The following is a 72,089-nucleotide window of genomic DNA, read 5'->3' on the forward strand; positions in this document are numbered from 1 at the left end:
TTTCTCTATTCTCTTTTTTCAAAATCCGGCAGAACTTCTTTGTGTGCCCTTTTTTCCCGCAATGATAGCAGTCAATATCTTTAAGTCTGCTTCTGGATTTGCTTCTATGATGTTCTCTATTTTGAGAACCACGATTCTTGCCTCTCCCCCTAGTGTCAGTCACCAAGACATCTGATGAGGAGGAACCTTGAGATTTTCTTCTCATCTCTTCATTTAAAAGACTGCTCTTGGCAAGATCCATAGAGATCACACTATCCGGAGCAGAATTTGATAATGAAGTTCTAATAATTTCCCAAGAATCTGGTAGGGAACCAAGTAGAAATAAGCCTTGAATTTCTTCATCAAAATTAATACCCATAGCAGATAACTGGTTCATGATCCCCTGAAAAATATTCAGATGATCTGTCATTGCGGAACCATCGTGGTATTTTAAACCCAACATTTGCTTTATCAGAAACATCTTGTTATTACCAGTTTTTCGAGCATACAAACTTTCAAGATGCTCCCATAGGGTCCGAGCATGTGTCTCTCCAGAAATATGGTTCAACACATTATCGTCAACCCATTGTCTAATAAAGCCGCAAACCTGCCGATGCAACAAATTCCACTCTTCATCTGATTTATTATCAGGCTTTTTATTTCCAAAGACAGGTTGATGAAAATTCTTGACATACTGCAAATCTTCCATTTTGCCCTTCCAAATGGCATAATTTACGCCACTCAAAGTAACCATTCTACTAGTGTTGGCTTCCATCGTTTATCACAAATACAAATATTATTTTATTCGAAGACCAAAGTAATTCTTTTCTGATGTGGAAGTTCAGACTGTGCTGCAACCACAGAGCATACTCAGACAGAACCTTGGCTTTGATACCACTTGTTGGGAATAAAATAGACCCGCAAAATAATATTCACGGTATTAGTGATAAACGCGGAACACTAAGTTATGGTTAAATCAGCAAGAATAAAATGCAGCAATAATGACACCAAGATTTTACGTGGAAACCCTTCTGAATAAGGGAAAAACCACGGTCAAGAGGAGCAGCTGATATCACTATAGTAAGGAATTTTACACTGTGTAGTCACGAGTATAAATACTCCAAAGACCACTACACACTCAAAAAGAAAAACACTCTTTTGATTCTTCCGACCTCACTACAATATCACTCACACTCTATTTTTCTTCACAGACTATTTTTTTACAGTCTATGGAATACCTCACTTTGCTCTCACTCAGATGTATTGTCTGAGATTTTGGTGTGTATAGCAAATGATCTTGGTGATCTAACAAATGATAGAAAGCTTTCCTATTTATAGGGATGAAATTGAGCTATTGATGTCATCAGTGACATCACTTGAATGTAGAAAGTCAAGATGTTCACTATGAACACATTCAGTAGCCGATTTTCTCATTTCAACAATAGCTGCCAATTGTATATTTTGTCAAAAGGAAGAAAAAACTTTCTTCCTTAAAATAGGGGACTGGACCCCACAGAGCGAACAGTTGGCCCGCTAGACCTTGATTGGACAAATTGTCTCCGGTCACAAATAATTCGCAGCCTGCGTTGCTCATGTATTATTGGAGTCTTTGGAGGACCAAAATCATGGGTATCAAAACCGTAATTATAACTATAGGAAAAGGGAGGAACTTGTTCTTCAAACTTGTTGTCACGTGCAACAGGCTTTCTTCCTCTGCCTTTTCCAAGCAAAACTTGTGTAACAAATCATGAACACGACATGATTTCTCCCCACCTATGGATCTTCTTTTGGCAACCATTACTAGATTCCTACTTATCAGATTCATCAAGTATTCTTCTGCAATATCCTCTTGTTTCTTTGACTCAGCTTTTTGTACAAACCCCTCAGAAATCCACAACATAATCAATTTTGAGACTGGAATCTCTTGATCCTCCAAAAATGTTCCAAAATACAAGAAGCAAGATTTCAAGTGATGAGGCCAATGCTTGTAACTCAGTTCTATTAAGTCCATCCAGTTGTGCTCTCTATCACTAACCAACTTAGAACTTAAACTGTCCGTCACACGTTTCCAGCTGTTTGCTTTATCCTCTATCCTACAGTTTGGTTTAACCTCCATATTGCCAAGAATTCCTGCTACCAAAATGATAAAGAGAGGCAGTCCTTGACATTTATCTGAAATTTCTTTTCCAACTTGCAGTAGTTTAGTAGGGCAGCCCTCCTCATGAAACAACTTCTTTTGCAGTAAATTCCAACTTTCTTGTTCGTTAAGAAAACAAAGATAATGAGGTTCACTGCATTGTTTAGCATACAGAGCAACTTCGTTAAAGCGGGTTGTCATGATAATTCTGCTTCCATTGTTGTTATCTGGAAAACACATCTTAAAATCATCCCACACATCAGTCTTCCACATGTCGTCTGTAACAATGAGGTACCTCCTCCTCTGTAATCTTTTTTTCGTTGTTGCTCCTCATCCATTCTCCTGATCAAGTAAATGTCCTCAACAAATTGATATAATAATTCTATTAGCAGCTCTTTCTTTTGATATAATTGAGATACACAGCACCAGCTCCTACCTGGAAGTGCTGAGAAACACTTTCATCATTGAACACTTTCTTGGCAAACGTTGTTTTTCCAAGAGCAGGCATACCAACAATTGAAATGATGTCGAGCTCCGCTGGTCCCTTAATTAGCTTTGCAACTATGGTTTGTGCCTCATCCTCGAAACCAACTAACTCTTCATCAAATAATGAAGAGTTCTCTTCTGAAGCAAAAACACTTGGAGACTCATGGTCTCTCAAAGCACTCATCTTCTTATCAAAGATTTGTGTCTTAACAAACATAGTCTCCAGTATGACATCGTCTAACAGACGATGCCATAAACAGGAAGGCCTTACAAGAAAAGAGTCGATAATGTACTCGATCCTGTAGAACAAATGTATAATGTGTGTGCTAAGGACGTTCAACTCATCATCCTCATCTAGATACGCAGCATCCTTGAGAAATGATTTGAAAAATTCAAGCTCCTGCAACACGGTCTCCAATTGATGTTTCACAAGAGCAATTGAATCAATTTTTGAGTCCAAAAGCTGTTGCACATTCTCAAACAAAGTATTTATGAACCCCAACACACCAATCTCTGGGAATATTGATTTTGTTGGCAGGTTGAGATAAATCTCTCCAGACTTTGGCTTTATGGATTCTACCTTTTTTAACAAACCAATGACTGCAAGTTCCAATTCTTTGGCAGAGTTTTCATTCATTTCTCTTTTCTGAAAGCGATGGACGATAGAGTCTGCATCTATTACTGTAGCTTCGATGACTGCTGAGACATCATCTAATTTTCCCACCATTGTTGGCTGCTCTGGTGGAGAAATAAGGAAAGTCAGGATGAATCTGAGCTCTTTGTGAAGTGTTTCAAAGTGATCCTTCACAAAAGTTCTTGCCTGAGATTCAAGCACCTCGTTGAGATCCTGAAGGAGAAAATCAACAAACGAACCAATAAGCTCATGCATTAGATGACTCTATGATCCTGGTGGTACCAAACCTTTCAAAGGTAGAACATAGGCCTTTGTGACCTCTGGCTTATTGGGCTTGATGGTCTGAATTATCAGATCAAATAACACACCACTAGTCATGTCTTTATCAGATGTGTTGCCCAAACAAGGGAAAGACACATAAGTTGTTGCTATAGCAGCCACAACTCCTATATGATCCACCACAGCTTGCAATTTCTCATGCTCAACTATCCACTTACTTACGAAGAATAGGAAATTCTTGAGAAACTCGAGCTTTTCTTGAACAAATTTAATTTCTTCCTTTTGGGAAGAACTCAAAGCCTTCTGAAATTGTAGTACATCACCAAAATTCTTAATGAGAAGCTTAAGGTGCCCCTCCACAAGTTCACTGTTCAAACAAGAATTGAACGGCGATGAGACGAAATTCTGAAGGACTTGATGGATCTGTGGCTTTAGCAGGCTGATCTTGTCAAGCTTATCAAATGCAAGAACATCCCAAATATTATGACCATAACAAACAATATAGTGAAACTCAGTTCTTGCATTTCTGATCAAATCTTGAAGGTAATCGAGGAGATGACTGAGTTCGCCATTATCGTCTTTGCACCATTTAGAAGCTGCTATGAAAAATGTCCTGAAAAATCTGAGCTCCATGTAGAAAGGTCGTGTGTCATATTTACAGTTTGGCCAATGCTCGCATACCTTCTCTATGCATTTCAAAGGATCATTGTCATAAGGATATGCCATTTTTCCTTCTCTTTAGCTTCCAATGAAAGCAAATACTATGTATATTTTTTGTTTTGCAGTTGGTTTGGAATGTAGAATTTTGTTTTGCTGCAACTTTAGGCTAGAGGAAACTTAGAATTAGTCGAACTTGAATAACAAATATTTCTTTAGTCTTTTATGCCTAATAAATACTAACAAATAGACGTTGACCCACTAATTGAGGCGTTGACTCTGAGAGGGGATGGTGACAGCAATTGGTTTTATACTCTGCCAATTCACGTTGAACCAATGGAGATTCCAACGTTGTTTTGAGGAAGGGATGAGGATCAAATTCTTTGTTGGAAATACTTACTCCTCCAATCATTTTACATCAAATCAAATAATTTAATCTTAACGGTTACAAATTAAATCGGAAAACCATATTACCTTTTTTTTTTTTTTTTTTTTTTGCTTGTTCGTTACTCATTAATACTTCATTTTTCTTTCCTCTAGTTTGACCATGTGATAAAGGTTTGTAAAGAGTCCCTGCGTTCCACCTTATTTGATACTATTTTCTTATTAGTCCATTAGAAAAAGAATGACATATTTGTATGTTTCTTTAATGAAAAGTTTTTGTAGCTATACAAATGCTATAGCATGTTTAAGATCACAAATTTTTAAACCTTAGGGTCACACAAATGTTATGGCATGTTTAAGACTACAAAGTTCAAAAGTCTTCCTTTTTTGAAGAAAACAAATTCATGCCTAATTAAATTACACCAAACAAATTGAAATAGGTAAGTAAGAAATGGTAAACTATGCACTTAATAGCAACTTCCGAGATCAACTTTGAAACATAAAAAACTGATTGATCCAATTTTTGAAAAAATTATAACTTGTGGACCTGATGGTAGATTCAATATGTCAATTTTCTTGAAACACAAATTAAAATGATTGATTCCTGTTGATATGACTCATACCAGAAGATGGCAATTCCTTACAAAGAAGACCAAATTCTTGAGGAACTCGAGCTTCTATTGAGTATATATTGACAAGCTTTCGAACCGGAAACCTTCAGTGTGTTAGACTGACGTGATAACCAACTACCCCACGACACCTTTGCTTCCCTTGAAAATTGTATATGGTAAAAAAAAAAAGGGGTAAACAAAAACAAACATCCAAAGATAAAGTTTTGGTTTCGGATTTTATCTAAAGTGTTCCATTAATGCTCAGATCTGGTGTTCCTATACCACCATGTAAATGATCTGTTTTCATTTTTCCGTTCATTCATGTTCCTTTGTTTCTTGTTCCAACAATGTTCGATCATAGGAGATATAGTTTGTATATTGACCATAAAGCACGTGAGTTGTGACCAAGATATTTGAAAAATCTAAGGGTAAGTTTTATGGTACATACTGCTAAAAGTTTTCATATGTCAAGTTTTTAGTGTTTGTGAGGGATTTAGTATTAGCATATAATATTTAGTACGAGTTTCAAATTAAACCCAACACAACACAAACTGATATGGTAATAACGAACGATCATGCATATAGAATCCTAAACCCAAAATAACACAAACTGATATAATAATAATGAACGGATCATGCATATAGAATCCTAACATAACTAGATTTGGGTTTTCTTATCTCTATTTGGCACTTCTATATAAAGCTTTGTCATTCTATAAGATTTTTAGTTATACCTACACAGAGAAACCTTATATAGTAAAAGATACCCCTTGAACATCAATATTTCACCATGTCTTTGTTCCATCTTCTCATCTTTTAGATCACAAGATTCGTCCAATTTCTTCATTGTACAATTTCTATGGGGTCGTGCATTAGCAAAAAGTCTTCCAGCAGGAAAAACAAGGACAACATAGATAAAGGCCAGATGAAAATATCTACACAAAGAAACAAAGTTAGAGTAAACAATACCCTTGAACATCAATGCCAAAGCGTGTACCAGACCGGGTGGAAAACCAAAAAAGAAAATCAATATATCATCATCTCTTTGTTCCGTTATCTTCTTACTTTATTCTCGTCTTTTGGATCACAATTCACAACATTCTTCCAGTTTCTTCATTCTACAATTTCAATGGGGTTGTGTATTAGCAAAACGCCTTCCAGCAAAAAAAAAAACGAGGACAACATGGAGAAAGGCCAGACAAAATATGTTTATTCATCATCAACTATACAAGGCACTAGCACACGTAATCGCAAAGCCTATGATGATACTGGAATTAGTCCGTTTTATTTAGGAACTACTCTGGCTAGTTCTACTTCTTACCCTGATGCCGGTGGTGGCGGTCACCACCATCATCACGGAGGCGGCCACCATCATCACAGTGGTGCTGGTGGTGGCGGTGGCGGTCACCACCATCATCATGGTGGTGGTTATGGAGGCGGTGGTTTTGACGGTGGTCACCATCATCATTACTAAGGCGGTGGTGGCTGCGGAGGAGGTGTTGGTTTTAGGATATATTGGAATAGGAGTAGTATATACTATATAGTAGTATTAAATAAGATTGCACCAGTATTTTTCATCACAGTGTAAATCAAGATCATGTCATGCCCTTTTCTTCTTTTTTTTTTTTTTTTTTTTTTTTAAACAAAGCATGCATGGGTTTAATTTGTGTTCTTTTTCATCTGTCGAATTCTAATTAATCTCAGTTGACGATATGCAATGTTGTTAGTTGTAGTCAAAATTTCTTCCTCCAATCTATTTTGCTGTTTTAACTCCTCCCTCACTACAATTTTCATTATGTATTGGTCGCACCAAAAAAAGTACTTAAACAGATATGGCTGCCTTACATTAAAATGTAAACCGGTATTTAAATATGTGAAAGAAAAGAAATCATGAATTCTAAATAAATAAATCAATAAGGAGAGCAATATTTTTTAAAGTTTTTCCTGTCACATAATTTAGCTCATTGACTTTCTATAAGCAGCTTTTTGATTTAACAATGCAACTGATATTCCATGAGATATTACATTACTTCAGTATAATTTCCCAAATTATTCTGCTTTTTCCCGTCAAAACATACTAACATTATTCCTAATAAGGTTTAGTCCATGTATATATAACTTGAATCAAACGAAAAATAATTCCAAAAAGTGGCTTCGCCCGGACTCGAACCGGAGACCTTCAGTGTGTTAGACTGACGTGATAACCAACTACACCACGAAACCCCTACACAGATTGATTCCTCTCCCCTTTTTTATTTGAGATTATTTTTGTTTCCAACAATGTCATATCATAACATATGTGGTTTCGGCTGCAAAAATTAGTGTTATCTCAAAAAGAACGTTCATCATTGGTTTGTAAAAATCTTTTCTAACATTATTTTTACAATCTATTTACTTAATGCAGTTAAACTAGTTGTTAATTACTAGCTGTTGGAGAAACACCTACGTACACTACTTTGTTGAACACAAATGATTATAACTTCTCTTACCTACACTCTTTTTTCCCCTATATAAAAAAGTTGGGTTTTTTTTCTTGAAATCTATTGTTTCTGCTCCCACTTAATCACTGGAAGAGCTTGTTGAATCTTGAGATACTTCGTAGGCCTAATAATATTGTTTTCGGTGTGGCTAAATATCTTTAAGAACAGCATCATTGATAAGCCTCAAGCTAAATTCTATTCTCCATAAAGTACCAACATTTTGTACATAAGATAGAGAATCTGACCAATTTAGATTTTTATTCAACAAGTCTAAGGTAAAGCTTTATTGGGACTTCAAGAGACACAAGTTCATTTTTTATTTTTTTATTTTTGCCTTTTATGGTACAAAAGAACTTCATGTCATATCTATAGAAGAGGAAAGAAGGCATTGTTAGCTGTTCTGTTGATAGTTTCCATGATACTTCAAAAAGTCCTGGTAATAACACATCTTAATTCCCCGCACTATCAGTCTTCATATTGAGTGATAGATAAATTCATACACAAATCACAATAAGATACCATCCTGAAAAAGAAAATTTTCGAATACGGAGCTCAGACCTTCTAAAAGTAGTCATCAATTCGCGCGGCCGGAGATAGGAAAAGTTCATGTCCATCTGATCCCAACAAACCTATTACAAAACGGAATTTTCAATCCTAAAACATCTACAATCTAGGGACTTGTACATGACCATCGATAACCTATTACAAAACGGAAGTTTCAATCTAAACATCTACAAACTAGGGACTTGTACATGACCATCGGTAACTACTACACAAAACAACTTTGATCACTTCTCAAGTTCACACATCTTGCCAAAAAAGACATCACAAAGTCTCCGCGATTTTCAACTAATGCGACACAAATGCTGGTATTTCATCGGTTATAGTGGTGGCATCACTAGTACTGTTACTATTAGAATCATCATCTGTAATGTTTTGAGGACCTGGGAGTGTGTAGATGGAGAGACTGGTGTTCAAGTTTCTTCCAGTAGCATCATTTTCGGGTTGGCAAAATCTGTACGAGGAAGGCTTAGAAGGCGGGACAACAACCAAGTCAGAGGCTGCTACCCTTTTTCTTTTGGCACCCCTGTGCATGTGAATCTCACAGTACTTTTGACGAGGAACAACATTCCTGCTGCATCTCCATTTCTTACCATCTGATCTTCTGCACCTCTGCCCTTCAGTTTCTGAACATTTGTAGTTACAATCAAAACTCAAGTTAGTGCTGCATGTTAAGAAGCTAATGTACCTCATTTAATTTACTCTTAACATTCTGAGAATATTAACACCAAGATAAGGCTAACGATATTATCCACAATCATCAAAGTTTGCCGAGCTACTAAAAGGAAAGTTAAGCATAAAAGAAACTAACTTCTCCTTCCACCGTCACAGCTTTAATGCAAAAGGATAAACAAAAACTAGAAATAGTTGTAATAAGTCAGCCATCATCTCCCACATGTCCTATATGACACGCTTCACCTATAACCTGAATCTTTTTTTCAGATATATGCAACAGAAAAAGTAATGAAAAGGTGAGAAGTGAGGTTACTCTGAAACATATCGGATTGGCTGAGAATTGGAAAGAAACAAACTTATTTGTTAAAAAAATACAGAGCCTCTACTATCATTACCAGCCATCTTTTCTCCGATAGGAATACCGTGGAGAGAGTGAGGATCAACTAGGCTTTGGCATTATCAACCAGAGAACTAATGGCTCTACTTTTAATGCTAACTTTCTAGGATTTAGCTCCACCGCGCTCCTTCGCTCCCCTACAGGCCATAACAGTTATAAGAAATCCAGCTCATCCTCCACCCACTTCACAAGATCCTCAAGGACCTTGAAGTTCTAACAGAACATGTTAATGCTTGCTTTCATAAATATCATGAATAGCGAACTTAACTCGTCTAAGTAGCACAAAAGACCAAGAAGCTAGAATTACAATGATCCTTCTTCCGCGCCAACTTAACACCTGGTTTGCCTGATTTAACCCATTTGCCTACCTAACGGAAGAGGAAGGGAAGTCTGCTATGGTGGATTCCTCTAATAGTTCCATGAGGCACCCAAAAAATTAGGTACTGCTTGGAAGAACAAAATCTACTAAATAATCAACAGCAAGACCTTCTTCCAGGAAAAGCATGCAATTTTTTCAGTTCTTAAACCGATGATAAAAAATGAAGAGGGAAAGAAATTGCTCATTGATAAAATATTGGATTTTATGATTTACCTGTAGTATGTTGCTGATCACTCTTCGCAGATATTCCATTAAATGGAACCAAACCGCCATAATTCCTAGCATCTTCATAATTCTTGCTTTGGTTGGTTTTGCATGGACTAATACGATTGGAATCAATCTTCATGCTATCAGCATTGTTACCAGCGAAGAAAGATGGGATTCTTAGGCAAGTTGTTGTGTCCTTTCTATTGCAAGTCATGTGTTTGTCTTGTTTCTCACCAACGTTGCTGGAACTGATGAATCTTGGTATAGCAGATGAGTCCTGGATGCTGTTGTTTTGGTTATTTCTGGTACTAGAAGACAAACAGGAAATTTTACTAGTGGTAGGAGCACATTTGCTGCCAGGGTCATCAGAACTAGCATACGGTTTGATTCTCTTGGAAGTGTTACTTTTATCATCTGATTTCATAACATATTCGGAAGCTTCCACAGGCTTTCTTGAACGTCGACCCCTATGCATATGCTGTTCACAGTACTTCTGACCTGGAATCACATCCCTTTTGCACCTCCATTTCTTCCCATCAGTTCTTCTACACCTCCCTGGTTCAGGATCTGTCATGCTCGTATAATCAAATCGTCCCACTGCAACCAGCATCCATATTAGAAAACATTACGACAGGCTTCAAATATCCTAAATATTCACAAAACCAAGCTCTTCATTGAGTAATGAATCTACCACGGAGAAACATTTACTCTAGCCCTTACCTATCAAAGAATATTCAGCACCAGATATTCATTCCCCAAATCAAGCTAAGTATGATATACAGACTTCTAGAAATTAAAATCACGAGTAAGCTATAAGCTTTTTAAAATTTAGAGCTCACATAGTAGGAATGACGTAACAGACAACGCTTTCCCCTAACACTCTGTTGGGAGGAAAAGATGGCGGAACAAATGGACACGATTCACCAAGGATCAATCTTAATTAAATACAGGGCAAATGTTTATCATAAAATAAAACTTACATCAATGACGACCACCACAAGGATGCATCTCACCATATAGTCAATTAAACAGTAGAGCCAATATCATAGGAGAATCATAAAGCATTGCAGACTTCAGAAAATCAAGGCAAAGGAAAAAATAAAACTACTGTAATACAAAAGGAAAAGAGCCAAAACTCAAAAGGAACAGAATCCAAAAGCATTGCAGTGTTAGAATCAGGGGCGGACCCATGTGTAAAGTTTGGGTGCTCCGGCACCCATTAACTTAATCACGGAGTGTATAATTGTATAGAAAATATAAAGGAAACAGATATAAATAGTTAATAGAGCACCCCCGAACTCAAAATTCCTGAGTCCAGCACCCCCGAACTCAAAATCCTGGGTCCGCCTCTGGTTAGAATATCGCGTAATCTTTTCCAGCATGAACTTCATCCAATGTACTAAAAAGATTTAGAAACCTAAAAATTCATTTCCAATAGCGTAAAGTCGGTTTAATGTTCTTGGGATCTCAACATTCTTTCTTATCAATAGGGTTTTCAACCTTGTTATTCAAAAAAGTGAAGTTCAAGTATATAGAAACAAACACCACAGTTCCTGTACTAGACTACTGAAAACAAAAGGAGAATCATCCAACAGTTATTCAACAGTTTAACCAAAAAAACACACTCTTGAATAGATAGCACCAATTTGGTAGATAAAAATAACAGAAGATGGACAAAAACATGCTTAAGGGAGTAAGTATGCAATTGTTCAGTTCTTGATGGAATAACCAATCACAAAATTAAAAGGACAGATTAGAGCAAAAGAAGAGAAACCTTACAGGTAGGATACAGTTTGTAGATTCCACCGTCAGCAAAGCCCAAGGAACTGGAAACACTACTCCAAATGGTGAAAAAGAGATGAAAAGGAACTGGAAGACCAGAAACTATGTACTTAAAAATCACAGCTTGGACCTGGAGTTGATAAAACTGAGCTGATGTAAACACAGACTTGTCATTAGCACTTTTTTCTTCTTCCTTAATCACATGGCCTGAATCTCCATAGCCTAAAGACAGTTCTATGCTGGGTGGTGACTCTTCTTTTCCTTCACCAAAATCAACATAATTTCATCAGTAACACAAACCCCACAAAGAAAAATTTAATCTTTAACACATACATATAAAGGAAAGAGAGAGAGAAAGAGAGAAAGGGAAAGACCAGAGAGAGAAAGAGGGGTGGCAGATGACAGATGAAGCTGCATTTCTTGACTTTATTTCATGGGAGTAGTAATTTCTTGGAAGGGAAAAGCAAAACCTGCAACTAAACCAACCCAAGACTTACAAGCCAGAAAATGGAGAGGGGATCAGTTTCTGAGAGTACAGCTGATAGTGCTGACACTTGCCACAGAGGCGTCAAGGCAAAAATTGATGAGCACAGTAGGAGAGAAAAAAACAATAAAGAAATGTCCTCTCTCCCCATTTTATGCCACATGCATTAAGTTTTATATATATTATAATAAATAATAATTTACTATATAGGAGTAATTCAAAATTCAAAATTAGATTAACAAGAGAATTAGAATTTGTATGTATAGAAGAATTGAAAATTGTGTATATAAAACAGAAGGAGGTATCATCAGGTATGAACTTAGGAAACTCCCCAAAATGCAAATAATATATCAAATCTCAGCCCGTCACAATCTATAGGAAGGTGTTTGATTATGCACGAAATTTAAATAAAAAGAAATATTTTAAAAATTTGTGGTAAAATAAGTCATAAAAATTTATATGGTTATAACTCATTTCATTAAGGACGAAACGAAATGTTTGAAATTATTATTATTAGATATTGAAAGATAACATTCTTTTTGAACTGACTAAAAATGAAAGAATATCACATAAATTGATAAGAAAATGTTAAGAATATAATTAAATAATAAAAATGTGTTATCTCTAACAATTTAAGCTTTTAAATGAGATGATCACACACGGAAAGAGTATTGATTCAATAACTACTCTCTCGTTTTTTTTTTTTTTGTTTTTTTATTTATGGTGTTTAATAGAATATGTAATATAAGACATATTGACTTACACATTATATTAGTAGCAGTTGAAAAATGTTGAGAGTAATAGTAATCGCAATGTCTTAAATGTATTTTTTAACTTTGAAGTAGTTGAAGAAGTTATTAGTGTATCTAAATTAATAGAACACGAGAAAACGAGTAGTAGTAGTAGCTAATTTTAAAGATGAGTAATAAAAAGACAAAAACAGCTAGGATTATAATGGAACAACAACACGGCACTCAACCAATGAAGAAAACAAAAGAACTTAGGTCAGGGGTTACTCATTACTGGCATGCAATGTGGCAGCTGCCATTTTTTCCTATGCTTTTGTCTGTGAACGTGAACATGTAATGTAATTAAAGTGAGTTGTCAGATATTTTCTGACATTATCAGTTCTTACAACTTTAAAGGTGAATAGCAGAGTGGGCAGAGACAGAGTCCATCAGAAGAATTTCGTGATATCTACTAGCACTAAGTACTACTACTACCACCCAGTTTTTATGTCTTTGCTCTATGATCAACCCACTAGCTTCGCCCTTTGTATATCCGACACTGGCACTCAGTAGCTCTTCACTACTCTGGAGGCCATTTGCTTCAAATAATGTAGAGTGTGAAGCCACTTTACTCTTGACATATTGGGTTTGAGAAATAATACCCCTTTTATATCATTAAATAGGATAATAAACTTCCTTGATCTTAAATCAATGACTAGAAATGAGTTGAACTATTTCATATATTATTAAAATGTCAAAACTGACCTTCAATTAATCTGAACTATAACATGTACCCTTTTAAATGACTAAAAATTTAAGCAATACCATTTTATAAAAATTAAATGTCATACCTCTTTTTTTAAATCTTTTTTCTTTTGATGTTTAAAGTCTCACTTTGTTGCATGAATTATTATTATTATTTTTGTAGAGCTCCAAATTATCTTGACCATTTTATTTAATATTACTAGTGGTGAAAACTTTATTTCATGATTTTCATCCGACCAAAAAGAAATGAAACTTTATTTCAACTATTCAATTTGTATAAAAAGTTATTCAATTTCCATATCATTCTTACATAGCATAAGCCTATTAATTTCAAAAAAATAACTTTCAATTTATGATAGACTTTTATACGTTTTTCAGATCAAGAATGAAAAATTATCAAAACAATATTCATCAATATTGTATATAAGTGAGTAAATTTTATTTAACAATCCTAAAAATTTGAGATTAGAAAATAATGCCTCGCCCTTCTCTTGTATTATTGAATAAAAACTTTATTTTAGTTAACCTTTTCAAATAATTTAAAAAAATTAAGTATCGTATCACTTATTAACTATATTTATATTAGAGATCTTTTTTTTATTCAAAGTATTACCAGTAAAATAGTTTACAAAATAATTAGACTTTGAGTATATAAGTATAACATGAAAATAGAAAAATGTGTTACAAAAATTTAGTTGTTCTAGTAAATTTAAATACTAATAACAATAGAAATAACGAGATATATCAAGACATTTTTTAAGTTTGAGCTCTAAAATAAAATAAATATACGATGAAGCCTAATGGCCGGGTTTTAAAAACCAAAAGAAAAAAAATGCATAAATTTAATTATAAAATACCATTACTTAAATATTTTAATTACTGAAAAATATGTCACAATTTATACTACCAACGGTCGTTTTTGACATTTTAAAAATATATGAGATAATTTAACTCATTTTTAGCCATTGATTTAAGATCAAAGGGGTTTATTGTCCTATTCAAAATGTGAAGGGGGAATTGTTTCCCAAAGCCAATATGTTAAGGGGGTAAAGTGGACTTCACTCTAATGTAGACATCATTTTTATGTTAGATAGTACTCCCTCCTTCTAAATTTATTTACAGTTTTATTTTTTTACACGTCCTAGAAAAATTTAAAGTAGGAGGAGTTTTAACTATATTACATTTATTTATGTCTTACGATATAATGTTTCTTCATTGAATATTTATTTTATTAATGCGTCATTTTCTATAATTGAGGTGTTTGTAGCCTTCAAAAAGATTACCACTAAGGGTCAAATGAGGAAAAAATAATTAATTTTGTCTTGGACTTCTAAAATGACAAATATTTTGAGACACCATTTTTAGATATCAAAACATAATTTGAGCCAGAGGGAATATTTGATGTTTTGCGAATATAACATGTTTAATTCGATGTTTGCTTTATCAAAATAAAAGTTTATTCCGGAGGAGAAAGAAGATATAATTTTCTTCTAGTGGGTAGAGAAAGAACACAGTAAATTAGCATTATGTCCTTGCCATTTCAATTGTTTAATTTATGTATCACTATTACTAATATTTTGTATTCTTCATTTTATTCCGCATGAATAATAACATATTTATATAACTTACACATGTTAAAAGGGGCAAAACGTATCAATTGGTATATAACTTATACCAAATTTTATGTAGGTAAGAAAAAGATAAAATCTAGGTTCAGTATTAGCATGTACGAGCTAGCCATCAATAGACGGATATATATTTTTACCGCAGTCTCTGTATTGAGTATAGCTTTTTCTCCATTAGGCTCCTATAAAGGCGGGAGAATTGGACTCCGTTATATTTTGCACCCCTAACGTATGTCCTTTTGTGTGATATACACCATGTCCATTTTTTATTAATTTTTTTACTATTCGTACCCTAAACTCCTTTTTTTTTTTTTTTGTAAAATAATGAAACCGTGTTTTTTTTCTAAATTTTCCATGAGTGCAAAATAGGAATAGGAATACATATAATAAGAAAAGAAATGACACAAAATTTAAAAAGAGTGGTTTCATTATTTTTGTAAGAAAATAAAGAGGATAGGATGCGAATTATAAAAAAAATGGCAGGGTGCATATCACTAAAGAGGACCTACGTTAGGAACGCAACGGACTATGAGAATTGAGAAGCTCCCTCTCCCTTGTCAAAGCTTAGTTATCCGTGAATGAATGAGAACTCATTTTGATTGTTAGTTGGCTAAAATAATATGTAATAAGATGTATTAATTCCTTATCGTTCCTGGCAAACAGGCCTTTAGGTTTTCATACAATATTGAAGTTGAAATTGGAAAGGAATATTTGGAAATTGACCTTGGTTGTTTGGGGAGAGGAAAAAAACAACAAAAATAGCATACCCCGTGTAATTTCACATGTAGGATCTAGGGAGGGTAGAGGGTATGCAAACCTTCCCTCTACCTCGTGGAGATAGAGAGGCTGTTTCCGAAAGACATTCGGCATGAAAGGAATGATAAAATTAATATTTAATAGAGATTGTGCATAAAATTAGACAATGTTTTGTTTGAGTGAAAAAATCAGCACTTTTCAGTAACCAAAACGAAAATGAATTTTTTTTCATTAAGAATCACCATTTTATTAACCTGGTAGGTTTTTGTTGCATCCATCTTACACTTTTTTCAACGACATACTTTACCTTATACCTTTTTTCTACACAAATGTATGATAATTGCTAACATCATTTATATTACTACTAATATATAATAGAGGATCTCAAAGTTTTGTAGTCCTCACATGAAAAAATTTAATTCATTTTACCCCTAATTGAAGCATTAATTACCTTGTAAATTCTCACCCATTTTGTAAATTTGAATAACTATATGGGCTAATTAAATGTTAGAAGGAGTGGTGATGTGGAAAGGTGAAAGTGACACCACAAAAAATCTATTAATTCAACCAAATTTAAAATTGATCCAAAAGTTTATGTCCTTTTTTATGTGGAAATGATTATTAAACTTGCTTCAAATTATTATTTTTTCCTATAAAATTTATTGTAGACAAGTAAAAAAAGTTATTGTAACATTCCCTTGTTATTGTGACATTCCCTTTCTACCTTCGTACATGCTTAATTATTACTTCAAATTTATTTTTTATATATAGCTAAAGTTGTTTGAAAAAAGTAATTAAAGAAATTTTGTTAGCTCTCCAAATAATAATAATATACTAAATAATTGAAAACGAGAGTGATCATTTTTCACATTTTTGGATATTAAAATGTTTTACAAAAGATGAGATAGTCAACGTTTTATATAATTAGGACAAATGGTTAGATAAAAATGAAATACTAAAATTACATACACGTTTAAGAAATTACAATATGTCTTAACATCCATTTTTTTTTTTTTTACAGAAAAGGAAACATTATTAAAGTAAGAAAAAAGAATAACTTCATTAACTTTTCAGTTTTTTTTTGTATGGTTTAATTTGAAAAAACATCTATAGTATTTTGTTGTATCAAGACTTTTAATTATTTAATTAAATTTCTATCTTTATTTATAAGTTAACTTCATTGATGCCATCATACAACAATTTGTAGTATCAAATTTTTTTAAAATTATTTGAATATCGAAATTATTTATTTTTCTTCCAAAAAGTGGGTTAGCCAACATAAGTTTAATTGAGAAAAAATAATTAAGTTAAAATCTAAAGTAAGGTAAAACTCAATTGGCTCATTAAAGACTTTATCTCAAATAATTTAGTAAAATAAAAAGGATAAAGCTTTTGATGTATGCATTAATTTGTTTGAAAATAAAAAGGAAATGTAAATATACTCTAAAAAAATGTTGTTGTTTTAACTTACTAACATTTTTATATGATTAACATTTTAGTAACATTAAAAAATTGTTGAACTACCTTTACAATTGATATGATGTTATAAAAACAACACAAACTCAAGAGTTGCAAAAAAACATAAAAAATGAAAAAAGAGTTGCAAATATAGATTTTAATGTAAAAGCCCGGGCCAAAATGCCACTAGCATAAAGTATATTTGTTTAGAAAAGCTTAGGCCCACTCTATCTCGATATAACTCGTCGGCCGTAATTGTATGGGTGACAAAGCGTATGGGTCTTAGTAGGGTCCAATAAGCCCCATTTGGGCCATTCAAAGAAATTGACATATTTTGGGGCTTTATGAAAAAATGGTGTGGGCTAATTAATAAATTCCTAATACAAGAATAAAATTTGAACAAAAATATATCTAGTTAAAATCATGAAATAAATACAGCACAACGTGTTAGAGTTCGAAACTTTTACAACTGAAATTTCAGCATACTGCATTAGAATTCAAAACTTCCACATACGAAACTCCAACATAGTGTGATGAAACTTCAAAATTTTACATGGGAGACTCCAGCAAAGTGAGTTTGAACTACCACACACTGTGTTGTGGTTTGGAGTAATTTTTGTTCAAAATTTTAGTTGTATTAAAGAGTGGCTAAATAGTGTTCATCATAATGGGTTGCAGTATGAAGAAGCCCAATCCAGAGATAACAAAGGAAAGACAAAGGCCCAAGCTTAAACTAGAGACCCGGCCCGTGCTTAAACTTGGAGATCTGGCCCAAGTTCTATTGATTTTAGGGGAAAGGCTCAAACATGCCATCGAACTATCAGAAAATGTTCATTCATGCCATCGTTAATAGTTGGGCTCAAAAATGTCACTGTCGTTGCCATTTTGGATCATATACGCCATTATTCACTAACAGAACTCTACTACTATCAGATTTTGCCACATGTCATTATCTAAACCTTTCATTTTACGAATGACATATTTGAGTCTTTTCTCAATTCCCATATAAATCTTCATCTTTTCTAGTTTTATGTAATAGGCTTATAAGGAAAAGTTTCCCTTATACTAATAACATTATTATTTTATGTAGAAAAATAATGTTCTCTTATTTAATTGGATTATGAATCTAATCTTATTCTACATCATTCACAATTTTTTATGTACTTTATGGCTCTTTAAAAATATTTTAAAAACACATTGTTTTTTAAAGGACAGATTTGAAAGAGAGTACACTAATGAGGTGTAGATGGGTATGGAGAGTTACATATGAGTGAAATTTATTGTAGACAAGTAAAAAAAATTATTGTAACATTCCCTTTCTACCTTTGTACATGCTTAATTATTACTTCAAATTTATTTTTTATATATAGCTAAAGTTGTTTGAAAAAAGTAATTAAAGAAATTTTTTACTATAAAATTTATTGTAGACAAGTAAAAAAAAATTATTGTAACATTACCTTTCTACCTTTGTACATGCTTAATTATTACTTCAAATTTATTTTTTATATATAGCTAAAGTTGTTTGAAAAAAGTAATTAAAGAAATTTTGTTAGCTCTCCAAATAATAATAATAATAATAATATACTAAATAATTGAAAACGAGAGTGATCATTTTTCACATTTTTGGATATTAAATTTTTTTACAAAAGATGAGATAGTCAACGTTTTATATAATTAGGACAAATAGTCAGATAAAAATGAAATACTAAATTACATGCACGTTTAAGAAATTACAATATGTCTTAGCATCCATTTTTTTTTTACAGAAAAGGAAACATTATTAAAGTAAGAAAAAAGCATAACTTCATTAACTTTTCAGTTTTTTTTTTTTTTTTTTGTATGGTTTAATTTGAAGAAACATCTATAGTATTTTGTTGTATCAAGACTTTTAATTATTTAATTAAATTCTATCTTTATTTATAAGTTAACTTCATTGATGCCGTCATACAACAATTTGTAGTATCAATTTTTTTTTATATTATTTGAATATCGAAATTATTTATTTTTCTTCCAAAGAATGGGTTTGCCAACATAAGTTTAATTGAGAAAAAATAATTAAGTTAAAATCTAAAGTAAGGTAAAACTCAATTGGCTCATTAAAGACTTTATCTCAAATAATTTAGTAAAATAAAAAGGATAAAGCTTTTGATGTATGCATTAATTTGTTTGAAAATAAAAAGAAAATGTAAATATACACTAAAAAAATGTTGTTTTTTTAACTTACCAACATTTTTATATGATTAACATTTTAGTAACATTAAAAAACTGTTGAACTACCTTTACAATCGATATGATGTTATAAAAACAACACAAACTCAAGAGTTGCAAAAAAACATAAAAAATGAAAAAAGAGTTGCAAATATAGATTTTAATGTAGAAGCCCAGGCCAAAATGCCACTAGCATAAAGTATATTTGTTGGTAAAATTTCTCAAATGACTACATTATTGTAACTTCCTACCATTTGTAGCTACCCTTTTTAATATTACCATTCGTAGCTAAAAATAAGCTGATTTGTATATGTTTTCGGATGTATTTGTTGTCAGCAAATACATGAGCATACGGTAAAAAAAGGAACAGGTTCCTTTATTTTAGCCTGTAACCGTGGTGTTATTAAATGAGAAAATAATATATTTTTTACCTTCTTTTCCACAAAACCAGCTGTAATATTCCCTTTCCTTATACGTATCTCTTCTTTCATGCATTCTTCAACATTCAAAATGTAAAAATTCAAATTTCAAATTAAATCTTCAACACATCTGAAAATTCATTAACAAACACAAACACGTCAATCATCAAGTAATTTGTGCAAAAACACCGTTTTTGATTTCACAAATTTCGTCTATTCAATTTGTATTTATGTGATTTCAATTTTTTTCTTGGATCATAATGTCAAAGTTGTTTTATTCTTTTTTTTTTTTTTTTTTGATTTCTATCTTCATAACTAATATTCGAAAATAATGATGTAATCTCATTGTAAGCGTGTCAATGAATGAATAACGCTCTTGAAAATTTCGGTTGAAATTATGTTAATGTACATGAATGGTTAGGAATCAAAAAAAAAAAGATCCAGTTCATATCTTTTTTTTTTCTGAAGCTAAACTATGTATTTCTGAACTAATTTTCATATCTGTTGCAATTTATGCTAAAACTATGTATTTCTGAAGTATAATTCAATATGTGTATGTTATTTTTCAATATGTTTTCTGTTTTACATGTTCCAAAAAAAATTTGAAGTTTTCATCAGTAACTTTGCGAAGATCCAGTTCATATCTTTTTTTTTTCTGAATCTAAACTATGTATTTCTGAAGTGTAATTCAATATCTAAACCATGTATTTCTGAACAATGTAAATTGAACTATCTAAACTATGTATTTCTGAACTATCTAAACTATGTATTTCTGAACTATTTTTCATATCAGTTGCAATTTATGCTAAACTATGTCTTTCTGAAGTGTAATTCAATATGTGTATGTTGTATTTGAATTATTAGTGAGTAATTCTAATTTGTATAAATTGTTCAAATTTGAACGTGAATCTTACGTAGGGCATACATATTACAGGTTTTATGTTGACACAGTGATTCAAGGATTTTTTTTTTATATAAAAAGGCCAATATTTCATCGTTGATTAGACACTCTGGTATTTGGAACGACGAGAATAAGTACGTCAATTACAAAATCGATGTTGTGACTTTCAAGGAGTATTCGACGTATGAGGAATTGTTACAAACAGTTGCAACCCAAATTGAATTTGGACAAGAAAATGAAAAACATAAGCATAAAATACATGGTTGAAGGTGATTATATTCCAATGGAAATTCACAATGACATGGGTGCTAGGGTGTATGTGGAACTGAAGAAAGAGAACAAAGCATTACCAATGTACCCATTATGTATCATTACAACTGATAGAAGCATGGAGATATGTATATCGGATGAGAGTTGTGTTGAAGGTGATTATTTGCAAATCGGATACACGAATCAAACAGTTGGTTCCCGTGATTTTGCATCATCAAGCTGTGGAAAGGCTGATTTGTTATTCGAAAACAACAAGGGTATGGTTATTGATGACAAGAACCAAAAATTAGTTGCCGTCGATCAAGTATACAAGGATAAAGATACATTAAAAGTCGTGATGGTGAATTATGCAATTACGAACAGGTTCAACTATCAGACAGAAAGGAGCAATGCAATAAGGTACTAAATGTGCATTTGTTTATGTATTTGCAACTGTGTGTTGTTATGTATTTGAACCGTGACAGTGTATGTTTGTTAATTTGTACGAGTGAAAGTATTTCTCAGCATGTGTATGTTTATTATAAAGTAGAATCAAAACTGATTTGTGTGTATTTGTACTCATAAATAATGTATTTGGTCTGGGTTACATTTGATTAACTTATTTACATATGGTAAAATTACTCATCTGTCCTTTGTATTTATAATACAAGAATAAATACATTACTGATGTATTTTACATTAATGTGTTTTTTATTTATTTATTTCTTTTATTTTTTTGTTGTAGCTACACTCTTGTGTGCGTATCAGGAGAGTGTGATTGAAAATTCAGGGCGTCAAGTGTCGGTAAGTCAGGAATGTTTAGAGTTAGGGAGTTTCAAGACAAACATACATGTCCATTAAAGGAAAAGGTTTATTCCCAATGCCAAGCTACAAGTCGGTTGCTAAGTGGGATCGTCAAACCAAAAATATCAAATCATAAGAGGAAATATACGCCTAAATACATTGCGGAGGACGTCAAATATGATTTTGGAATGGATGTGTCGTACATGGTTGCTTGGCGGGCCAAAGAAAGGGCGATGAACAATTTAATGGGTGAACCGGCTGAATCTTATAAAAGACTACCTGGATATCTATACATATTGGATAAGACTTACCCGGGTTCACATATCAGAATGCGTAAAACCCGCGAAAATGAATAGTTGTATGTTTTTATAGCACTATATGCATTTACAAGAGACAATAACATTCCCAAAAACATCTCGGAGGATGTGGTTTTGCCACCAAGGTACAAGAGACCGCCTGATAGGCCAAAGAAGAGGCGTGATAAGCCTTTAAGTGAATTGTTGTTTGGAAATAGCAGACATGCTTGATGTACTTGTGGACAACTTGGGCACAACAGACGTTCATGCAGTTTTGAGCCTCTGAGGAAGTGAATTTTTCTTGTGTTCCTATCCATTTAACTTTATTGGCGAAGATAGATTGGTTATTTAAGTATTTGAACACTTGTGTCAAAAACTTCTATTGACACATGTTGTAGTATTATAGAAATATTTGCAATGAAATGAATGTCCCATTCAAAATGATCTTAATAGATTTTTTTTCCGATACGTATGGTGTTTTTTTCAACTTCAAAAAATACTGCGTACTTGGTAAAATAACATACATATTATATCTGTAAAAATGATAAAGTTGTTTTTATTTTGGAATTTTTTGGATTGGAGACTTGTAGTTGTGTTGGTAATGTCAACTAAACATTATGTATTTGTTGGCCTTCTGAAAACTGTATAAACTGTAATAGAACATACATGTTTTTTGTGATCCTGGTGTCTGAAATTACACGATAATGTTCATGTATTTTAACACAAAAAAAAAAAAAGGCAACCCATGTTCCGGTTAGAAAATGGTGTTGTCTATTCAACCTCATAACACTGCATATGTGGTATAAAAACGTGCGTATTGTTTTCGAAACTGATGAAGTTGGTTTATTTTTTGTAATTTTTTTTATTAAAATCATATAGTTGTGCTGGTCATGTCAAATACGCAAGATGTGTTTATTAAATTAAAACAAAAATGAATAAACTTTACTAAAACATATGTATTTTGTGAACCTGGTGAATTAAACATACATATTTTGTGAACCTGGTGAATAAATGTATTTGTAGATTCATGATGTCACATTTTACTGTATTTTTTCCAAACTTCAGATATATTTGACAATATATGGAACTAAGTACATCAAACATATGGAACATAAACCCCCTTAGATTTCTTTGGTTAAATGATAATTATCCAACATCAGTCAAAAAACATCTAAAAACATCAGATTGTTTGCTCTAATGAAAAAAAGGACAAAAAAATCGAATGCACGAATAATATTTATCAAACATCAATTGCATCTACATTGTCGTAATCGATTGCTGGCCTAATCGGTCTTGGTGGAACTTCATTATCACTCTCGGCTTTGTCAACAACCTTGCGTTCAGCGTAGTCCCATAAGAGTGCACCGTATCTCATACGCTACATGTGTGCATCAATGACATCTGGAATCCTTTCACCCGATGTCAAATACTCAGCATACGCTGCCACGAAGACACCACAGTCCCTAAAATAAAATTAAAAAAAAAACTGATAAGAACTTATATTATAAAATATATGTTTCAAGTTCTAAATAAAGTATTTCAAGTTCAAACAACTCATGTATTTTAGAAGAATAATAAATTGATAGGATATATCATGTATTTGATACACTATGCATTTTTAAAAATATATGTTTACTACTTACGTGCTACCAGCAGTTTGATGCGGCAGATTTTCAACATAGACAACTTCAAGGATATCGATCTGTCCCTTATCCGCATATGCTGGGTCTTTCACCAAATCTATGCTTTTTTTTATTTACATACAATCCAGCCAGATGTAGGACATAAACATACAAGTGTGTGCAAATACATATAATTCGTATGTTCAAATACATGATAATTAGTTAATCATTTGTTCAAATACACAGTTAGGTGTAACAAAACATACAAAAAAGTGTTCAAATACATGATAATCAGTTCTTCATTTGTTCAAATACACAGTTAGTTGTAACAGAAACATACAAGTGTGTGCAAATACATATAATTCATATGTTCAAATACATGATAATTAGTTAATCATTTGTTCAAATACACAGTTAGGTGTAACAGAACATACAAAAAAAAAAAATATATATATATATATATAACACGTGTGTTCAAATACATGATTAGCAGTCCTCGCTTGTTCAACAACACATCTATACATGTGTAAAAACACATGATTCGTTAAAAGATCAAAGTCCCAGGAATTGAACATCAGTAATAGTAGAGATTGAAATACATTTTAGCTACACATACATTTATTAACATAAAAACCACATATATTCAAAGAAATACCTGTTTCTTCGCAGGTAATTGCTCTTCTTCCGCTTCAGCCTCTACGACTTGTTTCCCCTTGCTGCCCGGAACAATATCAGTAGTTTTTCTCCTCTTCGTGACTGTAGCCGAATCAATTTTCTTTGAATATTTTGCAATTGGGGGATTTTGAACTCTTCAAGGATCATGAATATTCTTGGAACGCCTTTCAGCAGCCATTTTATCGGCAGAGGCTGCAGCAACATCATGTTGTTGTTGAGAAATCCCCAAATCAAAAGAAGGAAAATCTATATTTTGAACCATAAATAGTATACCTCGAGTAACCCTATTAGGCGTTGTTCCGCCTGCCATTAATGGATGTTCTTCAAAAACCTAACCAATGGAAGTTGAATACGCTTCAAAATCTGGAAAATATGAAGTAATTATGAACAAAATACACTAATAGAATGTAAAAAACTTACCCAACACACAACTTCCCCAATTTCCGCAACAATGATTTGAAGATGAAGAATCATGAAGGAAGGTATTGGAGAAGAAAAAGGAAAGGATTGGAAGTTGAATACGCTTCAAAATCTTTGAAAATAGGAAGTTATTACGAACAAAATTACACTAATAGAATGTAAAAACCTATCCAAATACAACTTCCCCAATTTTCGCAACAATGGTTAGAAGATGATGAAACGTGAAGGAAGGTAGTGGAGAAAAAAAAGGCAAGGATTAATGTTGCTGGAGAGAGAATCTGACGAATTTAATTGACTAACCGTTAAACGTGGGATTTGAGGATATGGGGGAGGGTTTTGCGTGTGTATTTGGCCTCAGTAACTAAAAGTTATTGATATAGCTATGTGTGGTAAATATAAAAAATATTTTAGTTACTATTTATAATTAAATTAAAGGGTAGTTATTATTAATAAATATGTCTTAAGAGAAGCTACAACCAGTAAAAATTCCATATTTGTTTAGAAAAGCTTAGGCCCAGTCTATCTCGATATAACTCGTCGGCCGTAGTTGTATGGGTAACGAAGCGTATGGGTCTTCGTAGGGTCCAATAAGCCCCATTTGGGCCATTCAAAGAAATTGACATATTTTGGGGCTTTATGAAAAAATGGTGTGGGCTAATTAATAAGTTCCTAATACAAGAATAAAATTTGAACAAAAATATATCTAGTTAAAATCATGAAATAAATACAGCACAACGTGTTAGAGTTCGAAACTTCTACAACTGAAATTTCAGTATACTGCATTAGAATCAAAACTTCCACATACGAAACTCCAACATAGTGTGATGAAATTTCAAACTTTTACATGTGAGACTCCAGCAAAGTGAGTTTGAACTACCACACACTGTGTTGTGGTTTGAAGTAATTTTTGTTCAAAATTTTAGTTGTATTAAAGAGTGGCTAAATAGTGTTCATCATAATGGGTTGCAGTATGAAGAAGCCCAATCCAGAGATAACAAAGGAAAGACAAAGGCCCAAGCTTAAACGTGGAGACCCGACCCGCGCTTAAACTTGGAGACCTGGCCCAAGTTCTATTGATTTTAGAGAAAAGGCTCAAACATGTCATCGAACTATCAGAAAAGGTTCATTCATGCCATCGTTAATAGTTGGGCTCAAATATGTCACCGTCGTTGCCATTTTGGGTCATATACGTCATTATTCACTAACAGAACTCTACTACTATCAAATTTTGCCACATGTCATTATCTAAACCCTTCATTTTACGAATGACATATTTGAGCCTTTTCTCAATTCCCATATAAATCTTCATCTTTTCTAGTTTTATGTAATAGGCTTATAAGGAAAAGTTTCCCTTATACTAATAACATTATTATTTTACGTAGAAAAACAATGTTCTCTTATTTAATTGGATTATGAATCTAATCTTATTCTACATCATTCACAATTTTTTATGTACTTTATGGCTCTTTAAAAATATTTTAAAAACACATTGTTTTTTAAAGGACAGATTTGAAAGAGAGTACACTAATGAGGTGTAGATTGGTCTGGAGAGTTACATATGAGTGAAATTTGGGGTGTTAATAAGGGTCGGGAGAAGGCTCAGATTTGTCACACTCACATGTATTTTTCATACCCATCTCAATTCTCACCTCATTAGTATACTCTCTTTTAAACCTATCTTCTTCTTTTTTTCTTAAACGAATTTTATATTTTTTTAGATCTTTTTAAAGAGTCATAAAGTACATGAAAATTGTGAATGATGAAGAATAAGATTGGATTCATAATATAACTAAATAAAAGAGTATTTCTTTTTTTCATGTAAAATAATAATGTTATTAGTATAAGGGACAAACTTGCCCTTGAAAGCTTGTTACATAAAATTAGAAAAGACGGAGATTTATATAGGAATTGGGAAAAGACTCAAATATGCCACTGAACTACGAAATGGCTCATATATGCCACTGGTAAAATGAAGGGTTAATGCCACATGACAAAATCTAGTAGTAGTAGAGTTTTGTTAGTGAGTAATGGCATATATGACCCAAAATGGTAGCGGCGGTGACATTTTTGAGCCCAACTATTAACGAGTGGCAAGAATGAGTTTTTTCTGATAGTTCGATGACATATTTGAGCTTTTTTCCTTGATTTTAATAATACGTATTTTTTAAATTTTATGTTCAGATTTTATGGTATGGTCAGACTTCTCTCTTTCCTTGCTTCTATTGATGATTTTTATATACAATGTAAAAGGAATGTGGATATTCGTGAAGTTCATTTGCTCACTTCACTAAAATCGACTCTCTTGCCTCTTTCTTCTCCCTTCTAAAATTAATGTTTCTCTCTTTCTTTTCTTCTATTTTCCGCTGATTCTCTTACTCAACGCCTAATTAAAGACTTTACCGGCTGTTATAAAACTTAGTAATAATTGACCTGAATTACTATATTTTGATGTCCCTATGAAAAGCCCAAACCAAACAACCCAATGTCAAGGACATTTTTGTAATCTTATACAATTATGGATCGTTTGATAGGGTGTATAAGAATAGTATTGAATAAGGTATGTTAATAATGCAAAAATATAGGGATTAGTTGTGTTGAGATTATTTCCTATCGATTGTTTAGGGTGGTTTATTAAAATAATACGCATTATATAATTTCTAAAAAAATTATTTGTTTATAAATATACCCTCCACAATCTTTAGCTTTGAGGGACTTCAAGGGCAATTTTATCTTTAACCATGCTTATGCATGTATTAATAGTTTTGGATAGGGGTATTTTTGTTCAGTTTTTTTGTGGTATTAAAGAGTGGCTACTTATTGTTAATCATAATGGGCTGCAGTCTGAAGTAGCCCAAAGCAGAGAAAGACAGAGGCCCATGCTTAAACTTGGAGACCCGGTCCAAGTTCTATTGATTTTCATATACTACGATGTTTTTGTTTGGTGTTCAAAGTGTATGACACAGACAAACTCCTCTTTTTCCTTTCTTTATTAATTTTTATATACAACGTAAAAGGAATATGGATATTCGGAATTAATAAGATTTTTCATTTCCTCCCTTCGCTAAACTCGACTGACCTGTCTCTTTCCTCTCCATTATGAAATTAGAAGAAATTAGTGTTTCACTCTTTCTCTTTCTTCTATTCAATTTTCCGCTGATTCTTTTGCTCAACACCTGCTTAAAGACTTTACCAACCAACCGTTATAGAACTTAGTAATTTATGTTATAATTTATGTGACACACATTTTTTTTTAATCTGTCCCAAAAAAATATTACCTTTTTATATTTAGAAATAATATAATTTTATAAGATGATTTATTCGCACAAATATTTGAATCTTGTTTCTTATTATAAATTTGAAGAGTCTTTTTTTTTTAAAAAAAAAAATAGTGCTTAGTCAAATAATAAAATATCACATAAATTAGAAGGAGGAGTATTGCGGTATAATATCTTTATATTATTTGATATTATTTGGTAGCATATTTGTAGAAAGATAATTACCATGTATTAGTTAGTTTCCTTGTTTCACTAATTACCATATATTAGTTAGTTTCCTTGTTTCACTAGGGTTCAAAATTGTATCCTATATATATTCTCTCTTGGTGAATGAATGGAACAAGTCAAGATTGTATAGTTTCTACATGGTATCAGGCCACACGTTTTTTTTCTTCTCTTCATCGTAAATTTCCATGGCCGGTGACGCCGTACCTCCTCCACCACCACCCAAAATTGAGTCTAATTCTCCCTATTTTTTCGGTCCTCAAGACCGACCCGGGGACTATATCACGCCTACTCGTTTCAAGGGCGCATCAGATAACGCTGTCGTCGGTCAGCACTTTACTTCCGATCAATGGAAGGCTATTACGGGATTTTTTGGTAATGCTACAATTCCCGAAAATCGCTTGAATGGTAAGTTTGATGTTTTTTCTTGGATTGTTGACACTGGTGCTACTCATCATGTTACCGGTGAGAAATCTTGGTTGTTTGATGTCCATACTGTTGATTGTCCTATTGGTTTGCCTAATGGTGAAAAGGAGTTTGCTTCTTTGGAAGGTTCTGTTCGACTGTCAGATAAAATCACCTTACATCATGTCCTTTATGTGTCTTATTTACGTTGCAACTTACTCTCCGTCCCCCAACTTACTGATTATTTACATATTACTGTCTCTTTTAATTCTTATATGTGTGCTATTCATGACCCACTGAAGGAGCTGATTGGAACGGGAGTTAGGAGGGATGGACTATACTATTTTAGCAAACCGGACGTGGTGCAACATGTGTCTACTGTCGTGGCAACGTCCGCATTGGAATTGTGGCATCGACGATTGGGGCATCCTTCTGAGAGAGTAGTTAAGTTGCTTCCTCATGTCAGTAGTGATAAGAGTAGTTTAGCAAAGGATTGTGAAGTGTGTTTACGTGCTAAGCATCCTAGAGACAAATTTCCTTTAAGTGATAATAATGCATCTAGAATATTTGAGAAAATACATTGTGATTTGTGGGGCCCATATCGCTATGTTTCGTCGTGTGGAGCTCGTTATTTTTTAACAAGTGTTGATGTTTTTTCCCGAGCTGTTTGGATTTACTTGTTGGTTGATAAAACAGAAGTGTTTCCGATGTTTATGGCTTTTGTTGCTATGGTTGATCGACAATTTAATCAAACAATTAAAGTTGTACAAAGTGATAATGGTACAAAATTTAATTGTTTGATCGATTATTTTTCCGCCACTGGTATTTTGTTTCAAACCTCTTGTGTGGGTACTCCGCAACAGAATGGGAGGGTAGAGAGGAAGAATAAACATGTGTTGAATGTTGCGAGGACTCTCAGATTTCAGGCCAATTTGCCTATTTTTTTCTGGGGTGAATGTGTTCTTGTTGCATCTCATCTCATAAATCGTACCCTCACACCCAAATTGGAAAATAAAACACCTTTTGAAATTTTATTCAATAAACCTCCTTCTTTTGATGTTATTCGTACTTTTGGGTGTTTGTGCTTTGCTCATAATCAAAAAACTCAGGGTGACAAATTTGCTAGTCGGAGCAGAAAGTGTTTGTTTGTGGGATATCCATTTGGTAAGAAGGGGTGGCGTTTGTTTGATCTTGATACGAAGGAATTTTTTTGTCTCTCGTGATGTAAAGTTTGTGGAGGATGTGTTTCCTTTTGCTTGTCCGGAAGATGTTAATATTTCGTCTAGTTTTTTTTATGAGGGTGCTGAAATTGATCGTGATTTTATAGTGTACGGGGATGAATTAGGGGGCGAAGTTGATAGTTCAGAGGCTGCCGAGCAGCAGCCGCAAACCACTGCCCAACCAGCGCCTGCTAGCAGCCAGGCCGAGCTGCAACCAGCGGCCACTGTCCAGCCCGCTGGGAACCCAGCGCCAGCTGGCAGCGAGGCTGAGCGGCTACCAACAGCCACTGCACAGCCCGCTGGGAACCCAGCGCCCGCTGGCAGCAAGGGGGGCAGCAACACCATACCCCAGTCACGAATGTGGAAGGTGGCTTGAGGCGTGGTTTTTGGGAGAAATTTCCCTCTGTTGTGCTTCGTGATTATGTGACACACTCAGTTTTTGCTAATAGTCCGTCCCCTACAACTTCTGTTAACAATCAATCCTTAGGTGCTCCCTATCCTTTGGCACACTATATTAATTGTGACAATTTTTCTGTTAATGATCGTAAATTTCTTGCAGCTATTATTTCGGGTAACGATCCTAAAACCTTCAAAAAAGCCATGAAACACGAAGGTTGGAGACATTTAATGAAAGAAGAGATACGTGCATTGGAAGATAATGGTACATGGACTTTGGAACATCTTCCTCCGGGTAAGAAAGCACTTGGTAATCAGTGGGTGTACAAGACCAAGTTTTTGTCAAATGGAGATGTGGAACGGCTCAAATCGCGCTTGGTTGTGTTGGGAAATCATCAACAAGCGGGGATTGAGTACAATGAAACTTTTGCTTCGGTCGCCAAGATGACTACTGTTCGAGCCTTCCTAGCCATTGCAGCATCCAAAAATTGGGAACTTCACCAAATGGATGTTCATAATGCCTTTTTACATGGTGACCTTGATGAGGAGGTGTATATGAAGCTCCCTCTCGGGTTTGAAAGTCCAGATCCTACGTTGGTGTGTCGTTTGTGCAAATCGTTGTATGGGTTGAAACAGGCCCCTAGATGTTGGTTTGCAAAATTGGTGAGTGCTTTGAAAGGGTACGGTTTCCTTCAATCTTATTCTGATTATTCCCTTTTTACATTTACTAGAGGGAATATTCAGATTAATATCTTGGTTTATGTTGATGATCTTATTATTTCTGGGAATGATTCCGCTGCACTTGCAACTTTCAAAGCCTATTTGAGTGATTGTTTCAAAATGAAAGACCTTGGGTCTCTCAAATATTTTTTGGGTATTGAAGTAGCTCGTAGTTCATCAGGGTTGTTTTTGTGTCAACGCAAGTATACTCTTGATATTATCTCTGAAGCAGGATTGTTAGGTGCAAAGCCAAGTAGGTTCCCTATTGAGTAAAATCATAAACTTGGCCTTGCAAATGGAGATTTGTTGTCGGATCCGGAGGTCTACAGTAGATTAGTCGGGCGTTTGATTTATTTGGGGGTCACTCGACCGGACTTGGCATATTCTGTTCATATTTCTCTCAATTCATGCAAGAACCCTGGATTGAACATTGGGAAGCGGCCTTACGAGTGGTCCGTTATTTGAAAGGCACACCAGGACAGGGTATTTTATTACGTGCCGACAGTGAGTTGACTTTGCAGGGATGGTGTGACTCTGATTGGGCGGCTTGTCCGCTTACTCGTCATTCGTTGAAGGTTGGCTAGTATTTCTAGGTCAATCTCCCATCTCTTGGAAGACAATGAAGCAGCACACAGTTTCTAGATGTTCTGCAGAGGCTGAATATAGGTCCATGGTTGCGGTCACTTGTGAGTTGAAGTGGCTGAGAGGTCTGTTGTTGAGTTTAGGTATACAACATCCCAAGGCGATCAAATTGTTTTGTGATAGTCAGTCCGCTTTGCACATCGCAAAAAATTCGGTTTTTCATGAACGAACAAAGCACATTGAGGTAGATTGTCACTTTGTTCGTGATGCAATTAATGAAGGTTTGATTTCTCCGTCACACGTTTCAACATCTTCATAATTGGCAGACATTTTTACCAAAGCTCTCAGCAAAACTCAGTTTGATTTCTTGCTTTACAAGTTGGGCATTTTTGATTCCCATGCTCCAACTTGAGGGGGGGGGGGGGGTATTGCGGTATAATATCTTTATATTATTTGATAGCATATTTGCGGGGAGATAATTACCATATATTAGTTAGTTTCCTTGTTTCACTAATTATCTTATATTAGTTAGTGCTTGTTTCACTAATTATCTTATATTAGTTAGTTTCCTTGTTTCACTAGGATCTTAGTTTTCTTGTTTCAGTAGGGTTCAAAATTGTATCATGTATATATTCTTTCTTAGTTAATGAATGGAATAAGTCAAGATTGTATAGTTTCTACAAAGAGTAATAATTAACCTGAATTACTATATTTTGATGTCCCTATAGAAAGATCAAACCAAACCACCAAAAAGGTTAAGGACAATTCTGTAATTTTCACCATTATAGAGTTCAAAGATAATACTAATACCGACAAGATCAGACATCTCCAGCTGTTGTCCAAAAGAAAGTCGAACGGAATTCTCTCACACTCTTCTGTGTCTCACATGCTATCCATATATTCCTCACTCTCACCCAAACTCAACCCTAGTTAACTTAACCATAGTCAACCGTGTCCTTAATCACCTTTAACTAACTCTCTTCTTTATCTTCCTCCACTCCCTTCGAAATTTCCGTGCATTTCTCTTCTCTCTTTGCTAATAACGTCCAACATGGGTGCACTACACATTTTCCTTTTCACTCTCTTTTCCATTTCCATTTCCATTCATGCACACAACATCACTGAAATCTTGAGCCACTTCCCAGAGTACAGTGAGTTCAACAGTTACCTCTCACAAACAAAACTCGCTGACGAGATTAACAGCCGTCAAACTATCACCGTCTTAGCTTTGCCCAATGGAGCCATGTCTTCTGTTGTTGGGAAACACCCACTTTCCGTCATCAAAAACGTTCTTTCCCTTCACATTTTACTCGATTACTTTGACGGAACCAAACTCCACAAGATCTCTGACGGCACTACACTTTCCACTACCCTTTACCAAACCACCGGCAATGCTAACGGCAACTTAGGTTCCGTTAACATCACCGATCTTAAAGGTGGTAAAGTGGGTTTCGGCTCAGCTATTCCTAACTCACCATTAGCATCTACATACACCAAATCTGTGAAGCAAATCCAGTACAATATATCTGTATTAGAGATTAGTGCTCCTATCATTGCTCCAGGTATTTTGGCAGCTCCAGCACCATCTGGTGATTTCAACATAACGGGTGCATTGGAGAAAGCAGGATGTAAAACATTTGCTTCATTACTTATCTCATCTGGTGTTCTCAAGACGTATGAAGCTGCCATTACTAAGGGTTTAACTATCTTTGCACCAAATGATGAAGCGTTTAAGGGCGCTAAAGTTCCAGATCTGAGCAAGCTAAGTAACGCTGAGGTTGTGTCACTTTTACAATACCATGCTGTTCCAAGTTACACTCCTATTGGAAGTTTAAAAACAAAAAAGAATCCCATTCCAACTCTAGCAACTAATGGTGCTAGTAAATACGATTTGAGCGCTTCTACAGCTGGCGACCAGGTCACACTTGACACAGGTGTTGACTCTTCAAGAATCGCTTCAACTGTCATTGACTCAACTCCCTTCTGCATTTTCACCGTTGATAGTGTTCTTCTACCCGAAGAGTTGTTCGGGAAATCACCTTCACCGGCGCCGGGACCAGCACCGGATATTTCTCCAGCACCGGAAGTAGCTTCACCTGGACCTGCTCCTGATGCCAGCTCACCTACTCCGATGATGTCTCCACCGGCACCGCCGATGATGTCTCCGGACGGTTCTCCGGCAGCTGGTCCTGACGCAGATTCCGAGAACAGTACGGCGAAGAAGAACGCCGGTAACGTTAACGCTCCGGCATTGATGAAGGTGCTACTTACAGTGTCAGTTTCGGTAATTGTGTCTGTTTATTTGTCCTAGATCGCCATTTAAAAGGCATGTTTAATTTATTTTGTTTTTTTTCGCTTATTGGGTTTTGGAGTCATATTTTTATTTTGTGACTGGCTTGCAGAGAGGATTTTTATTTAATTTCATTTAATTTTTAAATGTCCTTTAATAGTGAGTGAGCCGTTGTGCTGAGGAAGGACATTGTTTTTGCTTTTTATGTTTTGTTCAGTTGCTGTAAGCTGTACTTCTTATTTTATCTTCTTGTTTTTAGTATTTCTATACTTTAATAATGTTCCACTTGTTGAGATATTCAGCTGTTACGCATGTACTTATAATGGAGTGTTTTAATTGGTGGGTAGTGTCGGTGCGGAGGATTATGAAGGAACGTGAGTGACAGCTAAGCAAATGAACAAAAGAATTGTTTTTGGGCCCACTTTGTGATGGCTCTTGCCTCTTTATGTGGTGAATAGAGCATTTTGGTTGGTTGGCTTAAACTGTACTCTTTAAACAAAAGTGAAATACAAAAGGTTGTGGTTTCTATTTTCTAGAACAAACCATCTAATGTTGAAAGAGAAAACTATTCCCTCTGGATTAAAAAAAAAAAAAAAAGTCTATTTAACCTTTTTTTCTGCAATTGAAAAAAGAGTTCACCTAACAAATCAAGAAAGAATTAATTTTATTTTTTCATATTTGTTTTTGTTAAATGTTATATGATTAAATCTCAATGCCTATTTAATTAGGGGTAGTTTAGTCAAATTACCTATTTTTGTCTAGAAGTTAATATTTTCTTAAGGGTGTGTAAATACCTAAGTGAATTTTTTTTTGATCAGGAGGGAGACTCTGATGAGGTTGACTAATTTGGGAAGTGAAGTTCAACGTTGATAGTCATTAAACGAGTAATTATGACATGCGGGAGTGTCATTGTTTTGCTTTGTGATTATTGTCTTGAATTAGTTGATCTTTGATTCTTTTCCATCAGTGAGGGGATTGCAAAAGCAAAATGAGTATTTCTCCTCAAATTTATGAATTTAGGAGTCTTTTGGTTTCTGCTTTAGCATAAAAAGGACCAACAAAGTTTTTCGAATAAGCTTTGATTAGTCGAATAAGGAAAACTAATCAGGGAATAACTCAATAAGTGCAATGTTTGGTTGGCCTTATTGAATTTTTCATTGTCAATACTCGTGCAAGTTAATGTAGGAAATTATGTATCTTTTTGCTGGTGGATTGGAATGTGAATTATAGAAAATAGATAAAAGTAACTAAATACTGAAAAAAGGATCTTTAAAGTAATCAGTTTCATATGCTAACAATTAATTTTTAGTAATTATTTTCCGTATAAATAATCATTGCATGTGATTCATGTTTAAATAGTCTTTTTTCATCATGTTAACTAGTCTATGGACCCCGTAGTTCAATCTGCGTTTTATTGCCTTGGCAATGTAATTTGCTGTTTTAATGAGTACTATTTGCTGTTGAATTTTGATCATGATCAGGACACGTTTTGAAAGACATTCAATTAGTTGGTACGAACATCAATCCAAAAAGTTTTGTTTTGACCTCACGAGGTGAAACCGAAAATCACGATAGAACATAACGATTTAGAGGTGGGCCATTATTTAAAGAAAAAACTCTTGCAAAGAGTACTAGTGTCAATTGAAGTTCACAAATAAGTGAAGACTGAAGAGTAAACCCCCAAGATTTATTTTTATTTTTTAAGGTTCAACTTCGCATAATGTTGCATTGGGGTAAACTGTCTTTATTACACTCTTTGAGGTGAGGCTCTTCTCCAGATTCTACTAACGCGGGATGTTTTTGTGCACCAAATTGCCCTACCCTTAGTAAAGTGTTCAACTTTCCGCTTGAACTTCCTAGCTAATTTTTTAGACTGATCAAATTATAGGGCAGTGGCAAGGTTCAGTTCAAGGCATATTCTATTAGCTCTTTCTGCAGAATCACAAAATCTGTTGCTACACAAGTGGTTGTGGTAGCTCATATTCATGTGGGAATTTGTCCTCGTTGAATATCTCGTTGGATACATACATCCACATAAAACAAACATCAGTACAGACTGTAGATAAACTGGCAGTTTCCAATACCTACGAAATGGAACGTTATGGATGGTCATGGCATATTGTACGAGCGAAATGTTATGGGCATATTCTGAACGTTGCTATCCCCTGCGAGGGTTCAGGGAAAAGATAGAACTCCAAAAATCTAATTAAGGGTGGAAGAATCTCAATCATATCATCATATTTTTAGTTAGAACTCCCTCCGCATAAAAAAAAAAAGTTCACTTAACAAATTAAGAAAGAATTAACCTTGTTTTTTCATATTTGCCCCTATTAAATGTTATATGATCAAATCTAATGCCTATTTAATTAGGAGTAGTTTAGTCAAATTACCTATTTTTATCTAAAAGTTAGTATTTTTTAAGGGGTGTGTAAATGACTAAGTGAATTCTTTTTTTTTTATCCGGAGGGAGTAATTTTTTATTTTTATTTTATCAGACGGTCTCCGTATGACTACCCTAGCCTAGTGGTTATTGGTAACAGAGTTGAAAGGAGAGGACATGCTTTTGTCGTGGTAGCTGATTCGTATGATCTGCAAATCAATCATTATTAGTTCAAAATTTGCTTCATATATGGCGCATAGCACGCCAGTTCATTTAATGCTTCACAAGCTCTTGTATTTGAAATGACTTGCAGTAACTTTGTATTGAATTCACTTAGGCCCTTCAATGGTCATGAGATGAAATGATATGTCCAAACGCCTTCCAATACTCCTTGATTTGTCCTCTCTAAAATATAAAAGGTTATCCTAGGACTTGAACAAATTCTAGACTAGTTATTGAGTATAAAGCTTCACCACAAATAACATATTTCTTCAACAAAATAATACTCTCTCTTTTATGGTGAATAGGTTGATGGCTTGCATTTTTTCTTTGCTCGCAACTCTCTTTTTTCCACAAAACAAACTCACTTCTCCGAATTGAAGGCTTGCATATTTGGGGATGGGCGTTCGATATTTTAGTTCAATTATTATTCAATTATTAAGAACTTCGGTTTGGTACTTCAGTACATCGGTCTTCGTTTTCTCTGATTGTGTATACCGAATACTGAACCATAATTAGTTCTGTTCAATTCGATTCAATTTTTCTCATTTCGGGTCGGTTCTTCGGTATGCAGCTAGTACACTATGCTATTTTCAGCTTTAAAATGATCTTCATGCTAATAATTTTTGCCCAGCTAATTAACATCGTTCTGAGTATGAAGATAACAAGATGAATAAACACTGGGAAGGAAATTGGTAGAATCTGCTTTGTGTTCATATTTAATTAAATATACTCCTACTTTCTTGAACGTGTGTTGATTTACATGTCAACTGGTGTTCATTGCTCAACACTGTGTTTGCCTGCAAATCTACACACATCAGAGAGGTGCACTATGATCATCATTTTTGTGTAGTAATCCCATCCAAGATTGACCAGTAACTGATATTTTATCATCAGAACCAACATTTTGGGATAGCAATTCTGTCTTAATGAACATCTCCAATAAAACGGTGCCAATACTTCCCGTCTTCCACAAACTGTGCCGGTATACAAAAATTCACCACTCCAATAACAAGTTCGGTTCAACTGAAATATCGATCCTTTAAAATTGAAACCTAACTTTTAAAAAATCAAAATCGGAACTATCAAAAGAACCGATCTTTTGAAAAAATCAAAACCGAAAACCGACCGAAAAATCAAGAATCGAAACCGAAAAAAACCCAATTAATTCAGATCAATCTAGTTTTTTGGTTTTCTCAACTTTATGCCCACCCAACAGAAAAGTACCTAATAACACCACTGCATTATTTGGCACAATATGATACTACTGCGAAATTACTTCCTATGCTCCAACAGAATACTCCTTTCATTTCCTGCATTTGGTTTATTCAAACACACAGACAATGATAGATATTTTAGTTCAGGAAACAAACATTTTATATTACACATTATAACAAATAGAGTACTAAGCGTACAAATGCCTGAGTCATAGTGTCGGTCACAGCTTGGAGATAGTCTTATTTGCCTGGTCGTCCCCATAATCTCCCACAGTCTCATCAGAACCAAGCTTATTTAACAGCTCCACGTACAGTGTTTTCCTACAACCAGCATACACTTTCCCATCCCACTTTCTTCTCACCAATTCTTCACCTAACTTCACAGCTGCCTCCACTGTCTCTTCCACTCCATTATAAACCGAATCCACAATACCCCTTTCAACTGCCATGTCACCAGTCAACTTAGTTGCTTTCATCACCACCTCACGCCAAACCACAGGCGACCCAACTTTACACTTCAACAAAGCCGAAAACCAAATAGGTATAGGAAACCCAATATCAAGCTCACTCATGTAAAGAAACCCTCGATCCTTACGCATAAGGATATAATCATGGCACATCGCAAATACAAATCCAGCAGCTGACGCGTGTCCTGTGATAGCAGCGATTGTGGGGACAGGCAAATTGATTAGGTCGGAAACGAGAGAACGGAGTTTCTTGGACATGAGTTGTTGACGGGATTTGTCGACTAAGGCCCATTTAAGATCGTAACCATTGGAGAAGAATTTGCCTTGGGCTGTGGTAATCAGAGCGGAAGAAGAAGAGGAAGTAGCTTCAGATTTTACGGTGCGGAGAGCGGCTCGGATGGAGTCGATGAGGTTGGGGTGTAAACGGTGTTCATCTGTGCCGGTTAAGGTTAGGAAGAATATGTTGCCTCTCTTCTCTAATGTGCACATATCTTCTGTTCTGTCTATGGAAGAAAAGTGGGTGATGGTAATGAAAAATACTAGTGGTGGGGTGAGAGTGTTTCCCCTTTCCTCTTTGAAGGATGATCTTTGTATACTAGGTGCCTATGGCCCGTGCAATCCTGTGAAAATTGAACGGATAATTTATTTATCTTTTTGTCGCGATTTATGTGACTTTTTTTTTAGTCCGTTTTAAAAAAAATGATATTTTTTTATATAGTTAGTAATAATTTAATTTTAAATTTTTCATTTTACCCTTAATAAAATGTCACACAAATATATATGACTTTTTCAGTATCTAATATTATACAAATAATACGCATAAGATCAGGAGGTAAAGTAGAACATTATTCACATGGTGCCTAGACTTTGGTCTTTGTGTTAGCCCATTTGCCTCTAAATAAATGGTATGACCTAAATTAGCTTCTTCACGAAGGATGTCACTGTTATGTTATCGTGTATGTGTTCAAGGATATATGTTGAAAGAATGACTTTTTATATTTGACATTTCTTTTAAATTATTAATTATGGTGACTTATAGTATTTTTTACGTAACTTTCAAATATGTAAATTTTATTTCAAAAAAATAAAAGATTTTATGTTAAATCACACGATCAAAATTAGAAAGTTTGACCCTCGAAAGACGAAATGTCAATCTTTTTGGACAGAGAGTATATATGTGAAACCTACATATAAAACAATATTTAACAAATTAACCTATTTAAAATATATATGAATAAATCACGACTAAATAAAAATTTATTTGACTCTTGAAATCCAAAAATATCACGTAAATTTACACGAGATATTATATAGACAAACTTATTCTTTTCTTGTAGTAGCCCCTTTGTCCCAATTTATATGACATAATTTAGATTTTGAGAGTTAAACTTTTTTATTTTGACCATAAATTCGAACATACAATCTTTTAAGTGTTTTGTAAAATGATTTACATATGTAAAAACTATATAAAAAATATTATAAGTCACAATAATTAACAAGTTAAAATATTTAAAGGACATACGAGTAAATCACATTTTTTTTTTTGATGACTCTCAAAATTCGAATTATGTTATATGAGTTGGGCACAATGGAGTAGTAAGTCTCATTTTTCAAGGAGCTAGTTAGACATCTGCAGTGATAACTAATTAGGTGATCAATGGTGTTTTTGTTTTGCTTTGTAGCAACGACAACGGGTAGTGGAGATGTGGCAGCAGCTGTCGATGGTGGGAAAGGGAATGAGAGAAGTGATTGGTCGAAGATGAGTTCGCCGGAGTGGTGAGCTTGAGAGACAAGTTGCTGAAGGAGAAAATATGAGTTCGCCGGAGTGGATTATTTTTTGTGAAATCGGGTTATTTGAATTAATTTGGGGGTTCCCGTCAAATGAAGGATATATTTGTTAACTTTCATAACGGCAGAGACATAAATGACCCAAGACTGTAACGAAGGATATTTTAACCATTAAAATAAAGTAGAGAAATATTTTTGACCCTTTTCCCTTTTTCGTTGTTTCTTTTTATTGGGTATACCTTCTGGGTTGAAAATGTATAAGTTGGGCGGAAAATATTTAATTTGAAATGCAACAGCATATTTTTTTTTTTGGAACCCCAGGATAACCCGCAGTTGCTACAACCTCTGTCACAGCCTCTGCCCTTCAGGTGAGCACTCTGTGGTGAGCACTTTGTGCGCACTGGGTAAACTCCCCATTGTGTAATAGCCTGCAAACCACACAGGTAGAGGTGGCAAAATGAGTAAAAAAATATGGTTATCCGCCCAACCCAACCCATTTAAAATGGGTTCAATATGAATCAACCCATATTATCCACTTAAAATATGGGTAAATTAATGGGTAAAATAGATAAAACTCACAACATATAAAGTGTGTTTGGTATGGACGAAATGTTTTCCAATTTTCCCATTTTTTATTGGTCAAAATGTTTTGGAAAATATTTTCTCTGGAAAAACAAGTTCCTTAACTGTCACACCCCGAACCATGGCCTGGACGAAACATGGTACTCGGTGCCTTACTGCATGTGACCGAGCGAACCACATGGCTTGCTGAATCATCATGAGACATAACATGAGCAGAATATAACGTGAATGCATGATGAGCCTTTATAAAACGTAATAAATCATAATACTTAATAAAAATACTTGTTTAAACATGAGTGCGGAAACAACATGAATGAGCCCAAAATGGCTATACGACTCCGAAAGTCTGACATAACATAACTGACTTGTCTAGTGTATGAAACCTCTAACATAAGTCTGAACATGGAAAACATATTCGCTGGGACAAGGCCCCCAGCATACCTTAGATGCATAACTAATCATAAAACAAAAGTTGACTAAACCCCGAATGAGATGGGGCTCACCAATAAGCTGATACGAATGATGTCCTACTGAGCAGATGTGTCGTCCTGTATATCAGTACCCGCATCGTGAAATGCAGGCCCTCGGGCAATAGAAAGGGGATGTCAGCACTTTGAATGTACTGGTATGTAAAGCAACTGAAAGAAATAACATGGGACATGGAGTAACATGATAAGAACTGAAACCTGGTCATGAACATGAATACATACATATATATAAAACATGGTAAAAATATCATAAGTAGGGAGAGCAATAACTTATAACAGATTCATGGTCTGGTGCTTGCGTCCCGCCAACAGAACACTCAGTCCTTGCCAGGGAACATGAGATTTAATAAAATATGAAAGGATCCAGTCATTATGAGAGATCGTTCGGGACATGGGTGGAGCGATCCTCATCCTACGGTGGCTACGTAGTTTCAGGCTATCTGAAGCCCTCCTCAGTAATTAAAGCAACTCCCAAAAATATGAACATGATATAATTGGCTAAGAAGCCCATGATTTTCGTGAATTAACTTGTACTTGACTTGTAATCATGATTTCACGAAATAGCTTGTAAACATGGTTTCATGAAATAACTTGTAAACATGGTTTCATGAAATAACTTGTAAATATGGTTTCATGAAATAACTTGTATTTAGCATGTATGTATCTTGTATCATAGCATGAAAATAATTATATAATATAGTTGCATGAAAACTTGTAGACATGTAGGATATTCATGAAATAATCATTCTTAGTCAAAAACATGCATGCAAGAACCCATAGAATATAAAATATGGGTTTTCATGGATTACGGACAGATTCTCAATAATCATAATGAGTATCAAGAACACAATGATAAAATAATATCAATTCAACCATAATATAGTCATAGACATGGACCTAGGGTTATCATGAACATAGTATAGAATAGAAACCCTAATTTTATAAAGTTTCATACTTTATGGATTAGGAGGTGTGGGGAAAAACAATGATGTTCCCACACGTAGATAGTAACTCTACATACCTTAATCGCTCCAAAACTTGAAGAAAAGTCTGAATCTTTGAAGAAGAATTCCAAAATCTTGAATTTTTGAACCATGAGATGGCTTTTCTTGAAAACCCTAGTTTATGAACAATGATTTCTTGCTTAGATTACAAGGATATATATTAGAATTGACTTGGAATAATTAGAAGGGTTTACTTAAGTTAGGAAGAGATTGGGACTTGAATTCAACCTAGAATCATGATAAAACTTACCTTGTAGGGTTCTTGAGGCTTGGGACTTGTTCTTCCTGACTTTAGGGTAATTTTTCGTGACTAGGGGTGTTAGGGAAATAAACCCCAAGCTTAAATATAACTTAAATCGCGAAATCCCGATTTTTTGACCCGAACCCGACCTGTTACGCGATGGGTCCGCGATGCGGGGCCATCGCGCGACATTCTGCAGGTCGATACTCAGATTTGCGCGATCGGCCAGCGATGCGGGGCCATCGCATGCGCCCCCACGCGCCCAGAAAAGCGGCGGGTTGTTGGTTCTACGCAGTGTTCGGTAAAATGGTCATAACTTCTTGTACAGAGCTCTTTTTGGGATCCACAATATACCGTTGGAAAACTATTTCAAAGGGCTACAACTTTCATGTTTTAGGTTTCCTCAAATTCCCAATGTATTTTCACGAAATTTGACTGGAAGGCAGACGTATCGAAAACTTAGCCGATTCTATAGAATTTTAAGTGCCTTAATATTACCCATATTGAGACGATCATATCTCCTTGCTCCGATCTCTGATTGGCTTGGTCCTTATATCGTTATAAAGGTATTTCTACACACTACAACTTTCATTAAGGGTACTTTCCCAAATTCCCAACTAATCAAGGATTTATGGCTGCCCGAAGTAGACCTATCAACCATTTTCGCAAAACGTTCAAACCTTTAGTTTTTCCACTAAAACTCTAATGATATGAGTCTAAACTTAGTTCCAAGATACGGGGTGTTACATTAACCACCCCCTCGTACCCCCACCCCACCCTACCACCTAACCACCCCTACACCTTCACTACCCTCACCCCCACCCCACCACTTAACCACCCCCTCCTACCCCCACTACCTCCTATCCCTACCCCTCACCCCTACCCCCACCACCTTCCACTACCTCACTCCCACCTTTATAACCACCTACCCCACCCCCTACCCATATCACCACCTACCCCACCCCTACCTCTATCACCACCTACCCCCAACCCCTACCTCGCATCTCTCTACCACCACCCCCTATCTCTCAACTTTACAAAACTAGACATTTTGTGAAAGTAGTAACTTTATAAAAGTAGCCGCTTTTTCAAAGTATTACTTGGGAAAAGTAGTTACTTTTCAAAAATAGTCGTTTTGCAATAGTAGTCACTTTTAGAAAATAACCATTTTGTGAAAGTAGATACTTTTTAAAGAAGTCATTTTTTTAAAGTGACACAAAAATGGCTACTTTTGTAATGTGATCATTTTTTGAAAAATGACAACAAAAGTTGCTATTTTTGCAAAAAATATATTTTTGCAAAAATAATCATTTTTATGTCACTTTTAAAAAATGGTCAATTTACAAAAATAGCCATTTTTTGTGCCACTTTTAAAAGTTGGCTAGTTTACAAACATAGTCAATTTTTGGGGTTGTCTTCAAACTGCAAAGTAGTCATATATGAAATAGACGCTTTGGGAGGGGGTGGGTGAGGGTTGGGTGGAGCGGTGGTGTGGGATGGGGTGGAGTGGGGGTAGGTAGGTGAAGGTGAAGTGCGTTCGAGGGTGGTCGTTGGGTGGGGCTGGGATTTGGTTGGGGAGTGGGTGGTGGAGGTGGGGTTGGGTGGGTAGTTTCCAAGAAAGATTTTCTTGGAGGTCGTGTCACTGAAAATTTTCGAAATTTTATTCTTCCCACAAATGTTGAGGCACAACTATGTACTAGGGATATTTTTGGACAAATGGTAAATTAATCTTTTTCCATATTGGCTACATGAAGCCGAGCTTTGGATAATATGGATAAGATGGATATCCATATTATCCGTCGGGTAACTCATTTTTTAACCGTGTTAAATATGGGCGGGTCGGGTAATTGATCTGTTTTTTGTCAACCCATTTTCAATCCGGCCCATATCCGACTCGACCCGCTCGTTTGCCACCCCTACACACAGGGGATGTAAACCGCACTAGGCAAACCCTATGCGACAGACTCGACTCAGAAGGCATTGAGGGGGGATCGATCCCGGATCATCTGTGTGGATAACCACCCTCCAAACCAACGGAGCCACCCCGAAGGATCATATTCGAAGTTCAAATTATATAAATAAATATTTAATGTAATTAACCCTTTAATTTGGTTACTCAAACACCTTTTCTTCTCAAATAGGATCTAAGAGCCTATTTGGATGGACTCACGCTTATAAGTTGCAAACAGCTTATAAGCTAAAAAAAATAAGTTGGGGTAGTCTAACTTATTTTTTTTGGCACAGCTTATAAGCTGCTTTAGATAAGCTAAGTCAAATGGGCCTAATTATTTTTTTGAGCTTATTTTAAGTACAAAATGACTTTAAGCTGACCAGTCAAATACTCAAAAAAGCCAAAAACAGTTTATAAGCACTTATAAGCAAATCCAAACGGGCTCTGAAACCTGAGGGAGCTTCGGTGCTATTACCCCTTATATTCAAACTCGAAAGTCCAAACCATTATCACTGCTTATTCAATTAAAATCCTCAGATTAATCAACGTCGACAAAGATGGATACTCCTCCTTCTACCACCACCCGCCACCGCCGTCATCAACAAGTTCCTGACGAAAAACGACACCGTTCAGTCTTCGACTTACCAGCGAACTTGTTTGATTCGTGCCGCCTCCTCCAATCTCCGTCAGCATCGCCACTCGAAAACCTCTCAGTCAAAACCCTAACCCTAGACGATGCAAACATTGATGACGAATCCAAAAAGGAAGTGGAGGATACGGAGACTTGGAGTAATCGGAATGATGTGAAACAAAGGTTGTCTTGTAATACTTGTAAGGCCGAGTTTGACTCTCTCCAGGATCAGCGTTCTCACTTCAAATCCGATATTCATCGACTAAATGTATGTTTTTTTGTTTAAGATTTAATTATATTCATGCTTGACAGTGGGTATAGAGGATTCAATTAGCTGATTCTAACTGATTTGAGATTGATGCATACCTGATTGATTTTGAATCTGTCTTCTAAGGATAATAATGCTATTAAGGGTGAGGATTTTCTAGCTGAATAAATAAAATAAAAAAGTTCTATTACTTGAAGTAGAGAATTGCTGTCAAGTGTAAAATTTATGATTTTTATCTTTATAATTGGATTTAAAGATCCTTTTTTTTTATTCTTTTTGGTTGGCTTAAGCACAACTTATTGCTAGTAGTCAATACTTGTTTTTTCCTTTTATCCTCAAATTTATTTGTTTTATTCTTTTCTGATAATCAAAGACATTAGTAAGTTGATATATAAAGAGAGAACTTTGGACAAGTATTCCCAAGACTGAAATGCTTACCCTCAACAAAGCACAAGATAATGACTTTGTAACAAAACTATTTTTACGGTATTTTTTTTTTTTAGTACTTCAGTATTCATATGCTTGAGATTAGTCCTTTGGGATTAACAACTCCTAGACAATTTCCCAATATTTGCGCCTTTTAGCTTTTGAAAATGAGCTAATCTAGGCTAATGACGTATCACTAGTAGAATTTAGGAGTTGGGGTTATGGGAATTGTGAAGCCAACTTATTACTGATTGAGCATGATGACAGGCGACACTACTTTCTTCGCATCCTTCATTTCAGGACAAGAACCATCAGGTTTTAGAATTTCTATTGGGTTTTCTGAATATCTCTCATCCGGCCTATTAAGCGAGTCAGTTAGAGATCGAAACTGGACCTGAGAGAGACTAGACTTCTAGTAAGAGTAGGTCTTCAATTTGTTCAGCAAAAGAATATTTTGAAAGTTGCAGGACAATGCTGTCCGAATTCACCTCTAGAAAATAGCTTTAGATTCTTCCTTATGGACCTTGCTTATACACAACAACAACAACATACCCAGTATAATCCCACAAATTGGGGTCTGGGGAGGGTAGAGTGTACGCATAGCTTACCCCTACCTCAGGAGGTAGAGAGGTTTTTTCCGATGGACCCTCGGCTCACCTTGCTTATAAAGTTTCAGAAAAGGAATACATTGGTTCCATATGACCAGAGTGGCAATTGGAATAGACGGCCCTGCTAGAACTTTATTAGCGGAGGCTATTCATCATTGCTCTAGAAGCACTTCAAATTAGCTCGTGTTTCTGGAAATTGTCACTTTGACTTGGTTACTCTGTCTCTAAAGTTTTCAATCTGCAGCGCCTTCTTCTCCACCCTGGCCCCAAAAAGATTTTTTTTCCCCCAGTTTTCTGTTAAAATCTTTGTTCCTGAAGGTGCTGATCTCATTATACTGGTTGTTCATTTAGTAGTTATAGTAATTTCTTGTCAGTACTGATATCAGATAAAGCTTAGCATTTCTGGGAGAGACATCATAAAGGAGGAAGACTTTGATGAGATGACCTCTGATTCCCTATGTAAGGATTATGATTTATCAAGTATTTCTGGATCAGATGATGAAGATCACAAAGAATCTGGTCAGTCCAATGATATGCAGCGAAGAATAGTTGGAGATATAAAGAATAAAATATATTTAAAATTGCATAATGCGGAGATCCTTTCACTGTGGAAGGGTTTACTCCTGAATGAGTCACAGAGCATTTTGTTTGAGAACAAGAAGACGCTTGCTGCAGATGATATCAGGAACAGGATTTATTTGACAGAAAATGAAGTGATTGAGAAGTTGAAGTATTTGATCCATGAACCAAGGGATAATACCTGTTTGAGGATCGTGTTGCTTGCAAGAGGTGGGCATTTTGCAGGCTGTGTTTTTGATGGTACCACAGTTGTGGCACATAAGACATTCCACAGGTTAGAGTCTTTGTTGTAAGAAAAAGTGCAATGCTTCTTTTGTGTCATTCTCATCATACCAAGACAACTAGTTCGACGAATATTTTTACAAGTTGAAATATTATACTATGTAAATAGGGCAAAAATGTTCTTCTTTGTATATTTTTAAGTTGTTAAATCTCCTTGGCCTAAGAAATGTTTTCTTGAAAAATTCCTTGTTTGAATTCCTGGCTCCACCAGGGCTGCCATGCTTTTTAAATGCTTAAGTCGTAGCTACCATTCCTGCATCTCTTCTGAGAGAATGTGGCAATAATTTATATTACTTTACCTTTCTTTTAGATATGTTATACGGGCTAAGGCTGGTAAGAAACAATCATCAAAAGATGCAAGTGGCAAGATGGCGCACTCTGCTGGAGCATCAATTCGTCGGCATAATGAACTTGCTCTTAAAAAGGTAAAGGGATTGATGTTTGCATAAGAGTTATTTTGTTGCATGGTCAGTATCCTATTCAGTGCGGCTTGCCAAATTACGCTTATTACTCAACTATAACATGAGATCCCAATTCAAGTAGGTGCACCAACATATTTTCTTGCCTTTTTGCATGCTCATCATGAAAAATTTCCCTTTTCTTCCTCCTTTTCTGCTGGTGGCAATGGAGTTCTTTTTGAAAAACACTTGTTAGTCATCATATCTCAGTTCAATCGGGCCTTACAAAAGTTGGTGTCATATCCGTGCTATGATTTCTGCTTTCTGTGTAGTTGTTTCTTTTTTTTTTTTTTTTTTTTTTTAGTTCAGTTTAATGTTTCTGATGATTTCTATGGGGAGTTCCTTCATATTTTCTTTAGTGATACTTAAATTCCCATTTCTGACACATTGTCTCATGATACGAGTCCATTTTGGTTTCCTTATAAGCGGGGGCTTTAGGGACTAGATTGCTTCTGTTTATTGGTCTTACTACTTGAAGTGGTTCTCTCTGATTTTTGAAAGAAAAAAAAAAGGGAGGGGGATTAGTTGGCTGTCATATTGCAAGAGAACAGAGGCACTATGGAGTAGGAAATCTGAATTTTTTAAATTGGATTAACATCTTATTATCTGATGATAGTTTTTGCTGTTTGATAACCAGGAAATCCAAGATTTGCTCACTGCATGGAAACCTTACTTTGTTGTTTCGTCCTGTATCTTCATATGTGCTCCCTCTGACAACCGGCAACTGTTTTTTGACGGAGATCGACCATATTTTGATTGTCAGCTTAATGTTATTAGAAATATTCCTTTGACTGTTCGAAGACCTACCTATAAAGAAGCTAGACGGATATATGGCTTATTGACTCAAGTATCCTTCGAAGTAAATGAGGAAATTGCACCGAATTGTGAAGAGGTAAGTGCAAGTGGTTTGAGCAGCAAGTGTGATATGTCCATGGAGGTTTTGAAGGAAAATTTGGAGACTAAGGAAATTACCAAAGAATGTTCTACTGTTATGCCATCTCCCAATGCGATCATATCAAGTGAGAGTGAGAGTGATAATGACACCGTTGGTACATCCACTCCTTTACATGAAGCAGCAAAGTGTGGGGATTGTGAAAAGGTTTTTGAACTTCTAGAACAGGGTATGGATCCTTGTCTCAAGGACGAGAGAGGGAAAACTCCATATATGCTTGCAAGTGAAAAAGAAGTGAGAAACACATTTAGGCGCTTCATGGCATCAAACCTTGACAAGTGGGATTGGCCTGCTGCTAAGGTGCCTAGCGCATTGACTAAAGAAATGGAGGAAACACAAGCTGCTAAACAGGTAACTTCTTGATTATTTTAGGGGTGTGATATTGACAGTGTAATTTTCTGCCGAGGTTCTTATATTTTGGATCTGGATTATAATTTTTCGTGGAGGACCCTATATTTAGGACATGGGAATGTATAAGCAATTGATTTAGACGTCGTTGTTATTAATTTTGTTGCTTATGCAATATGCAGACACTCCACCTATTGTATTCCAATCTCTGAGTTAGGGTTGGGGGATTTGGATTAGAATGTTCAGTCGATTATTATCTTTTTCAAAATGTTTGTAAAGATTTTAAGAGAGTTTCCCTCATTTAGGAAGCCTAAAACAGTGTCATTAGTCATGTACTGTCAAGCGGATTAATGCATGTTGTTTGACTGTTCTGTAATATTGATCACCTTCTCTTCTTAATATATGTCAAGAGGTCAAAAGATTCTAAGAGTTTCTTCATATCAGGCATATCGCAAATGCAGATGAATCCAAGTATACTTGATTGTTCTAAATATTCTCCCATTCATTGTCATTGTTCTAGTGTAAATCTTCTTTTTGTAATATGCCTGTACTTCACAGATATGAGCAGTGTGAATGTGGAAGTTACATTAAGAGCCCGTTTGGATTGGCTTATAAGTTGCTTATAAGCTGTTTTCAGCTTTTTTGAGTGTTTGGCTGGCCAGCTTAAAGTCATTTTGTGCATAAAATAAGCGTAAAAAAATAATTGGGCCCGTTTAACTTAGCTTATCTAGAGCAGCTTATAAGCTGTTTTCAAAACAGCTTATAAGCCAAAAAAAATAAGTTAGCCTACCCCAACTTATTCAAACAGCTTATAAGCCAAAAAAAATAAGTTAGCCTACCCCAGCTTATTTTTTTTTTGGCTTATAAGCTATTTCCAGCTTATAAGCTACTTATTTTAAGCCCATCCAAAAAGGCTCTAAATCCTTCCTAGGTGAATGTATTTTATCCATGATCCAAGACAATTTGATTGCTGTATTCTGTCTGCTAGCTATGACATCATAAGGTACTGGACAAGTATACTAATTGAATTAATTTACCTTTGTCATGTGTTATTTCTCAATTTCAGCCATCAAATATGTTTTTTTGATAAGCCAATCAGTGAAAATGTGTTTTATGCTGCATTATATAGCTAGCTGATATGACAATTGTATTTCTCTCCCCAGGCAGAAAAAGACGCAAAGAAGAAAGCTAGGGCAAAAGAGTTGAAGAAATTGCGGAAAGCAAGGCAAAAAAAGGCTGAGGTGCATGCTAATCTATTTTTTATTCTGATTTTTTTCCATATCCTGTCTTAGCACTCTCTTGCAAAAATAATTGTTCTTGCATGGCATGGATGAAGGAGCAAAGGTTCTAGAGTTTTACATTTATTTATTTTTGGTTGTACTTGCCCTTCAATCAATCATCAACTTTGTATTTTCCTTTGTCTTTTCTCCCTCTGACGAGAAGAAGAGTTTTGGACTATTGATAGGCAGCTTACCTATCCCCAAAAAAAAAAGTTTTGGACTATTAGTAGGCAGCTTAGAAGTTCATTTGCCTCTTGAACACCCACACCTGGGCTAATTTGTTCATCCTCCTATTATCTCTCTCTCAGCGTTGTGACATCATTTTTGCAGGCTGAGGCTGCTCAAGTCCAGACTGCTCCATCTAAATCTGAGAGAGGAATGGGTGCTTCAGCTCTTAAAGGAAAATCTCAGTCTACTCTTTCAGCAAAAATATCTAAAGAGGTCTCGGAACATATTACTGCTGTATCTCTTTTATGCACTTGTACCTATCACTGCTCGAATTGGAATATTTAGGAAGTGCTGCTCAATGTTGCGGACAAAGCTTTGTAGTTTCTACTCTCTTTTATGGTGTCTGATATGTTTTCTCTTTGCCAATCAGGAGGAATTGAAAAGGGCTCATGATGCTGAAAGGGAAAAAAGAGCAGCTGCGGCTGAGAGAAGATTAGCTGCTGCCGCAGCCCTCAAAGCTCAAGGTACCGGCTCAGTTTCCGCTCCAGGTGGCTCAGGAACTGACATTCTATGTTCTTGCTGTAACGGGTCATTGGCTGGCAAGGTTCCCTTTCACAGATATAATTACAAGTATTGCAGCAGTGCATGCATGCACGTGCATAAAGAGATCCTTGAGGACGGATAAGGGAAATTTCCATGTTGAAGTTGTTCATAACTCGAGCTCCATCTATACCGTCCACTTTGCTTTCTAACCATATGACAGGGTGCGGAGGGGCGTGGGAGGTGGTGAGAGAATGGTCTTTTGGTATGATCCTTCAGAAGAAACACACGGCAATCACCTCAGAGAAAACAACTGCAACATCCATGTTATTATTATTACTAGTATTACTTATTATTTTTTGGGGGTAGAGGTCCTGAATGAGAAATGAAGGATTTGGTGAGAATTTTGCTACTGTGTAATATTAGGGAGGAGATCAATAACCGAGTCACTACTTCCAAATAATCATTTTGAGTTCTCAACGTATAAGACTAAATTGGGTATCGGAATAAAAACTACAACTCTCAAATTACAACAGAAATATGTTACAAATAAAAATTGTTTTATTGACTTGCGGATAATTATGCATGACATAAGAAATAGGGCTAATAGTACCTTTTTAAATGGGTGAAACCAGGAATTGTGCCAAGCGTGTTTAAGATGTAACACACACACATACATATATATATCCATATAACAAGTGATATTTGAACTATATACAAAATACATTTTCTACGTACATATTTATACACACATAACTACTTATTTATAAAATCAGTTTAGCCACTTAAAAAAACTTTTCAACACTAAACTTATCAACTATTTACGATAAGCTAATTCAAACAGGCTCTTAATTCCAAAGCGACAACATATTCAAGAAATAAATCTTGATGGCGATTTTGGCCGTTGTAACTGTCAAAAATGGAACGCCTCTATGTGCTGGTGAATGTACTTCAAAAATGGAGAGGATTTCCTTTGCGAGAGTTCTCGTTGAGATGGATGTAACTGTTCCTCTCCCTGATAGTTTGAAGGTTTATGGATCCTAATGGAGCAGCGTTTGATCAAGAAATATGGTACGATTGGAGACCACTCTATTGTACTACTTGTTGTCAAATAGGGCATAAATGTGAGGTGGTTCATCAGAGACCTGCTCCAAAGATGCCCAAGGCAGATGCCCTTAAGAACAGTGCCCCTAAAGTTGACGCCACAAAGAAGAATGGCCCTAAGCAAAACCCACAGAAGGCCAATCAAATATGGACTAACAAAGACGGTGGTAATGATAAGTCCAGCAGTGATCAACAACAGGACAATCAGTCCATCCAAGCGGCGATTGATCCAACAATACCGGAAGAAGAATGGACAATAGTAAAAGGTAAATCAGCTAGTAAGCAACCAGTAACTACGGGTACATCAAAGGAGGACATTGGCACCTCTAATGACTATCAACCCTTGGCAGAGAACGCCATAAATCAGATGATAGAAGCAGTTTTGGCAGTTGTAGAAAGAGGAAAATGTAGCAACAGTAGGGGTGAGACCCCCAGACCCTCTAAAAGTTTAATTATGAAGTTAGCAGCATGGAGCGTTAGGGGCTTTAATAAGCTTTACAAGCACAAGGAGCTCCCTAAAATAATAAAAAACAAAAATTTGGTGGTGTTAGCTGTCACAGAACATGGGGTGTTGAAGAAGAATGCAGGGAGAATAATCAATAAAGTAGTACCAAGGTGGAGCTGGTATGACAACTATGATGCTGATGGTAGAGGTAGAATTTGGGTGATATGGAACCTCCGGCTGGTTGATGTAACTGTTTTATTTTCAAATTCCCAGGTGATTCACTGTTTAATCAAAGATGCCACTAGTAATATAAGTGGTGGATTTCTCAGCAATTTATGGTCTGCATACCATTGATGATAGGAAAGCTATGTGGGCTGCTTTAGAAACAGTGGGACAGGATATCACAAACCCATGGCTGGTGATGGGTGATTTTAATACAATATTGAAGGCTGAGGATAGGAAGTATGGAAGTCAAGTGCAGGATATAGAAGTTAGGGATTTTGAGCAGATGATGGTCGCTACTGGACTCACTGAACTTAGAACTACGGGCAGTTTCTATACGTGGACCAATTCTCATGTACACAGCAAGATTGATAGGGCCCTTATCAACCATTTATGGATGACAATATGGATCCCTTTGGAGGTGAATGTGTTGGATCCCTATTTTTCTGACCACTCCTTACTTGTTGTGACTATTGAGGAAAATCTGGAGGGAGGTGCAAGACCTTTCAAGTTTATGAATCATCTCACTGGCCACAAAGACTTTATGTCTATTGTATATATTGTATGGCAATCACCTATAAAGGGAAGATACATGGATAAAGTCTGGACAAAATTGAAGGTTCTGAAAGAACACCTCAAGAAACTGCACACAATGGAGTACTCTATGATTGATCGAAACAAAAAGGAGACAAGGGGGCAACTGACAGATATTCATATAGTTCTAAGAGATGTTATACTGATCCAGAGTTATACTCAAAAGAAAGAGAGATAAAAATGGCTTTAGAGAAATGGATTATGATAGAAGAAAGCATTTTAAAGCAAAAGTCCCAGGTGTAGTGGTTAAAATTAGGGGATACAAATTCTGCTTACTTCCATGCCAACATCAAGAACAGAATTCCCCAGAACCATATCAAGAAGCTCATATCAGACGGTGGTGCCATTATACAAACAAGACAGGGAATTAAAGAGGAGGTCACTGAGTTTTATAAGAGATTGTTGGGTACTTGCTCTGACCACTTGCCAGCAATACAACCCAGTATTATGGCATATGTCCCCATACTCAATAGAGAGCAGCAAATGAAACTTATAGCCCCTATCACTGTGGAAGAAGTTCACCTAGCATTGACTGGTATTGATTCACTCAAAGCCCCGGGATGTGATGGCTTCAATGCCTACTTCTTCAAACACACTTGGCCAGTTATTGGTAGAGAAGTCTCAGAAGCTGTTATTCACTTTTTTCAGACAAATAAGATGCACAAAGCTATTAATTGCACTACTGTTACTCTAATACCGAAGGTCCAAAATCCTTCCTTTATAAAGGAATTTAGGCCAATATCTTGCTGCACTATTTTATATAAATTGATCTCTGAAGTTCTTACTAGCAGGCTTCAAGAAGTGATGGATAGTATTATAGACAATGGACAAGCTGCTTTTGTCCCGGGAAGAGCAATTACTGATAACATCCTACTTAGCATAAGCTTGTAAAGGGCTATGGTAGAAAGGGAATATCTCCGAGGTGTATGCTTAAGATTGACATGCAAAAAGCATACGATTCAAAATGGCCTTTTTTGGAACAAGCGTTGATTAGTCTCAATTTTCCTATCATTTTTGTCAACTGGATCATGGCTTCTATAAGGACAGTTTCCTATTCTATTGTAATAATAAATGAAAGTCCAACTGCACCATTTGAAGGGAGGAAAGGGTTGAGGCAAGGGGATCTCCTCTCTCATTTTCTCTTTGTGACGGTGATGGAATATCTTAGCAGATTGCTCAAACAACTTCACAAAAGACCAAGCTTTCACTTTCACCCTAAGTGTGCAAGGTTAAAGCTTATTCAACTTGGATTTACTGACGATTTGCTATTATTCCGTAAGGGGGATATTTCATCAGTGAAGAATTTGTTTGAGCAGTTCCAGTGTTTCTCAAAGGCATCAGGCCTTATTGCAAACATGGGCAAAAGCTCAATCTATTTTGGGGAGTGCCAACTGAGATACAAGATGTTATATTGAGTACCTTAGGTTTCAGTAAAGGAACTTTGCCTATTAGATATCTGGGAGTACCTGTAAGTACTAAAAGATTTTCAGTTGTGCAATATCAACCTCTCCTGGACAAAATTCTTGGCAGAATCAAGTCACAAACCACAAAATTTATATCGTATGCTAGTAGGGCTGAACTGATTAAGTTTGTACTATTCCCTATCCAGGTGTTTTGGGCTCAGATATTTGTGCTGCCAAAGAAAGTAGTCCAGGTGATAGAAGCAACTTGCAGAACCTTTCTTTGGACTAGGAGGTCTGAATTGTAAAAAAAAAACACTACTAGCTTGGGAGAGGGTGTGCTATCCTAAAGTGGCTGGGGGTCTAAACATATTGGACATAGCTGTGTGGAATAAGGCAGCAATTAGCAAGTTGCTATGGAACATTTGCCAGAAGAAAGACAAGTTATGGGTGCGGTGGATTCATGAATACTATGGGAGGAACAGGAATATCTTTTCGAATGTACCAAAACAAGCATCCTGGATTATCCAAAAGATTCTGAAAGCTACCAAATATTTTGCAAAAGCTGGCTACTCAACATCAAAAATGCTAAATCTTTAGCAGTTCTCAACCAAGAAATTCTACCTCATGCTCAGGGGCGATTTCCAAAAAGTCCCCTGGAGAAGATTGGTGTGCAATAACTTAGGACTACCCAAATGGATTTTTATCTTTAGATTGGCTGCCCATCAAAGATTATATACAGAGGACAGATTATACAAATGGGGGATAACAAATGATCAAATATGTCCCTTGTGCAACCAAGAAACAGAAAGCAATTCCCACTTATTTTTCTCTTGTACAATATCTAGACAGATTTGGGGAAAGTTGTTACAATGGCAGGGTATTACAAGACTACCAGGTGCTTGGGACTATGAGTTGCAATGGACTGTTCACCATGCTAATGGTAAGGGGCCAAGAGATGAGGTCTTCAGGATGCTATTTGTAGCTGTTGTGTACTACATTTGGAGGGAGAGAACAATAGAGCATTTCAGGACAAAGTACAGAGACCTGAAGCATTAATCAAGCAGATCGTACAGGAGGTGCTTCAGAGGGGGTTTGAAAATACATATTGCAAAGTGGCTGGAGAATTTCAATTACTACCCTGTTTAGATGCACAATTTGTTAGCTAGTCTCTTTGTTAAGTTTTAGCTTATGTTGTTGCTTGAGCCATGGAAGGGATGATGGAGTATGTTGCTCACATCTCAGCCCTATGTCCTTTTATCATGTAACATAGTTCCAATTTTAGTAAATAAAAGTAACTCGTTACCAAATAAAAAAAATTCAAATGTTTTTGGAAATATGGAAGTTTCCTACATTTTCAAAAGATAGGCGAGGAAGCCTAACAATTTATCCAAATAAGAGATAGGAAATTCAGGTCAACCCTTGACACATGTTTTAAGTTCATAAGTTAAGATATCAATGTACATTAATAGGTAGAAGTGTGCTAAAATATATTTTTTGTTTATTTTAACAACCGTGATAAACACAATCATAATCGTAAAGTCAAATAAATTACTAGAAAGTTAAGGTCTAAGAAATTAAGCTACTAGGTGAATAACTTACCATCTTTCCAAATTCATGTTGTTGAATCTTATATATATTTTAATTATTATGTAGGGGTAGGGGAAGGGGAAATAGGGAAGGTGATTACAACGTGGGGATTCGAATCCTCACCAACAAGATAAGGGTTCAGATAGCCAACCAATTGAGCTACTAGACCCCTATGTTGAATTTTATATGGATACGGATGTTGTGAAGTTTCACTTCCACAAAACATAAGGGCTCAAATAAGAACATTTTGGAAATTAAGTGCCCAATTAATTAACGGAAATGGCCAAAAATACCCTCATCCTATGGGAAATGGTTCATAAATACCCTCCATCCACCTTTTGGTCTAAAAATACCACTAACCTATTTTTTTGGCTCAAAAATACCCTCAAACTAACTGGTGGTTATTTAGCAATTTAAAGCAGCCACGTGTCATATTATGATTCGCCATTAAATAAAAAAAATTAAACCCATCCAATTATTAAATCCAAACCCGCCCCTAATAATTTGACCCCTTTTTTTTCACCCAACCCCGCCCCTAGTTTCTTCATTCTTATTATTTCCAACAATGGCGACTAGATCAAAAAGTCGCCATTAAAGCTTCATTACAAAAAGATCTGTCACGTCCCAAAATACCCGCTAGACGTGATTAGCACCTACCAAACACCACCCGCCAGGTGAACCATATATCATACCCTTAATCATTTACGAAAGCACTAAAAAAAATAAGTGCAGGTCCAACAACGTTATTAATGATAAAAATGCGAAATAGTCGCCAACCAAATGCATAATCGATCTATGAAAATCAACCAACTCTAACATAAAAAGAATCTCTAGCCCACATCCTACGCTAAGACGATGGAGCATCTAGCAGAGTTACATGAGTTTGAGTGTCGGGCATGTAAACCCAAAATTAAAGAAATAACTAAAAATAAACTAGATAAAGCTGAAATGGTTGCCTCCACGAACAATACGGTGGCTCACTTCAACAACAGAATCCACTCACGAAGTCTTCAATTGCCAGCCTCGTTCTCAACGACAGTATCTGCATGGACATGCAGGTAAGGAGTGAGTTATACATAAATATAACCCAGTAAGATCTTCGACCCGCCACTTCAAATACCCCTGGAACAAGTCTTAGAAAATACAAACACACAACAAGCATAAAAATATTATGCACATGAATAAATCATTATATAATAGCAACCAAGGTCCAAACCACTGTTTATCAAATATATTATATATCTCAACACAATTTACACTACGAACCGTCATAAGTGGCAGTTAAAGAATTAATCAACATCGTGAATCCAGGGCAACATGCACAATGTGCCAAATATGTCAGGAAGCATACACAATGCTAAGAGAAGCATACACAATGCCCCAATATCATCAAGAAGCATACACAATGCTAAGGGAAGCATACACAATGCCCCAATATCATGGCTCACAGCTATATCACATCACTAAACAATTTATAGAGAGAGTTTTAGAGTATTTGAAAATAAAGTATATGCGGCTAGCCTGAAGGACCACCGATTCTGCCAAGCACACGCTCGTCCCAACACATGGACCAGGCACACAAAATATATTTTTAAAACGAATTTTGAAAAGCAAGTACCCAAAGCTTAAAGTCTCACTTACCTCAAATTCACAATTCAAGCACACTTCCCAATAAATCAAAAATGCATTCTCGAGTCTTCGAATTGCCTCAAACTACACAAAAACTGATTTAGAATGGTCAAAACCCTTAGGGTAAACCACTTCTATATTTTTAGAGGCTTAAACGGTTAAAGTAAAATTTTAAAGGACGAAAACGCCCTCTGGTCAATGTATTCAAAACCCGACAAGACATATGTTTTCGGGAAGGCCTTAACGAGAGGATTCCAACGATATATAGAAGTCTAAAATCCGATACTATTTGCCCTTTCAAATCAATGATTTTGATTGAAGAACCCTAGAGCTAAACTTTCTCCACTCTTCAAAATATTCCATGTTTTCACCAAAAAGATTCCCGCATAATTATGTAATAAACTTAAATAAAAGATTAGAGTCATTACCTTGATGATTTGGGATGAAAGGTCTTATTTTTATACCCTCTTTTCCTTTTTTTTTTCTTTTCTTCTACTGTTTTTCCCTTCTCTGTTGCTCGTCCTTTTTTTTTTTTTTTTTTTTTTTGTTTCTTTTAGTTAGTTGTCACGTCTGATGGCTTAGATCATCAGACTTTTAAAGCCCCTATTTTTTTATTTTTTTTCTTTTCCTTTTTGGGCTTGGCCCACTAAATTTCCTCTTTTCAAATTTTTTTAATGCTAATTTCGAATCTTTTTTTTTCTTTTTAATTCCTTTTAGCTAAAATTACCAAATAAATCCTTATTTAAAAATTGGCTTATTACCTTCTCCGCCACTTAAAATAACGTGCGTCCTCGAACGGATCTAGATTCGCGTTAAATAAATGAGGATATTTATCTCGCATATCCGCCTCGGACTCTGGCTTATTACCTTCTCCGCCACTTAAAATAACGTGCGTCCTCGAACGGATCTAGATTCGCGTTAAATAAATGAGGATATTTATCTCGCATATCCGCCTCGGACTCCCAAGTAGCCTCCTCGGTTTGGTGATTACACCATAACACTTTGACTGAAGCTACTTTCTTCGACCTCAATTGTCGTACTTGCCTATCAAGAATAGATATGGGACCCTCCTCATAAGTCAAATTCTCATCGAGCTCCACATCCTCTGGCTGAATCTTATGGCTATCATCACCAACATATCGTCTTAGCATAGACACGTGAAATACAGGATGAACAGCAGACAATCTCGGAGGTAAAGCAAGTCTATATGCCACCAACCCAATTCGATCCAAAATCTCATAAGGACCAATGTACCTAGGACTTAACTTACCTTTCCGACCGAATCTCATAACTCCTTTCATAGGGGATACTTTTAGAAAGACTTTTTCCCCCTTCATGAACTTCATATCACGTACTTTCTTATCTGTCTGAAGCCGTTCTAGTATCAATGCAACTTTTTCCAAGGCTTGTTGAACCAGATCTGGACCTAATAGTTGTGCTTCGCCCGGTTCGAACCATCCAACTGGTGAACGACACCTGCGACCATATAGAGCCTCAAACAGGGCCATCTGTATACTCGATTGGTAGCTGTTATTATAAGCAAACTCTGCCAAAGGCAACTGATCGTCCCAATGACCACCAAAATCAATCGCGCAAGCTCGAAGCATGTCCTCTAAAATCTGAATAACTCGCTCAAACTGTCCATCAGTTTGTGGATGGAAAGCTGTACTCAACTCAACTTGTGAACCTACGACTTCTGAAAAGACTTCCAAAACTCAGCAGTAAATTGTGCACCTCAATCAGATATTATAGAAATAGGCACACCATGAAGTCGTACTATCTCACGGAGGTAAATATTTTCTAACTGCTCTGCGGTATGAGTAACCCGAACTGGTATAAAATGAGCGGATTTGGTAAGTCTATCCACAATAACCGAGACTGAGTCATACTTCTTGAAAGTATTTGGCAAACCAACTACGAAAGCCATCGTAATCCTTTCCCACTTCCACTCTGGGATAATCAAGTTTTGCATTACTCCGCCGGATATTTGATGTTCATATTTGACCTGCTGACAATTTAAGCAACTTGTCACATGTTTCAAAATATCAGGCTTCATACCTTTCCACCAATATAATCCACGCAAGTCTTGGTACATCTTCGTAGCACCTGGGTGGATAGAGTATCGCGAGCTATAAGCCTCTTCAAGAATTTGTTGCTTCACATCACCTACCATAGGAATACACAGTCTACCATGACAACGTAACACGCCTTCGCCATCAATAGAGAATGACTTAACACCCCCATTTTGCACTCGATCTCGTAGGCTAGCAAAACGGGGATCTTCATATTGGCAAGCCTTGACTTGTCCCACTAAGGACGATTGTGCCACCATACCTGCAAGTAACCTGCCCTGCACTGTATGATCAATCCGAACTCCGTGGTTGGCTAATGCCTGAATATCCTTAGCCATAGGTCGTTCTTTAGCAGTAAATCGGGCCAAGCTGCCCATAGACTTTCTACTCAAGGCGTCTGCCACCACATTCGCCTTATCAGAATGATACAAAATAGTAAGATCATAATCTTTAAGTAACTCTAACCACCGTCGCTATCTCAAATTCAGATCTCTTTGCTTGAATATGTATTGCAAACTCTTGTGATCAGTATAGATTTCACACGGCTCACCATAAAGATAGTGACGCCAGATCTTGAGTGCAAATACAACTGCGGCCAATTCTAAGTCATGAGTTGGATAATTCTTCTCATGTTTCTTTAGCTGTCGAGACGCATAAGCTACCACTTTACCATTTTGCATCAAGACAAAACCCAACCCGACTCGAGATGCATCACAACAAATGGTGAAACCACCCTCATCAATAGGTAAGGTCAAAATCGGAGCCATAGTCAATGCAGTCTTTAATTTCTGAAAGCTTTCTGAACATTCATCTGACCACTGGAATACCAGACCTTTCAGAGTTAAACGTGTTAATGGAGCAGCTATCTTCGAGAAACCCTCCACAAACCTTCTGTAATATCCAGCTAGTCCCATGAAGCTGCGTATTTCTGTGGGAGTAATGGGTTGAGGCCAATCTCAAACTGCTTCAATTTTTTGTGGATCAACTTGAATCTCATCTCGGGACACCACGTGTCCTAAAAAGGAAACTGTACTCAACCAGAACTCACATTTTGAGAAGTTGCCATAAAGCTTTCATTCCTTAAGTGTCTGTAGCACAATTCTCAAGTGTTGTTCATGCTCAGCCTCACTCCGAGAGTAGACCAAAATATCATCAATGAACACAATCACAAAATGGTCTAAGTATGGCTTGAATACCCTGTTCATGAAGTCCATAAATGCTGCGGGGACATTAGTCAGCCCGAATGACATCACCAAAAATTCGAAGTGCCCATATCTTGTCCGAAAAGCTGTCTTGGAGATGTCCCCAGTCTTGATTCGCAGCTGATGATAACCTGATCTCAAGTCGATTTTGGAAAAATGAGTAGCACCCTGCAGCTGATCAAACAAATCATCAATACGAGGCAATGGATACTGATCCTTGATAGTCGCCTTGTTCAGTTGCCTGTAGTCAATGCACATTCTCATCGTGCCATCTTTCTTCTTCACAAATAACACAGGTTACCCCAAGGCAATACACTAGGCCTAATGAACCCTTATCAAGTAGCTCTTGGAGTTGAGCCTTCAGTTCTCTCAACTCAGCTGGAGCTATACGATATGGAGGAATAGAGATAGGTTGAGTCCCTGGAATTAAATCAATGCTGAACTCGATTTCTCTCATCGGGGGTAGGCCGGGTAAATCTTCAGGAAAAACATCCGCAAATTCGCGAACAAAAGAAACACTATCAATAGTAACATTCTCCGCTCGAGTATCATGAACGGTGGCAATAAAACCCAAATACCCATGATTAATCATTCGGCGTGCCTTTACATAAGATATTATTTTTCCTTGAGTCACAAGAGTCATGCCTTTCCGCACTAAAGTTTCTCCAGGAAAATTAAAATGTATAAGCTTAGCATAGCAATCAACTGATGCATAACATGATGCCAACCAATCCATGCCCATAATCACATCGAAAGCGGACATCGGTAACACACATAGATCAACTACGGTGTCCCTGCTCTGAACAGATATCACACAATCTCTATAAACTCTATCCACTAATATACTCCCCCCACTGGGGTTTCTACCACATACGACACATTAATAGACTCAACTCCCCGTTATAAGAATATAGCAAAAGAAGGAGATACATACGAATACGTAGAACCGGGATCAATAAGAACATATGCACCATGAGAACCAATAGTAATAATACCTGTGACTACTGCATTAGATGCCTCGACATCCTGTCTGGTCATAGCAAAAAATCTCGGCGGTCCACCCCCTCCCTGAGCAACCTGTGCACCCTGTCGACCCTGTCCACGAGCACCCTATGGAGCGGTCCTAGCTGGCTGAATCTGACCCTATGTAGCTGTAGTAGTTCCCTGCAGTTGTGTAGTAGCTCGACTAGCACCAGAATCACCCTTAGGATAATATTTAGCAATATGCCCTTTTTCACCACAAGTAAAACAAGTCCCATTTGCTCTAAAGCAACGACCACTGTGATTTCTACCACAGTTAGAACACCTCGGATGATAACCTGACTGATATGAGCTATTACCCGTCCTCTGTATCTGCTGATATGAGCTATTACCCGTCCTCTGTATTGAACTGACATCTTGCTTGCTTAATGGAATAAACCTGTCCTTAAACAGTGCTAAAAATTCTGACCAAGTAATAGGTGGTAACCCTGCTTGTCTACCTCTCTGAATCGAAATCCACCAAGACTCTGCAAACCCTGAGAATAAGAAAGTGGAAAATTCCACACCACGAGTCTCCTTCAACCCCAACGTAGTCAATATCTTTTCATAACGATCAATGAACTTCTGAGGTTCAATAGAAGTTGGTGAAGCATCAAACTCTGGTGGCTTAAGATCCATGAAATTATTAAACTCCTTGGATTGCCCTGCAGACTAGACAACCTGTTGAGGGGCCAACTGAGGTGTCTGATTAGCTGCAACATTCAACTGAACTTGAGCTTGCGCTTGTGAAGTAGCCCGTGGACCTGGAAGTCCACCATGACTAGACGCCAATGCCTCCAACACATTCAATAATCTGGTCACCACATCTGCAGGCAAAGCAATAGTAGGTGCAACAGCTGGTGCCGGTGGAGTGTTCTGAACCACTTGTTCCTGTACTTGCTCTGACGCAACTCGGGGCTGACCCCCATTCACAACTTCAGGCTGAGGGGTGGCCCAAGTCCTAGTCTGAGCTCTAGTCTGATGAGCACTAGCTTGTCTACCACCGCGGGTAGCACTCTGTCCAGCACCACGTTTAGCAGATGAAGATGCACGTTTCTTAGTCATGTACGAAATAAATATTACTAGGTTAGACTTGATTCAACTCACGCACGAACAAGAAATGAAAGAAGGGAAAACTTCCTAGATGTCCAGTAGCCTCAAGGTCATAAGTATGGGCGCCTACATACCCATGAACAAGACTCTATTAAACACTGCTCCATGACCCGGGACTTAAAGCCTAGGCTCTGATACCAACTTTGTCACGCCCCAAAATACCCGCTAGACGTGATTGGCACCCAGCAAATACCACCCGCCAGGCGAACCATATATCATACTCTTAATCATTTACGAAAGCACTAAAAGAAAATAAGTGCAGGTCCAACAACGTTATTAATGATAAAAATGCGAAATAGTCACCAACCAAATCCATAATCGATCTATGAAACCAACCAACTCTAAGATAAAAAGAATCTCTAGCCCACATCCTACGCTAAGACCGTGGAGCATCTAACAGAGTTACATGAGTTTGAGTGTCGGGCATGTAAACCCAAAATAAAATAAATAACATAAAATAAACTAGATAAATCTGAAATGGCTGCCTCCACGAACAATGCGGTGACTCACCTCAACAACAGAATCCACTCACGAAGTCTTCAATTACCAGCCTCATTCTCAACGATAGTATCTGCATGGACATGCAGGTAAGGAGTGATTTATACATAAATATAACCCAGTAAGATCCTCGACCTGCCACTTCAAATACCCCTGGAACAAGTCTTAGAAAATACAAACACACAACAAGCACAAAAATATTATGCACATGAATAAATCATTATATAATAGCAACCAAGGTCCAAACCACTTTTATCAAATATATTATATATCTTAACACAATTTACACTACGAACCGTCATAAGTGGCAGTTAAAGAATTAATCAACACCGTGAATCCACGGCAACATACACAATGTGCCAAATATGTCAGGAAGCATACACAATGCTAAAAGAAGCATACACAATGCCCCAATATCATCAAGAAGCATACACAATGCTAAGGGAAGCATATACAATGCCCCAATATAATCAAGAAGCATACACAATTCTAAGGGAAGCATACACAATGCCCCAATATAATCAAGAAGCATACACAATGCTAAGAGAAGCATACACAATGCCCAATATCATGACTCACAGCTATATCACATCACTAAACAATTTATAGAGAGAGTTTTAGAGTATTTGAAAATAAAGTATATGCGGCTGGCCTGAAGGACCACCGATTCTGCCAAGCACACGCTCGTCCCAACACATGGACCAGGCACACAAAATATATTTTTAAAACGGATTTTGAAAAGCAAGTACTTAAAGCTTAAAGTCTCACTTACCTCAAATTCACAATTCAAGCACACTTCCCAATAAATCAAAAATGCATTCTCGAGTCTCCGGATTGCCTCAAACTACACAAAAACTGATTTAGAATGGTCAAAACCCTTAGGGTAAACCACTTCTATATTTTTAGAGGCTTAAACGGTTAAAGTCAAATTTTAAAGGACGAAAACGCCCTCTGGTCAATGTGTTCAAAACCCGACAAGACATATGTTTTCGGGAAGGCCTTAACGAGAGGATTACAACGATATATAGAAGTCTAAAATCCGACACTATTTGCCCTTTCAAATCAATGATTTTAATTGAAGAACCCTAGAGCTAAACTTTCTCCACTCTTCAAAATATTCCATGTTTTCACCAAAAAGATTCCCCCATAATTATGTAATAAACTTAAATAAAATATTAGAGTCATTACCTTGATGATTTGGGATGAAAGGTCTTATTTTTATATCCTCTTTTCCCTTATTTTTCTCTCTTTCTTTTCTTTTCTTCTACTGTTTTTTCCTTCTCTGTTGCTCGTCCTTCTTTTTTTTTTTTTTGGTTTCTTTCAGTTAGTTGTCACGTCTGATGGCTTAGACCATTAGACTTTTAAAGCCCCTGTTTTTTTTTTTGTTTTTTTTTCTTTTCTTTTTGGGCTTGGCCCACTAAATTTCCTCTTTTCAATTTTTTTTAATGCTAATTTCGTTTTTTTTAATGCCTTTTAGCTAAAATTATCAAATAAACCCTTATTTAAAAATTGGGTTATTACAAGATCAGACTTTTCTTGTGGCGACTTTAAGAAACAAAAGTCGCCACTAAAGGTTTACTAAAAAAAGTCGCCTTTATCTATTAAAGGTCGACAAAAAAACATTCATATTGAACCTTCAAAAAATAACCCAAAACATGTATAATATGTGCATAATTAGTAAGTATACGTTGATTAAGCCTTCAAGAAATATCCCAAAACATGTGTAATGTGTGTATAATTAGTAAGTATACATTTACTATATGTTCATTAAACCAAAAATATACAACAGTGATACATTCTCTAAGCACATATTGTAGGGATACATATTCTATACAACAATGATACAATTTCTATACATATGATCCATTTTCTATACAACAATGAGACAATTTCTATACATATGTTGAAATCAGTTGAAAAAGGCTAAAAATAGAATTATTATAAAAGGCTAAAAAATATCTTTTAAGCTTCTTGGGCCATCCGGTTGTCAATAGTTTGAGCCGGATTTCTCATGAATCAATTTGAGCTGCATATCAGCCCAATTTTTTGTGGACTGAAATGGATTCAGCTAATAAATGGATGGGTCAATGATCCAGCTAAACTTAGAGAGGTTGGGAAGTTCGAAGATGGAGACCAGGTTCGGCACGAAATCATAAAGGTTTGAGGGGCCAATCTCTTGTATCAGAGCAAACAAATTCAATGATTTTCTAGATTCTATTTATTTCTTTTTTCTATAATTTCGCACGTGAGGGGTTATTTCTTGGTTTCGTCCAGTCATTAATAACTTAATTATTTTTAGATAATAGTAGATAGAAACAACACTTGTCCCAAAGTAATTAGTATATATGGTCTTAGAGTCCCCTTGGCATGGGTCATGTTTTAATGGGCTAATTTTACCACGGAAAGAAAAAGTAGTACAAAATAAACAAAAGACCAAAGTGTGGGGGCCCAAATAACAAGAAAAAGAAACAAAAAGCTCACTCAGCTTCTCGTGGAAGCTATATGAGCAATAAAACCCAGTACAATTAGGGTTTTCAAAATCCCCGCCTTTTTTTTTTTCCATTCATAATGGGGAAAGAAGACGATAATCCGTCAACTCCATTGGCTTCAAAACCAAACTCAAACCCTAGTAGTAATAAAGACCAGTCTCCAGCCTCAGAGTCATGTTCTTCACTTCCCCAACACTGTAACGGCAATGCTAATTCTCCATTGGTGAGAAATCCGCAAAGCCCTGAAGAATTTGTACTATCAGTGGCTTCAAAAATAGCGTCTCAGGCATTGCACTACTCTGATCCTGATGTTTGGGGCGTCTTAACTGCTATTTCCGATAAAGCCCGCAAGCGTCTTCAGGTCTATTATCTTTTCCCCCACTTATCAATTTTGCTTCTTCTTTTTGTACTCCTGTACGTTTTGCTTCCCAACATTCAAACTTTGACCAATGTTCTTAGATGTAGCTTTCTTTAGATTAAAAGTTCAGTCAAATTGACTCTCGAAAAAGCGAAAAGTATCGCATTAATTGGGACAAAGGGACGAGGAGTTTTTTGGTCTGTTGAGATATTTGCATGTCATTTACTCCCTAGTTTCACTTTTACCTGTTTCATTTTGGTTATCGAGAGTCAAACTTTATGGACTTTTGACCAACATTTTAAGATGTACTAATATTATTTCATCATATTAATATGGGGGGAATTGCAACTTAGAGTATTTTTTGTACAGTTTTCGACCATCTAAATTTATAATTAAAAGTATTGAATTAGTTTAATTCAATTTAGCGCCAACGATTAGTCAAATTGACTCTCGTGAAGCGAAACGCGACAAGTAAAAGTGAATGGAGGGAGTAGAAAATATTGAGAATATACAGTGTTAAGGTATACCAAATTAGTGATTTGTGGGACAAAGCTGGTTCCTGATGGAAATGGTTCGTTTAGCCGACCAGAATCTGTTGGTTATGGAGGCTGATTTTTGATTTTTTTTTCCTTCCTGAATTGTTTGAAGTCCAGCACATAAAGTTTGAATTTTTTTGCTGTTCACACGGTAACATCACCTGGTTGTTGATAGGGAAAGTAAAATTTTGTTTTGATCAAGCTGGGGAAAGTAAATTTACTGTGACTTGTGATCTTTGTATTCTGTGAAGGTTTGTACGTTGTAAAAATTGTTGACTTGATGTAGAGCACGAAAATACTGCTCGAGAGATTGGTTTTTTTTTTTTTGATAGGTACAATGTAACTTTTATAATACTACCAGCATAAAGGGAATGCTGAGCAAAGGTACAGCCAAAAAGTTGAAGACATTGCGAATTGTGTAATGAGCTAATAAAGTCAACAATGGCAGTACAAAAGATCAAATTGAATTGCATTTGACTTTTTCTGTTTCTGGTGCAAACAGTTATACCTAGAAGATAATGTTTCTATCGTAGATATCCTAGGATCTTGTTAGGATGTTGGATCAGTTTTACACTTTCTCTATGATGGAAATATGGTTTTCACTACAACCTATGTACTGATTTAGTCAATACTCACAACTGTTACGGGTTACCTTCTCAAAAAAAAAAAAAAAAAAAAACTTGGTCACTTTTAAGTATGGATTTAGCATACGATTCTTTACATTATTGAAGTATTCCTCGTAAACAATTTTATATACTGACTCGTTTCCGTAAAACAGGGAATGAACATGCTTCTCACATCTGAAGAACACCGCATTGGTCGGTTGGTAGATGATGCCCGTTTCCAGATTTTGTCTCCTGCTGTTAGTGCTCATCATTGCAAGATCTACAGGAAGAAGGTTATCAGCGAAGATGTGGAGTGTTCCGCCAACAGTTGCACTGCAGTCTTTCTGAAAGATACAAGGTTGGACATCTTTTGTGGAACTTTTGTGATGCAACTTGACACATGAGTTTACTGATCTATTTTGGTTCTTTTCAGCACAAATGGGACGTATCTAAATTGGGAAAAGTTGAACAAAAGTAGCCCAGAAGCCAGATTACGTCATGGTGACATTATCTCAATTGCGTTTGCTCCACAACACGGTAGAGTATCTATTTTTTTTAAGTTCCTTCTTGCTTGCTTCATATGTGTATCATTTTCAAGCAAAAGTTGATTAAGAAATTTAGTTTGTTTGGTTTACATTCATCTTTTCCTTTTACATTTGTGTATTCAAATGCTTGGGAGTTTTAATTTCAATTTTAAACATTTATGCAAGGCTTTGATGGATAGAGAAAAGGCTCAGAGGCTTAAATATGCAGCCTGTTAATTGGATACCTCAGATGATCCCTAAACTGAAAAGATTTCTAGAGTCAAAATTCTTCTTCAGTAAGTCTGTAGGTAAAGCAACCACATGAAAAACAAAACTATTGTTTGAGACACACTAAAATTCTCACCCTCCCTCTTGTTGATGTTGGATCTTCAGGTTAAAATGGTCTACTAGGATAACATAATAACCCCCAACCCCACCACTCCCAGGAAATGAATGGGCCAAAGAAAGATTATCTCTTGGCTCTTGCTATGTATTTAAGATAGAACTTCGATTTTTTTTTAAAAATAAAATATTATTTTTAAGGAATAGAAATATGTCTGTGTTATGATCAGCTGATGAAGTTTTGTTATATTTTTACAGCATGATATTCTCTAATCTTTTTCCTTGTAATGTTTGCAGAACTTTCATATGCCTTTGTGTTCCGAGAAGTTCTCGTATCTGTTTCTTCAGCTGATGCAGCTGTTCTAAAGAGAAAAGCAGGTAGATTTGCTCTGCCTTCATCAGTGTCGTCGTTTTGGAACATTTAACCTTTCTGGTTCATTATTTCATCTGGTTCGTGATTTCGTTTTAATGGTTTGGTCCTGAAATGGACGTGTGAGAAATGTTGTTAAAGCTCACACTTGAGGCTCTTAAGCCTTGAATCTAGGTATAGCGCAGATTATGCTTTACTAGGCAATGCCTCAGTTCAGGCAACAACATGCTATGATGTACCCCAAGGCGCACATGAGCTCCCCATCAAGTAGGACGGTAGTAAACAATAAACAAATCTGGTATATGGGTATGTTATGATAATTGGTGAGGAAAGTTATGGATGAATATGTTACTCCATCCGTCTCAATTTAAGTGTCTTACTTTCCTTTTTGGTCTCTCCCAAAAAAGAGGGCCTCTTTCTATATTTAGTAACTTTTCCGATTCCAACATTCTACATGGCAAGTTTAAGACTACAAGATTTAAATGACTACACACATCTTTAATATAAGACCATAAGATTCAAATGTCTCGCTTTGTTTCTTAAATTCCGTGCCCAGTCAAACTAAGACACTTAAAATGGGATGGAGGGATTATGTGATTAGAAGTATGAAATTAGAAATATTGCCTAAAAAAACTAATCACTAAATTGCAAATGAAAAATTTATAAATGCATCTTTGCATCTGAATCAGAAACGTTTATTTTTTGAACTTGACTGACATGGTATATACTTCATATATATTTCATTTACTTGCTCTTTTTAATAATTCCTTATTTTTTATATAATCTTGTTTTCTTTATTAAGAACTTTCATATAATCTTGTTTGTAAGAGCAGCTGTTTTAACTTGCATTGCATACATTGTATATATATAGTTAAAGTTTTTGTTCATCTGCACCTTTCTGATCTGAAGTGCGTGCTTCTATTGTTCTTTGCGATTAAAGCCCTAGCATACCGTAGTGCGTTTCTTCGCTTTTCCTTCGCCTTTCCTTCGCCTTTGGCAACGTCTTTTTGGACTCAATGTATGTTGATCTAGTCATAGGACAAAGAATGTTTATGCACCTATTAGAAAACTGAAGGATGCACATTTATCTAGGTTCAAACTTGTTTAATTTATTTTGAATATGATTCATATTCGTGCCAGTTGCTTATCACCCAGTATTTTTGGAAATATGATCTCTTGACATCTTCCTGAAGATGTCGTGGTTCTTTCATTGAGGCATCGCAAAGGATGCAGAAATAGATGAACAGTCTTTTTCTGAAGTTTTTATGCAACATCTTTCTAAATTTTCTTGGCTGAATTGTAATGATCAATCATCACATTTGGTGTTTTTTTTTTTTTTTTTAATAATAAATTCTTTTCTTCTATTATATAAGTATCAACGGGCTGATACCCATCATTATTTGTTTCCAACCTAATGACTGTTACTATGTTTTGCTTACTAAGTCTTTTCTGCTTAAGATGAGTTCGGTTCAGAAAGCAAGAGACTCAAGGGAATTGGAATTGGCACTTCTGAAGGTCCCATTTCTCTGGATGACTTCCGTAGCCTGCAGCGGTCAAACACGGTAGTTTTCCATTCTCATTTATCAAAGAAATTAGCTTTCTTTTGCAGTCTGTCAAGGTCACTTTGTTTCACTCCTATACAACCTTTCTCTGATTTCGGTTGTTCTGTACTCTTGTAGGAACTGCGGAAGCAACTGGAAAGTCATGTTGCAACTATCGATTCCTTGCGCACTGAGAATCGTGCTGGTTTGGACCGTCGTGAGATGGTATTCTTACTCATGCAATTTCGGAGTACATTACCACTTTGAAATGCTTAATTCTGAGCATAGTCAGTGTTACTACTAAACAGCTTGAGATACAGTAGGCGTGTTAACTCAACACCTTCCAACTGTGTAAACACTTTAGATTAAAAAGCTTCTGAAATTTTGTTTCCATGCCAATGTCAATAGCATCATAAGATGTAAAACTAGGATCATTTTTCACATGCCATGACTCTTTTCTTTTTAGAAAAGAGTATGCAATATGCCTAAGAAAAGCCTTACACACCGTGAAGAAAATAGTCGCTCAAGATAGAAGCATATACTATGAAATATGTTACAACGTGAAAACATTTTCTCTTCTTTAAAATCTTCTGGCTTTTGTTGCGGCTTCAAACGCATCTTTCATTGTATAACATTTTTGTTTCTAAAGCCTTGCACGTTTTGATTGAAGTAACATTTTCGTTTCCAAATACTTTCATCATTTATTAAGTGTTCTTTGATAGGGTAAATTGGTCCGCAGCACCAGAGATTAGAAGTAGGACCAGACAAAATACTGTCTTCTTTTAGACTCTCTCTGTTTTTGAAAGTATAGTCTAACCTACAGAAAAGCTGTATATTCTCTGCTGCAAACTGTTCATTCTGGAGAGCAGTGTGGTGTCTGAAACTTCTGATACTTTCAATACTCCTATTATCTTTCCAAAAATCTGACGGGGTCCTGTACAAGCCAATTCTGATGATTTAAGATGCTAGGTATGATCTGTTTGTGTGAGTGAACAGGAAAATGATCTTTCTTGATTGATTCCTGTTCCTTGTATGGTCATATGTTTTTTTTTCCCCTATCACTTATTGGTTGAGATCTTGTTTCTCCACCTGTCTTGATGAGCTTTCCTTTGTCTTGCAGGAAATGAAAGAATTGAGGGAATCTGTTTCTACTTCATACCTTGAACAACTCAAAGATTTGCAGCAGTCTTTGGAAACCAAAGGAAAAGAGTTAGTTGAATCAAATAGAATATGTACAGAGCAGACTCATGCTTTGGAAGACCTTAATGAAAGACTTAGCGCATCTGAGCAATCATGTGTCGAAGCCAATGAAATAATAAGCAGGTAATGGCTCTACTATGCCACTGATAGAATTAAGATGAATCACGAATGACATTCTGCTTTCTCT

The 72,089-nt window shown here is 35.9% G+C and overlaps 7 protein-coding genes and 1 non-coding gene across 10 annotated transcripts in view; 3 read left to right on the forward strand and 5 right to left on the reverse strand.

The window, feature by feature from the left end:
- Positions 1–1,576: 1,576 nt before the first annotated feature.
- LOC132644444 (late blight resistance protein R1-A-like) lies at positions 1,577–2,389 on the reverse strand. The gene has a single exon (XM_060361037.1). It carries the CDS (start codon positions 2,387–2,389, stop codon positions 1,577–1,579), a length of 813 nt encoding a protein of 270 aa, XP_060217020.1.
- A 4,927-nt stretch (positions 2,390–7,316) lies between these two features.
- Positions 7,317–7,390, reverse strand: TRNAV-AAC (transfer RNA valine (anticodon AAC)). Its single transcript has one exon. It is a non-coding gene; the product is annotated as a tRNA-Val (tRNA).
- Positions 7,391–8,078: 688 nt separating this feature from the next.
- On the reverse strand, positions 8,079–12,290 carry LOC132645685 (growth-regulating factor 9-like). The gene is made up of 4 exons (XM_060362818.1): positions 12,023–12,290; positions 11,646–11,909; positions 9,873–10,463; positions 8,079–8,834 (listed from the first exon to the last, which is right to left on the reverse strand). Exons 1-4 carry the CDS (start codon positions 12,063–12,065, stop codon positions 8,497–8,499), a joined length of 1,236 nt encoding a protein of 411 aa, XP_060218801.1. The 5' UTR covers positions 12,066–12,290; the 3' UTR covers positions 8,079–8,496.
- Positions 12,291–32,810: 20,520 nt separating this feature from the next.
- On the forward strand, positions 32,811–34,466 carry LOC132645686 (fasciclin-like arabinogalactan protein 10). Its single transcript, XM_060362819.1, has one exon. It carries the CDS (start codon positions 32,933–32,935, stop codon positions 34,190–34,192), a length of 1,260 nt encoding a protein of 419 aa, XP_060218802.1. The 5' UTR covers positions 32,811–32,932; the 3' UTR covers positions 34,193–34,466.
- A 3,589-nt stretch (positions 34,467–38,055) lies between these two features.
- On the reverse strand, positions 38,056–39,074 carry LOC132645687 (enoyl-CoA delta isomerase 1, peroxisomal). Its single transcript, XM_060362820.1, has 2 exons — positions 38,186–39,074; positions 38,056–38,083 (listed from the first exon to the last, which is right to left on the reverse strand). The coding sequence occupies exon 1, from the start codon at positions 38,941–38,943 to the stop codon at positions 38,209–38,211; it is 735 nt and encodes a 244-aa protein (XP_060218803.1). The 5' UTR covers positions 38,944–39,074; the 3' UTR covers positions 38,056–38,083; positions 38,186–38,208.
- A 5,879-nt stretch (positions 39,075–44,953) lies between these two features.
- Positions 44,954–51,561, forward strand: LOC132645688 (uncharacterized). 2 transcript variants are annotated; one of them, XM_060362821.1, is made up of 7 exons: positions 44,954–45,407; positions 46,828–47,294; positions 47,613–47,727; positions 48,398–49,063; positions 50,224–50,301; positions 50,671–50,781; positions 50,939–51,561. In XM_060362821.1, exons 1-7 carry the CDS (start codon positions 45,066–45,068, stop codon positions 51,191–51,193), a joined length of 2,034 nt encoding a protein of 677 aa, XP_060218804.1. In that variant the 5' UTR covers positions 44,954–45,065; the 3' UTR covers positions 51,194–51,561. The 2 variants fall into 2 exon arrangements, with proteins under 2 accessions (XP_060218804.1, XP_060218805.1); XM_060362822.1 differs by having other exon boundaries at positions 45,300–45,407; positions 46,816–47,294.
- A 10,888-nt stretch (positions 51,562–62,449) lies between these two features.
- Positions 62,450–62,965, reverse strand: LOC132644446 (uncharacterized). The gene has a single exon (XM_060361039.1). It carries the CDS (start codon positions 62,963–62,965, stop codon positions 62,450–62,452), a length of 516 nt encoding a protein of 171 aa, XP_060217022.1.
- Positions 62,966–66,439: 3,474 nt separating this feature from the next.
- LOC132645689 (uncharacterized) overlaps positions 66,440–72,089 on the forward strand; it is an 11,670-nt gene continuing 6,020 nt past the window's right edge. For both annotated transcript variants that reach the window (XM_060362824.1, XM_060362825.1), the window contains exons 1-7: positions 66,440–66,787; positions 68,099–68,283; positions 68,359–68,462; positions 69,089–69,169; positions 70,620–70,723; positions 70,841–70,927; positions 71,823–72,025. In XM_060362824.1, coding sequence (XP_060218807.1) covers positions 66,506–66,787; positions 68,099–68,283; positions 68,359–68,462; positions 69,089–69,169; positions 70,620–70,723; positions 70,841–70,927; positions 71,823–72,025 — 1,046 coding nt within the window. In that variant the 5' untranslated portion in view covers positions 66,440–66,505. The remainder of the gene's footprint in view (positions 66,788–68,098; positions 68,284–68,358; positions 68,463–69,088; positions 69,170–70,619; positions 70,724–70,840; positions 70,928–71,822; positions 72,026–72,089) is intronic.

Source organism: Lycium barbarum, chromosome 6, assembly GCF_019175385.1.
Source record: "Lycium barbarum isolate Lr01 chromosome 6, ASM1917538v2, whole genome shotgun sequence".
Taxonomy (NCBI): domain Eukaryota; kingdom Viridiplantae; phylum Streptophyta; class Magnoliopsida; order Solanales; family Solanaceae; genus Lycium; species Lycium barbarum.

Excerpts from the sequence above, each read along its gene's own strand:
- LOC132645685 (XM_060362818.1), bottom strand. The coding sequence starts at position 12,065 with ATGCAGCTTCATCTGTCATCTGCCACCCCTCTTTCTCTCTCTG. Across the intron at positions 11,910-12,022 it reads CACCCCTCTTTCTCTCTCTG|GAAAAGAAGAGTCACCACCC; the intron begins GTCTTTCCCTTT and ends ATTTTGGTGAAG. Across the intron at positions 10,464-11,645 it reads CTACAAACTGTATCCTACCT|TGGGACGATTTGATTATACG; the intron begins GTAAGGTTTCTC and ends TGCTGGTTGCAG.
- LOC132645688 (XM_060362821.1), top strand. The coding sequence starts at position 45,066 with ATGGATACTCCTCCTTCTACCACCACCCGCCACCGCCGTCATCAACAA. Across the intron at positions 47,728-48,397 it reads ATGAACTTGCTCTTAAAAAG|GAAATCCAAGATTTGCTCAC; the intron begins GTAAAGGGATTG and ends TTTGATAACCAG. Across the intron at positions 50,782-50,938 it reads CAGCAAAAATATCTAAAGAG|GAGGAATTGAAAAGGGCTCA; the intron begins GTCTCGGAACAT and ends TTTGCCAATCAG.
- LOC132645686 (XM_060362819.1), top strand. The coding sequence starts at position 32,933 with ATGGGTGCACTACACATTTTCCTTTTCACTCTCTTTTCCATTTCCATT.
- LOC132644444 (XM_060361037.1), bottom strand. The coding sequence starts at position 2,389 with ATGTGGAAGACTGATGTGTGGGATGATTTTAAGATGTGTTTTCCAGAT.
- LOC132644446 (XM_060361039.1), bottom strand. The coding sequence starts at position 62,965 with ATGGATCTTAAGCCACCAGAGTTTGATGCTTCACCAACTTCTATTGAA.
- LOC132645687 (XM_060362820.1), bottom strand. The coding sequence starts at position 38,943 with ATGTGCACATTAGAGAAGAGAGGCAACATATTCTTCCTAACCTTAACC.